Consider the following 69,469-nt stretch of genomic DNA (forward strand, 5'->3'; position numbering starts at 1 on the left):
CTCTCATATTGTGCAATGACACATTTACAAAAAAATATCTGCAAACTACAGGTAACACAGTCAAACCAACATTTTGCATGCCCACATTTACTCAAGCGCAGAGGAGAAACAAGTGCGAGAGGAAAAAATGCAAGGGGCATGCTTGTCAGCATAAACTGCAAGAGCTTGCGTGGTTAGCAGGGTAAAACAGTGCTCCACAACTCAAACAGTAAATGCACTCAAAGCTATGTAGCATCCCGATTCCCTCTGTGTTAAACTAACAAAGCAGGTCCAATTGGAAACTAGCAACAGTTTTGTCTGGCTCCGGCAACATAGAAATTAAAGGGGAGCGAAATTTGTTTGGCTAACAGAATTTAGGATATGGCTACTTGCGTTGTGTTTGAAATCATTTGAATAAATTACATTTTAGTTTTAATTTATTCGAACTTCATTTATTTGAAAATGTAGCAGCCCCGCTGGAAAGTCACTGCCAAAAGAATGCCAAAACGTATTTACAGCACGTAACTCCCAGTAAAACCACAAATGGTCAACCTTACATTTTTTTTGTGTGTGTGTGTGTGTGTGTGCAGACTAAACAAAAGATCCAACATGTTTATATTTAGAGGTGCTGGTAAGTGGATTTTTTTTACTTTGGACAGAGACAGACTACTTTTGTATCCCTTCCACCCTTGGCATGAAAGGCAAAGGCCCTATCTAGAGCCAGTGTTCATTTTGTCTGTTCTGGGCTACAGCAGAGGACCCACTCCGTATATAGATATAAACAGTTACAAGGTAACAAAAACACAGCGATTCTTATGTTCAGGTGATTACTAAAGAAAACACACTTATAAATATTATATTCCATATTTGCCAATAGATCCACCGACCTGCTACACACTGTATATTTCACTTCCTTACACTTCAAGCACTTTAGTTGTATTAAATAGAAGTAAGGTGTTTATTATTCCAAACCAACCACTACAAACCTTCTTCACTGACCGCTGGTCTGCCACTGCCTCAAATCCTCTCCTCTGTTTCCACGGCAATGGAGCAGATGTATTTGGTTTGAAGATAGCTTGTCAGATGGCACAGCTAAGAACAACAGACAGGATTATGTGTTAAAGCTGGTGATATATTTCTGCTTTGGTCAAGTGACATCTCCGGACCTTCAATGAAAATCCACATTTCTCACGTTCCAAATGTCCAGGCAGTGCTTGATATAAGCCAACACTGGCTGTGACATTTGGGTGGCTGTTGTACTGTCACAATCAATCTTTACTCTGTGTTGTCATATTCCTACAATGGTAGAATCCAACTGTCGCAGATTGGAAATTGTTGATAGGATTTTCCAGCAAATCTATGGCAATCAATGTCAATTCTCTGTACAAGGCTGCTGCTGGTCCCTTGAGAAGACACCGGGCCATCAATCAAACTGCCTCCCACATAACCTGTTCTCTCTGAAACAGTTGGACTCATCTGAAATGTAAAATAGCATGTCTATGTAAGTGAAACAGACTAATAATAGACAGAAATAATAAAAGCTCAAAATAATAATGTGGGTGTGTATTTCAGTGTACATCAACAGCGTTTATGTCTATAGACATAAACGCTGTTGAAAAAAAATGCCAAAAAAATTTAGTTCATGAACTAAATTTTAGTTTTTTGGCATTGAATTGTGACCTGAAACATCCCTGACCTGAAGCATTCAAATAGGCTACGGGTCATGTGTAGTGCGAGTGAAACGCTTGCTGTTACATTTCTTATATTGACCACTGAATTGATTGAAATTGGAGCGTATGAAAAACCCTTAGCTGCTGCTTCTGTGATCAATTGTATTAATGAGTTGTAGTGACAAACCAACATAGGATTATCTTCTGCCCCAATATCAGCTTTATTCTGGCTATTTTCCTCTCCCAGCCTGTTCATTTACCTTCACTCTCCTGTTATTTCAGACCCTCACACGCTTGCAGTAACGCTTGTTCCTGCCATTTTGCCTCACCCACCTGCTCACCTGTTCTCACACCCCTTGTTACCCCAAGGCTATTTAAGATGGTCTTGAGCTATGGGGTAAGGCACATGCGTAGTGTAACTGGAGATGCGATGTTTGAGGGGTACAGCAGACGTAAAGGGAGGTGTTGGAGTTTGATTTATCATAACAGACTAGCCTCATTGATTTTATCCAAATGTTTAAAACTCACATATATGACAGCTGCATCCTGAAAACTAGTGTGAATATAGTGTGGCATGAATGGTTTAATATATAACCTGTTTGATGTAGTAAGGATAAGAGTTTTCTTCTTTTTTTAAACACCCTCCAGTAACCCTGGAGCTACTGGAGTCACAACAGGTGTGGGGAAGGCTCCTCTGGGCCAGGGCTGGAGACGTTTTTCAACTCCCAGTAGAAAGATGTTATCTAGGAAAAAGGAATATTAGAAAGATGTATTTAGGGAAAAGGAATATTAGAAAGATGTATTTAGGGAAAAGGAATATTAGAAAGATGTTATTAAGGGAAAGGAGATATGAACAGGGAAGGTTTGGCCCGCTCTGAGAATCCAACAGAATGAGGTAAACTGGGTGTAAGTAAAACATATTGTCGTATCCAAGGAAACGGAGGAAGAGCTTAAAGACCAAAAGGCGATGTCAGCTACGCTATATAAGACTATGTAAAGAATGGAATAAATCAGTGGCTCTCCTGAGAGTGAACTCGGCTTGAACTCTTTGCTTGAAGAATAAACTCTATTGCATCGAACTCTGTCTGATTCCAATGCGTTCTTCAAACTTCATTGGAACCATTTCCACTCATTCCCTGCCAGATTGTCAACGTTGCTTTATGCCTTTGTGTTCCTGCTCTCTGTACTCTGCAACCTGTCACCTGGAATCTTAATCTGAGCCCTGCAACCTGTTCCCTGAAGCCGGTATCTGTACCTGCCTGTCTGCACCTTTTTCTTGCCCCATTCTGCTTATTACTGGTGGATTCTCAATCACTTCTGTTTGGACTTTCAGTGAGCTTAGATATCTTCACCTGGTCAATTAATCATTGAACTGCATTTGATTCCTCCTCCCTCTGCTGCCTGAATTTGTGAATCAGCAGTTTGTTTCAGCTCCTTTCTCTCTTAGAGTCTTTGGTTTTACTGTTATGGTTCAAAGTCTTTCATTATTGTGATTTTCAGCCAAAGCAGTTATCCATTTCTAGTCCAAAAAACTCAGATAAACCGACTGTCCACTACCTGCCCAGCTCCAAATGGCTGACGGACAGTTAGTTAGCTGGTGAACATAGTGAGAGGAGCATTTAGCTGCTAAAGCAGCTGATATTTTCCTCAGGAGTTGGTGAAAACTAAATATTGAATTTATATTAATCTGGTGGCCAGAAGCACAACACCAAATGTCTCTATTGCTGCTCCTGGTGAACTGGATTGGTAAATAGGTAACTGTTTGGTAAATAGGTAACTGTTTGCTGACACAGTCTCCATATCAACTTTATAAGGTGATTACGTCAGGTGTTTTTCTCATTTGTTGTATCTAAGCAGGTTGCAGCTAATCCCTACACATAACTGCTAGACTGTGTAGGAAGAGACCAGTCTGTTGATATGCCTGAATTCTTGGGCAGTCAATGTTAGTCCTACATTACTAACACTAATGTATGCGTTAAACTTAGGTAAATAACTGAAAAATTCAATTTCAGATGCGATCCAGTGACCTTTTCATTCCTGTGACAGCACATAAAAGGAATTCAGAAACACTATACAACTGTATTTAAGGTCAATGCAGATGTAGGAAATGTAACCAAACATTATACATCTTCATCTGGCTCAGAGTCCAATGCCTCAGACCTGGTTTTAACGCCGTCGATAGCTTTTTCTTTTGTTCGTTATTTGTTTGATTTGATGTTTATGAATTGGCTAACACTGAGGACACCTGTGGTTAAATGTATGAGTCGGCAGGTATAGGAGAGGCAGCATTAGGCTTCATTTAAGAAACAACAAAAAATGCTGAAAATAGTTTTTCTCTTTTCGTTGGAGGTGTGGGTGCAGGAAATGACGACAGTTGTTGTTTTTCAATTCATATTTTCAGTTCGTATTCTCAGAACAGGTTGACTTAATTCTTGCAGTCGTAAAGTAAACAAAACCAAAACAGGTCTGAAGTGGCCGTTTGTCGGAAAAACCACAGGACTACTAAATACAATCTATTTAGAATGAATGGTCTCTTACTGTAGTGATTTGACAGTTTTTCACTGTATTTTTTACAGTCCAGCTGAATGCAATATTTGTTTTGTCTTTGTTTTCCTGATTGAATGCGGATGCTTTTAGTATCTATCTTTTTTTTTTTTTCAAGAAAATATATGACAAAACATTTTCAATTATCTGTGCTGAATGTCAAGTGCCCAACAAATAATTACACTTGGCCAAAGAAAGAAGCCGAGTTGGCCTCAGTAGAACTTAATGAATATGTCAGTTCAAAATGTAATTGGAATTCATTACGAGGAAATTGTTCTCTTATAAGAACCCTGGGTTGCGCTGGAAGCTATTTATGTACTTCGTGTCAGTGCCGGTAATTGCCTCCTCGTGAGTGATCAAATCGTGATGTTTTCTGTTCTACAGGGTCTGACCTGACCTATAATACTGTAGCAGCACCAGAGGCTGAATTGATTCAATAACGCAGTGGTGTTCATACTGTATACAATCTGAATCAAAGATAAGAGACTGCAGTAAATTGTTCTTCCTCGGATTATTCTTTAGGACAAGCATTAAAAAAAACAGCCTTCTTACAATCAGAAATTAGAAATGTCTATTTCCTAATTTGTAACTTCAGAGAGGTATAGGCTACTGCCAAAGACAATTATTAATTCCACTTATAAAAGGTATCTTCTTTTAGTCTTAATAAGCTTTTCTGTCTTAATGACAGACAATGACGTCTTTGACTGACGTGACTGGATCAAGCTGTGTTCTTAGAGGAAAACTAATTAACAGGACATTTCACTGCATGAGTGGCATAAGAACAGGCAGGGTGAGGGAGATTTCTGTGAAGTCCCTTCCTTTTACATGGACTGTGTTTTGCAACGAAACAAAACCTTATAACTCAAATATTCGTCTTTTTCTGTTCACTCATAAAACTATTTCTGAATCGCCGGAGGTTTGATCACAGACGTTTCATCCATTTTTTTAATGTATTTGGGCTGAATTTGCCTGAAGACAATGTGTCTCAAATAGTGATAGACATCATCTATAAAGCTTTTATACCCAACCCTGCTAATTAAATATACATGTACCCTGCTGTGCACTGTGCTTGTTGACAGACTCTATTTACAGACAACCGTTACACTAATGGAAACTATATGGTTAGTTTAGCGTGTTTACAGTGGTGTATACTTATTGTACAGAATATCTGCGCTTACAAACAAAGTCTATGCTTTGTCTGAAAGTGCAGATATACACCTTCTTTCCTCATTTATAAACTGTCACTGTGACATGATGGGGATTGGCCATTATGAATTGTTTGACACTAATGAAGCTCCTACCACTATTCACAACGGCACCTCGGCTGTGTTTTTGCTGCCAAACCCTCTTCTTTTTTCAAAAGAGCATTGTGAAAAAAGTGTAAGGAAATTTATAGATTTACATTTCAGGGCCACTTCTCAGTCTTTGCTATGTCAGACTTTGGTCTAGGATTTATGAATTGTTAGTTTATCGACATCCACTCTAAGTTAATTTGATTAAGATAAGATCGAACTTTATTATTGTTCCAGAGCTTCAACAAGGATTACAACAGAAGAATAGCATGAAAACAACAATAGAATACAAATATAACCATATATGAACAATAGAATACCAATTATTAAGTGTTAAAGAAGCAATACAGACACCATTGCAAAATAGAATAGAAACAGCAATAAGGTAAATAAATTAAGTAAAAAATTCGGCGGCTATGACCATTCTTGTACAGAGCCTCTGTGTTTTTAGTCCAGTTCATCTTATTGTCTAGGTGGACGCCCAGGTATTTGTAAACGTCGACGATGTCCACATCTGCTCCCCTGATGTAGACTGGTTTCGTAGGGATCCTCAGTCTCCTAAAATCAACCAGAAGCTCTTTAGTCTTTTTGGTTTTGAGTTGCATATGATTCAATTCACACCACTCAACAAAGCTGTCCAGCCTACGTCTGTACTCGGCTTCCTGTTCTCTGCTGAATAGCAGAGTCATCCGAAAACGTATAGGTGCCAGGATTTTGAGCAGTAACTAAAGTCTAATTTCACAAAATGCCTTTCACAGGAAAATAAATCCTGGCTGATAACTAACTGCAGGCAGTAATTATTACAGCTGCTTTTTATTAATGCTATTATGTGTTATTTGTAAATTAACTAGTGTTCATACAGATGCCATGTATGCATCCTATCTATTTTTTCTTCCTGTGTATACAGACCTTCGACCCATTGGTTAGATTTATAAACTGAAGATCTCTTGAAATAGAGAAGTTTAAACTGTTTATGGACTGCAATGGCTCTACATGTATTGACTAATTTGGTTTAAACAAATAATGTAAATTGTGTATGTTTTGACAAGCCTTGTGGGGGAAAACGCTTTAATTATCTCCCACACCTAAATCAATAAGTCATTAAAGGTGTGCCACGAGTCATTTCTGATGTAGATTCTGTACAAATGCATTGATTTGCAAGCTCCAGTCTGGTAAAAGAATATCAAGTGGAGGAATGACCTCGATGATTTCATATTACATTTCTTTTTAAACTATGAGTTTATGAGTTATTTGCACCATAGACGAGGGTTAGTATAGGGCCCTGCTCTACCTCCCAGTCGGCTAATGGGCTGTTTTTATTACCACGGCAGTGGTCATTTGAGACCAGTCTGTATTATTTGTTTTGAAGAAATGTGTGAGATTTTCAATCGGCCTGGGAGAACTTGTTTGATAGCTCCACAGATTCCAAAAAAAAATGGATGATGGACAGTACTTTGAATGGGGAAACTAAATAGGCTGGCCCTCCCTTGAGCTACAAATCAACAGAGAAAAGAATTGCGTTATGTTATTTGTAAAAAAATCAAATTGATTATAACAAATAAATAGAAACATTTCATTTCATTGTTCATGGCATTTTCTCTTGTGTGCAGATGTTTTTAACGAAAAAATGATTGAAATTAATACTGAAGATAAAACCACACATTGCTATAGACACATGATATGCAGCATATAACCCAAATGAATCACATGTATATTGCGTATTTCGATAAACCTGAGATTAAGTAACATAAACTGTCTTGTTCCACATCAACAAGTGACCAGCTGCAGAGACTACAATGTAATTGGCACTCACTCTGTCTTTGCGTGTTATTGTCTATTGATTGAAGTGTATCCCTTGGGTGTGGAAAAAACTAGCTTCCTGTCCACTTAAGTGATGAAGAAAATGACGGTGTCCCTCTTGGCCTCATTCAAGAACAGCTGTTAGGCTGGTCAAGCACTTTTGCAATTGTTCTTACATATTTCATCATTCAACAGACCAATGCAGTCTTTCAACCAGTCCCATATTGAGTTTCTGTCTTTTGCACACATTCTTTTCAATGCACCTGTACCAATATAAAAATAAATCAAATATAGCAGAAAGCAATACTGGACTTGGCATTCAATTCAGAGCAGATGAAACTCAAAGCAAAAAACAACAGGTCGTAGTACAGCAGAGGAAAATAATTGGTATTGAGATATAAAAATAGCAGATGTTAAATCCACTAAAAGCAACAGAAATGTGAGTTAGATTTACAAATAATGTGGCTAACTTGAGTTTAGAATGTCTAGAGAAAGACAATTGAGTTTTAAGTTTATTCTTGAACGTTGAAACAGCAGTTAACAAAACAGTCTCATCTCAAGGTCCATTGAGTATAGTTCTGGAGCTTTTGATCATATCAAATGAACTTCATCATGCAGGTGGACTTTGCCCAGGTGTCATGGAAATGGTAGCTGTTCACTTCTCTACTGGGCACTTTAAGGACTTGGACATGTTGTCATGGAAGCTTCTAAGTTTCTGATCAAACTCAGCTGAGAATGACATCATGTGAAACGATTGAATTTCCCAAAGCAACTAAATGTTAAATTTCAAGCTTAAGAATGAACTTCCATGCTGAAATTTCAGACGTATATACTGGAGTTTTGTTCTTCTTCCTTTTATTGTACGGGTGTCTAACTTGGATTTAAAAAGCTGACATTCTCAAATCACAAATGAAGGATCATTTTCAGTTTACACCATGCAGCAGCCAGCTATTAACCTCAATGACAATATATTTTGTATGAACCATTAATCCTCTGCGATAATACAATTGGGCCTTTGAATAACATTGTGCAGCTCTCAAAGGTCAATTGTCAATTTCACCAAGTCTTTCCAAAGGTAGTCATTTCATTATCAAGACAGTTCACACCCACCAGAAGAAGAATCAACTCCTGCATATGATTAAAAGTTGCTGGAACAAACAGTGGCCTCTAAATACTAAATGTTCATACATTTGAAGAGGGAGCTTAAAACTCTCATACTGTGAAATAATTGTATTCTATTGCAGAAAAAAAGGCTATTTTTAACAAAACGTGCGCCTGTTTAATAAAGAAGACACTTCACTCTCTTGCGCTCAATTTCATTTTCTAGGATTACAAACTGCTGTCGTAGACACTTCCTGGTCTGGAACCAATAGCGGTACAAGCATTAAGTCACGTGTGGTGCTCCTCCTGCACGTCTTTGACTGTTCAATGTGTCGGACCTGACCTGAGCAGAGGGTGAGTTTCCGTGGGTTTTTCGTGGCATTTACTTGACTTTGCAACCTACGAATAGTAGGCTTAATGTACAAATTCCACCGCGGAGGTTGTCACAATGTGTTCAGCTACAACGTGCATTTCGTCCGTGCTGCAGTAAATACGTGTAGAGTTGTGTGGAAGTACGTTAAAATGAAACGTTTTATGCACCGATCTGAATCAAAGGAGTGAGTGCAGGCTATCGATCCAGAGTTGTACAGTAGCAGAAAAAACACTCAACTACTCTTTGGAAAAAGAATAGCTCACAGCAAGCAGCACGTGAGCAGCACTCATGTCCCAAATCAACATATCACTGCGATTAACCTTCTGAACTTCGCGGAGCTAAACATTGGAAACTGTTTTTGCGACTATATGACCTTTCTAGATCCATGAATCCATTTTCACTACTAAAGTAATCCAGTGATAGTTGTTGACTGTTACGGAAGCCCTCCACGGACATGATTCAAACATTTTAATAGACATAATTAATTATTTTTAGGGCTACATTGTGACTTTAAAATAAACCCTGCAAAATAATTACATTTTTGATAACCTTTGCTTTTGAACCACATTATGTGTTAATCCCTCCAAGTGCCAATGAGGCTATCAACTGCAATTCATATCTGCACCGGTGCAGCCTCAGTCCAGACCCAGACCGAGAGCGTGCACTTCACGAATCAATATAACGTTAATTAGTGGCGGCCCACCTCCTGTATGATATAATTTATACTATTGCATTGGCACCTGTTGCTATTTATAGCACCTGCATGTGTGACTATAACAGCTAATGCAGCCTGCAGAGCAAAATATGACAAAACAACAGAATCAGATAGATAGATATATACTTTATTTATCAACAGGGGGAAATGTATGTTACAGCAGCAAGACATACAAAGTAAGCAAAGTAACAGAGTAACTAAACATATTAATCACCTTAATAGGACAAGTATGTGTGAACACAGACTCATTTTTTTTTTTCAAACTAGTCAAGTGTTGAAGTTGTAAACAACAACAATAGTGCAAAGCATTCAATACCGAATGGACATACATGGATACACATGTTGCACCACTGTGTGTAAGATTAAACTATCTCAATGCCAGGAATACAAATTGAGAACATTTCTGAAGAAGTGGCACTGCAAAGTTTTGCTTTTTGTTTACTTGGCTTTACTTTGCACCGGTGCTGTCAGCCCACAGACGTCTGCTTGTTGAGGCAGAAAATTAAAATCAGAAGTGAAAAAACAAAACTGTGACATCAGTCTCCAGACTGAAAACACAGAAACAGGGTGAACAGCACCGCCCTCGGGTAGGAAGGTAAAACAGCAGTCATACTTCAATATACATTGTAAAACATTTGGTCATATCAAACATCTATTTTGTTGAATGTGAGGACATCAGGGAAATGTGCCCCTTTCAGCCATAAACATTTGAATGAGGGAGCACTCATATTTTGAGAGTGCCTATTTGCAATGAGTTTTGTGCTGTACTCTGTGAGGTTTATCATAGCTAACATGCAATATTTATTATAGAAGAATAAAATAATATAGTGATTACCCTGTCCGTGCAGATATGAGATACAATGCCACATTTCCTCATAAGGCCTGTTACCGTCGGCTACGTGTCTTCATATTGTAATAAAACGGATTTTTATATTTATGGCTTCGCACTTAAGAACTATTTGTTCCAGTGTACTACAGATTATTGCGGGACTGTTGCCCTGTGAATTCAGATAAATAAGATCTGATACTACACCACTTCATCACCGCTATGGGTTTTATAATGCTGAGTAATGCATAATGATCTCGATAGTTGGACATTACAACAGTGCACCAGATATTTGGATCAACAAATAGTTAGTCAACATATATCATGAGTTACTGCAAATATTTGTATTGTAAATATTTAATGAATGCTTATTAGGAGATTTTTATTATCGGAAAGACAAACTAGATCATTATCAACATGAACCTGAATGCATACCCTATTCTTTTTGTTTTGATCACAGCAGCAGTGAAAGGTGCACCATGGGCCGTCTCGACGGGAAAGTGATTGTGTTGTCAGCCGCCGCGCAGGGGATTGGACGTGCTGCAGCAATAGTAATGAGCTTTAATCAACATTTCTCACTTGACACTTTTCCTACAAAATCCCAGAGGAGAATTCTATATTGAATAGCTTGTGTGTGTCATAGCAGTGCACATTTTGACTTCATTGCCTATTTCAACCAATTTTCATCTAAATGGAGGATTTTAATCGTGACAGTCCGTCTTATCATCTGTAGCAGCCATTTAAAAGAGTACAAGTGTACAGTAACGGGGATCCAAAGCATCTTTCTTCCAAATGACTGTGCTACAGAAACACACGCTATGTGCATATATTTAGTTGCCTGCTTAAGTTCTAGTTTTACCCCGTTATTATAGCAAAACACTTGAAGTTCACTCGCACATATCCTTGTCGAGATGGGGTCATCATCACATCCATTCCCTTCAAGTGATGTCTTTAAAACCTGTGCCTTGTATTACAGGGGTTTGTGTTTTGTGGAGCATTTCAAATATAGAGAGGTCTATCTACGTCTCGGATCATTAGGTTCAAATCACATAGTTGTACATGGGGGGGGTCAATTGAGCTTTTTTCCACTCAGTGTTTAAAATGTGTGTTTTGCTGATGTGGTCTACAGTACTCTGTGGCAAATGATGCAGTCACTCCATCAGGTAGCAGCTGAGTGGAATGGATTCAAAGAGAGGGTTGAGAGATTAAGGCTAACAATTCATTTTGTATCTATAGATACGTGGTAATAAGATTGAGGTGTCTGCACTGTGTCCCGAATTATTGCCTGAAGTCAGGGGAAGTGATTATGTGCATTTAGATGGAAAGAAGTTGATCAAAGTTACCCACCTTTCACTGTTCCCAATCTTTTTTTCATAATGAATAGCTTATTTTTACAAAACGGCCATAGCCATTTTAGAATTAAAACAATTTGTTTAAATCACAGGATCATACCAAAATATTGTAACTGTTTCCACGTCTCACTACACGTTTTATAACATGTGCGGGCATTGTGTAACTGCTTCAAGTTTTTTCACCTGTGTAGGCATTTGCAAAGGAGGGAGCTCAAGTCACAGCGACAGACATCAATGGAGAGAAGCTGAAAGAGCTGGACGGCAGTCCGGGTAAGGCTCATATCTCAGGTCTGAGTCTGCCACCTGCTGGGGAACCAGTGTTAAAAGATGAATTTAAAACATCTCCAAAGTCTTGTTTTTCAATATTTTGTAGGGCTGCAACCAACGATTATTGTCATTGTCCATTAATCTGCTTATTATCTTTAGTAATTGATTAATCAGTCGTTCTGTAAAATGGTGAAAAATGAATCACAGTTTCTCGTAGCTTTCTTATGACAGCTTAACTACTGATGATATAAAATGACATGTTTTAAACGTAAGGGCTTTAATGTGTTGCTTTTGCTTACAGTTAAGTTATACTGTATGAGTCAATTACTGCCCACTGATCTCCACAATACATCGATACACTCCTAATTATCTACAATAAGTCAGTGAACAGGGGACTGATCACTGCCAAACCATGCTGTCCCCATCATATCATTACCAATACATTATATAATAATCTATCATAATGTTACAACAAACCAAAACGCTCTTTCTCAATCCGCCTACAGGGATCAAGACTAAGGTGGTGGATGTAACTAAGAAGGACCAAGTTGAAGCCCTAGCCAAGGAACATGACCATGTGGATGTGCTGTTCAATGTTGCTGGGTACGTTTTGCCTCTGTTCTGTATGAGGTGCTGAGTAGTAATACTGACGTACTCTGCTTAATGCATTAAATCAGATGATATTCTATTTTATTTTGTCAGAAAACCTCATGAATCAATGAGCGACCCTGTTGCACTGGATGACATGTTCCTTCAAATGCACATTAAAATCGGCGATGAAGTTTGTTTTGTCAATATTGGTTAGCACACCAAATAATCTATAACAAATTATTCTCTATTTGCTCCTGTTTAAGTGATATATGCTAAAAACTACAAGTGGTTTGAGACTGGATAAGGACCCAGGTGGGTTGCACAAGTTTCCTGAATGTTCGTATTTTTCTGATATTTGTAACCTACTTGAAACATTGAATCTAATATGAAAGGTTAGCGTACATTCTGTTGGTTTAACGGATCAGAGGAAATAAAGCCTGTTAACTCCGCCTAAGTGCATTTTATAAAGTATTTAACATGTGTATATGTTTTTAGTACATTTTCACAAATTTCCCCCTGGGGATGAATAAAGTATCCATCCATCCAAGTTGTGATTTATCAAACGTATTTCTCTTTTGAAAGGGCTGGTTTGCCTATTAAGAATAACATAAGGTGATGCAGAAATGGCAGAAACCTTGTGAGGAACATTCATATACGCACAAATTTTATCTTCTCACTATTTTTAGGGCCTATTGTGAATTGGGTCGTGGTGGTTTGTCATTTTTAAGAAGTGGGTTAAAAGGTTTGGAAACACCGTTTTGGATGATTACCTTTTTTTGTTTTTAAACGTGACGTTTATATTCGGCACCATTTTTTTTTTAAAGAAGGAGATGTCGGAAAGTATTGAGCGACATATTTTTGGTTTATACTTTTCATGGGATTTGTTGACGATAACATTGTTTTCTTGTTTTTCTGTCTCCACATTGAGCATATTTATCCAACCCCTGCTTAACTACATTTCCAAAATCCCTACACCTTAAGGTTTAACCTCTACTTGACCATTTGTCAATCTCCTTAACAAAGGTCTCTATAGTGACGCCTTATGAGGCTCAGTAAAATGTTGAGGGGGGTTAACGCAGCATTTGGACCAGCATTTATTTACAGTTTAATAATTATATCTCTGATATATAAGTTAGTATACAGTTTACATGTCATCTACTGTCTACAGGTTTGTGCACCACGGCTCCATCTTGGACTGTGAAGAGGCTGACTGGGACTCTACGATGAACGTGAACGTTCGGAGCATGTACCTCATGAGCAAGGCTTTCCTACCGAAGGTGACCCACTTTACCAGACGCTTAACCCTGTTCACCCTCCTGTCGAGAGAATGGAATAGGTGCTGCTGTAAATTGAGTGACATATGCTTTTAATTTGTTCTCATCCTTTTGTCTGCCGGGATTAGCTGTATTACTCTTGAGCCTGTGGCATGATGGACGGCGACTCCCCAATCACTAATCCAGCTTTAGCCGCAAACTGACAAAACTGTCTCAATGGGGAGTTTTAGCTTGAATCCTGTGGCGATTCTCAGTTATCCGTTACATAACAATGAAAACCAAAGTCTGTCGCACTATTTTTTACCAATTACATGCTGTTGATATGACACCTTCCGGATTTATTTTGTCATTCTAGATGTTGGCAAAGAAGTCAGGAAACATTATCAACATGGCATCTGTTGCATCAAGCATTAAAGGTAAATAAACTTCTGCAGATCTTTAAACTGATCAAAGGGACATTGAGTCGTTGAATTATGACCGTGTTCATTGTAATCCTCTTAGCTCAGATAATTGCTCTACGTGTGTGACTTTGTGGGAGTGACATATGTGTTTCCTCGACGCAGGTGTTGTGAACCGGTGTGTCTATAGTACCTCCAAGGCTGCTGTGATCGGGCTCACCAAATCTATAGCGGCTGATTTCATTGATCAAGGCATTCGCTGTAATTGTGTCTGTCCTGGTAAGTTTAGAGCGATCTGCAAAACAAAACCATGTGTCCTTTGATTCTTCATCAAGTCGTACTCGAGGTTGCTGGCACTTTAATAGATAACAATGTACTGCAGACATCCTTGAAAACAAATTGTCATCAAAACTGTTGTTTTTCGAAAGATCTAAGGGGACATTGTGCATTTTAAAGATATGCAAGCCTTGAGTTTGTCCCTTCAAAGCCAGTCTGAGTGCAAACTCTTCAGGCTTTTATTTGCGCAGCAGACCTGAAGTGATCCCAATCGTACCTATTTAGTTATCATAATCATCTAATAAGTCAAAAGGTATCTATATTTCTGTATTCAATAGTGTTGTATTAGTGAAGGTTTTAGAAGAAATTCAGGGTTTCTCTTCTCAGGTACTGTTGATACTCCATCATTGAGGGGTAGGATCCAGGCCCAACCTGACCCAGAACAGGTATGGAAGGCTTTTACTGTCATTTTCTCCAATCTTAATCTGACAGTAATGCCTGCATGGGTCATTTAACAGGTACATCTTATCTTGGTATCCATTGGAGATAGTAAATGCTTCAACTGTAACTCCTCTCTCTTTCTCTCTCTGTGTGTAACTCCTCAGGCTTATAAGGATTTCATGGCACGACAGAAAACTGGCAGAATGTGCACAGCCGAAGAGGTGGCGTACCTGTGCGTGTACCTGGCCTCCGATGAGGTGAGTGCTTGCAGATAATGCACCCAAGTCGTACATGTATATGTTGCACATTACATCACTAGTCAGGCAGAGCTTGCAGGGCCGTAGCTACATGGTGGTCCAGGCACTTTGTATTTATTCTAAACATTTGAAAGAAAAACGTGTTTCTCGGCTCCTTCACAGTCTGCCTATGTGACCGGGACGGAGCAAATCATAGATGGAGGATGGAGACTCTGAAGAAACTGTTTCAAGCTCAAGCTTTTCTGAAGTGCACCAAGAATGACTTGATCATGTTTTATTTTATTTAGCATATTATGTTTACTGATTCTGTAGGGGGGACCCCCCATGTTCAAATTCAAATCAATGCCAAAATCTATGCAATGCCAAAATATTAATATTATTAATATGAAATTGTAATACATTGACTTAATCACAGCTGCAGTGTACTGGTGTCATCACATTATAAATACATCCATTATTACATATTTGGTATCTGGTAATGTGATTAATAATGAAATATGTTTAAACATCTATTAAAACGTCTTCTTCACAAACACCCTTGAGTGGCTTTTCTATGTGACCCAACTTCCCCCCCAACGAGGCACTCCCTGCGCGCGGTACTTACTTAACGTTACTTGGCCATCACTAATCCGCCTCATTCCCAATTCCCAGCTGCTCTATCTGCCTCATGACTGCCAGGAACGCTGCTCACTGAAGGTTCACACGCGATGACTATGTTTACAATATGAGGTGAGCTGTTTTTTTCCCCCTTTTAATGTAGTTAACGTGATACTTGTAGGGTCTCTCTAGCTTAGCTACCGTTCGTGTGGAGGTGGTGTGACGAGTTCACTGACAGCTGGTGGTCGGAAGCCCTCAGTCAGACACTGGCGAGGAATCCAATATCGGACAAGGCTCCCCTCTCTAATATAATGAAACACGTGTCACAGCAGCAAGTCACACTGTTAGCGACACGTTGACGGTGGCAAGTTAAACTTGACGCTGAAATAGTTTAACGTTAGTGCACGTTGCGTTTTAGGGGTAAGTTAACGATAAATACCGCTACCTAAATGTTAGCTAGCTAACAGCAAAGGTGTACTACATCGTAACATTCCGACGCTATCTCTCACCTAACGTGTCTATGCCGCCAGTGAAACGACGGGGTAATATTGTTAAATGAGTTAACATGAAGGAATTGGTAGTAAGCTTTTGATTAGCTGCTGAGAAATAACGTCCGTGTCCGATAATGGGTTCCCTGTTTCAAAGCGAGGCGTTGGATTTAACGTCTCCACTAACGTCTAACTAACGAACTGTGGCTCCGTAAGTGTACGCCTCTCCAGCAGTACACTGAACCAAACGCAAGGACAAGCCAACCTTTGGTGGCTAGCTAGCATCAGATGGCTACCGGTAGCTCTGTTGTTGACATTTGCCAAGATAACCCTAACCTACATCCACGAGCTAGATGAGCCATATGGTGGAGCTGTAAGCATTGATTAGTGTGCTCTGTTCACAAGTGGATTAGCTAACGTCTGTTGGCATAAGCAACTGCACATTGTAGTAGCGTTAGTTTAATGCATATTGGTGTGTATATATATATAACCTGATCTAATATTAAGAGTTCAGTATTTGTCCATTGTAATGAGGTACAGGTTAAGTGAACACAGCACGAGGTATCCAGCATGCTGAATATCTGCCTCACAGATTATCATTTAGAAATGAATCGTATGGCTTGGAACCTTGTTAGTCGTCCCCCCCCCCTACTAACATTACACTAAATGTAACTATTTGACAAATTGACATCTTAACAGTAAAAGCCTGTATGGTTGGAATAGTATGGAACATTTTCTACACCTGTACCAACACCTTTGTTACTAATCACGTATTAAGTAAACAATCATTTGTTTTCTCTCCTGATAAAACCACATGCTATGAATAGGAGCCTGCAGTCAGAGCCAGACATACAGAAGCAGAAGTGAAAGGGACTGCCCATCAATGGCCAACTCCACCCCTCTGCTGGATGTGCTGTGAGAGAGAGAGAGAGAAGTGAGAGGACCAGAGAATCTGTTGCCAGTTTGCCATGGAGGGCACTCAGCCCAAACCTGCTACCCCGGAGCCCATCCTTGTGCCCAATCCGGCACCTAGTCCAGCACCCAGTCCGGCACCCAGTCCAGTACCCAGCCCACTGCTGGAAATAATCACTGTGCCTGCAGCAAACAATGTGGAGGTATAGTATTTTTTTTAACTGTTCTCTGGTGTAACCTTCTTATATTGTAACAAAACTGATAATGTGTTTATAAGCCTAATATGTATTGTTTGTTGATGGGAAAACGACATAGCTGTGTGTTTTTTTTAATATTCACTAAATTAGATATTTTAGGCAACATATAAATGATGTGGCTCTGCTTCTGTAGTCCGCTGTTTTGATTTACTTCTTCTATGTTTTAATATTCTGCTATATAACCGTGTAATTAGTTGTTCGCCTGAGATCATTTGTTCATCATTTATTGCTGTAATTCTAAAAGTCAGAACTATGAGTTAATGTACCATGACAGTATGACAATGAGGGTGTTCTGGGAGTCGCATTTATCAGCAAGTTCATATCTTCGCCGTATTATTTGCCAAGAAGCAGCCTGTAATCTGCTGGTATGATACAGATAGGGCACGATACTAAATAAGGGTTCACCTATTAACGGCTCCAGGGACGTCTACCATTTTCTAATCTTTCCTTAAGAAATGCACTCATATTTGTGTCAATGTGACACCTTTTAATCTGGTGCTTTGCTTAAAATGTCCCGTTAATGTTTACTGCTCACCTACTTGTGTAACGCCTGGATATTGATAGAAATGTACTGCATTTAATATTGCTGTCAATAGGCATTTTTAAGGCATTTGTTTACACTGAACTAAAGTCATGAGTTTAGTTGTGGTTATAAAAGCAAGATGTTACAACATATTGAAAAAAATCCAATTAGAATTGAGGTTCTGTGTTGCGTCTCCAGATGTGGTGTTAACAAAACATTATGTCCACCGGGCAATCATTACCTGTCCTTGTGCGTGTTCTGATCCTCCTCCTGCAGCACCTGAATGTGAACCAGATCCAGGTGGTGGTACGGCGCTGCTCCAGTCCAAATGTCACAGAGGAGACCACCTATTTTATTCCCCGGAACCCGGTGGTGGATGCTGGCACTAACACAGACCCGCCGGTGGTCTGCTGCCCCTTCCTCCACAGATTTTGCCCATGTCCACCAAGAGGCCTGCTGGCCTCTCTTATTACCAAAGGTAAAGCAAGTGGAGTCTCACGTTGGCTCAGTGAGTTCCTGCCCAGGACATTTACTGCAGGCCAATCCCTTCTTTCACACAAGACTGTAAAAACTGCAGATATGAGTAGCTTGTATACTTTGAACTACTAAAATTGAGGAATGTTGTCGATAAATAAATACATATACTATTTTATTTTATGTTCACATTACAAAACGCAGTCACAGAGAAAGGCAGTCAATCATCAACAAACTCTTAGTATTTATTAAATGACTTACCTTTGAAGAAGTTTTAGAGGGTAATAACAATGCCTATAGTGACTTCTGACATGACACAATAGTCTAATGTCAGTCCCCTGTGTCCTCTCCAGTCTTTCTGGCAGCTGTGCTCTTTGGCGTGGTGTGGTCCATCACCGAGGACGAGTGTCTTCCAGGGGGAAACCTGTTCGGCATCACAATCCTCTTCATCTGTGCAATCATCGGTGGCAAAGTGGTGGCTCTCATCCGTTTGCCCAAACTTCCACCGTTCCCACCTCTCCTCGGTAAGGCTGATGTGCAGGTGTGTTTATACAAGCCTTTCTTTTATTTTAGTTACACAGACAATACGTCCATCTTTCAGGGTCGGTGTTAAAACTGCTTAATGCCCGTCGTATATTTGTTCAGAACAATTAGCTAGATTACACAAAGGCTCACCCGTGGAATCATTATTCAACGCTATAGTTCTACCGTTGGAGCAGATTGATCAGTACACAGAGTATTCCAAATGCACCGTACAGAAAATTGTATAAATACTAGTATTAGAGCTATAGTTGGTTTTAACATCTACTTTTCAAATGAGACTCAAATCTGAGTTTTATGAATCACAGTTGAAGCACTTAAATAATCTAAACCTAATTTAAAATGTCTTTGAAAAGCATTTGATTTACATGCAAATATTACTGTTGGAGCATAAATGCTGCAAGATATTCTCCATTTATGAATTAACTACAGGTGTATTGCACTTTGGCAGCCACGGACGTATTCATTTGGTGACTTGTAACAAAGTAATCTACAGACGGAGTTATTTCACCTTTGTCATTGATTAACAAAGGGAACATGAGGTCGAATCAGAGTTCTTGATTAACTGAACAACCATGTTACACTTGTTCCGTCCTTGGTTAGATGCACATTAGCGGCTGTTGGTTTGAATTCTGTTGGTCACTTTTAGTACTTCACTGGTATTTTGTTATCGTATAGCCCACACGATAATGGTCCTGTTAGCTTAAAATAAGACAAATGTTGTCACTAATTATGAAATAACAGACGTGTGAGTCTTGGTCAGGTTCTGGTTCTGAGGTGATCTAATGTAATCTAATTTCTTATTTTACATCATTAATGCTCTCTTTGGAAGAAATCCCCACATTGATCAGAGGATAGTTTGAATGAATTATAATATGAATTCCTGGTATTATGACTTTGGAAGTTGAAATCATAATCCATCAGCTGCACCCCTAACAAGATAAAAACCAAGGAAACTGGAGCCACTCCTTATTCGCAAAGAACATCAAACGGTCGATTGAAGTACTGCGTGGATAGAAGAGTATTCTTGTCGACCGGTTCAGTGTCGGTTTCTGATAACAATAGTAAAAGGTTGTGGTGAGTCCGAAGTCTTCTCTCCCCACTCATGAACAGTGTTAAATATGTTCTTTATGTATTATTTCCCTGTTGCAGTTCATCATTGTTCTTTGATTGAAAACTCCTTTGAGAACCCATTTATTTATTTATCATAAAGATCTTAAACTCAGCACAATTTTCACTATTCTCAATAATGTTTTGTAACTTGGCAGTTGACTTCTTAGAGAAGGTTTGGATATTGTTGAAACTCAAGTTATTCGTGTTATAAAACAATCACAGTCCTACAGTGGGTCTCAGTGTCTCAGGTGTCCAACGTGAGCAGTGTAAACAGCAAAAGGTGGTCTTGATTGTTGCTCTGTATGTGTGTGAGAGACGGTCCTAAAGGATCATCTGTCCCTCTCCCGCTCCCTCTGCTGTGTTGCAGGTATGCTCCTGATGGGATTCATGCTGAGAAACATCCCAGTCATAACAGAGGCGGTGTACATTGACTTCAGATGGTCTGCGTCACTGAGGAACATCGCTCTGGCTGTCATTCTGGCCAGAGCTGGTCTGGGGTTGGATCCCACGGTGCGCTACGTACTCCACTAACGCATCTCAGGAATGTTAGCAATCAAAAGTACTGAATTTCCAGTGATATATGAGGGAAAAACAAGCACATCTGAGCCTTGTAGAAGATGTTACTAGGTTATGCAGCAGTGTTATCAAGTAAATGTCCAGATGTTCCAACCAAGTAATGACTACACGAAAAATCCTCCCGCTGTATAAAAGTGAGTTGATGACTGTGACTCTGTGTGTCTGTGTCGTCAGGCTCTGAGGAAACTGAAATCCGTGTGTGTACGGGTGGCTGCTGGGCCCTGCATTATAGAGGCTTGCACCACAGCCCTGATCTCTCACTTCCTCATGGACTTGCCCTGGGTGTGGGGCTTCATACTTGGGTAAATACAACACTACTTACTCTCCCACTCCATCTCCACTCTTCCTTTTCTACTTAATAACAAGCTCGGTTAGGCACAGTTCCTTTTAAAGAATATATTTCCTTTTTTTCATGAACCAGTAAGAAATATATTCATTATATACATTTCAACATTATTGTTTTAAGCATTTTCTTCTTTTATAGATACGACATGTAGGGAGAAAGAAAGGAGACTGATTTTGACTTGACTAAGTCTCGTTTCTGTGTAAAATGTCTTATATTTTCCAAACGGAAATACAATCAATCATTTTTAATTGTCCACGTCCTCCATTTATTCGCTGTATGAGCAGACGTCTCAGCTCTCAGAGCTCCAGAAGCAGTTTATTACATTCAGTTACTGAATGGAGACGACATGAATAAGTTAGACTTAAGCCAGGTTCACAGTGGGGGCGAAACACTGCGACCACCAGGGTTTTCTATAAAGCGCTGACCGCCTGCTTTTGGCGCCCATGTAAACCAATCGGGTTGCTCTCACAGAATGCTCCGTGTCCAACTCCTGATCTTCAGTGATAGATTCTGCATCTCGCGTTAGCAACTCTGGCAAGAAAACACACTGATAAGCTTCCATAAACAATATATAGGATGTATTTGTAAAATTGTATATAAATGCTATAAAAGCATCCTGTGCTTTTGACTTTCCTCCCCTCTCTTCCAAACAACATACTGTATGAACAAGAAACATGTTCCCACGAAGCAGACAATAGAAAACTGCTCTCCAACAGATCATAGTACAACCTCTTATCCTCTCGATCACTTGTTGTCTTAACAGGATTGGGAGATGTGACAAATATATTGGCTTTTGACAACAAAATGATTGTAATGATTTAGATTTTTTTTGCTCATTTAACACGCCACAATAAGTGGCGTCATATTTGTGCCTTGTCAGCATTGGTGTGACGTCGGTAGGTGGAATGGAAAGTGCAACATCAGGTTTTTGAAACAGATGTTATCAGTGGATGGGGGCTGATACAAATATGTTTGTACTTTTAAGAGGGCTGACATTTTCTGTTCATTCTTTGTGTAAAGATTGTTAGCAACATTTTAATTGTGATGATTGGAAATTTCTGAATTCTAAAATTCCGTCCGTGTTTCAAGCCCGGACAAATGGTGATCATGAGAGAATACAATTTGAGACTGGTACCACATCTCATCTACAGTGCAAACCACACGTCATGCTGCAGGAATTACTCCCTTTTGCAAATCTCCAAGCATATTTAAAGGCTGATGCTTTCCTCACTTTATCAAAGGCAATTCTCGTATCTGTTTTCATCTCCTCCAAATTGCAGCTTTGTGTTGGGTGCTGTGTCCCCAGCAGTGGTGGTGCCCTCCATGCTGCTGCTGCAGAAGGACGGCTACGGCGTGGAGCAGGGCATCCCCACCCTGCTGATGGCTGCGGGCAGCTTTGACGACGTTCTTGCCATCACAGGGTTCACCACATGCTTGGGCATGGCCTTCGCCACAGGTAACCAGTGGCTGCGTGTGTTTTACAAGTGAAAGGGAAGAAGTTATGACTTGAAAACACCACCTTTACCTCCAGGGGAGTGGCAGCAAGTTCAGTGCAGGTCAGCACGGAAAAGTATAGGAAATAAGTAACTTCTATCTGTAGTTTGTCAGGAGCTCAGCAGAGGGTGTGAGTGGGCCGCTTACTCTCATTCAAATGTTTTTTTGTGCCGAGTCACAGTGCATTTTGTGTGCCATTACTCCAGTTTAGCACAGTGTAGAGCCTCTATGGGGCTATACTAAACAACACAAAATAACACCATCAATGATTACCCTGCTACTGTCATGAATGGTAATTTTAGGACTATTAGTTCAGTTTATTCTATTGTGTATTTTTTTCTGCTGATCCTTTTAGGCTCCACTTGGTTCAACCTCCTGAGAGGTGTACTGGAGGTGGGTGGCGGGACTGTTGTTGGGATTCTTCTTGGCTTCCTCGTCCAGTACTTTCCTAGTGTTGACCAGGTAGGCATGCTCTTGCAGCATTACTATATTAGCTAGTCATCCTTACACCACTTGACACCACATTCTGTGTGCGAAACATCTTGGGAAGAGCCAACAACGGCTGGTTAGAAAAATCAGTGAAGTGTCAATTAAATGATTGACTCTTTTTCACTTAGAAACACTTGGTCATAAAGCGATCCTTCTTGGTGCTGGGTCTGTCCGTCTTTGGCGTGTTCGGCAGCAGTGTGGCCGGCTTCCCCGGCTCCGGAGGCCTCTGCACCCTGGTGTTGGCCTTCCTGGCTGGCCTCGGCTGGGGGTCAGAAAAGGTAACAGCGTATGCATGCCATACATGTAGTACATAGATAATATTTGTCAGCTCTCTACAAGTAAGTATATAACCCTAGCCCTAACTATTGCATTTGTCAAGCATACTTTTGAACAACCTACTGGGTTGTACAGTAAGTCCTTCATTGTCTACACTGCTGCATGTCAAAGATATAACCTTCCTAAAACGTGTCTGTGTTCTGTCTGTCTAAAGGCCCGTGTGGAGGAAGTGGTGGAGTGGGCGTGGGACGTGTTTCAGCCGCTACTCTTCGGACTTATAGGAGCAGAAATTCGAGTCTCTGAGTTGGAGGGACTCACAGTTGGTAAGACGACCACACACACACACACACACACACACACACAAAATAACAAATTCAGGTGACTGCTTTTACTGTGAGAGATTCAAATGTGGTGGTATCGATGTAAATAGAGTATATTTCCATAGGCAAAAAGAGGCTCCAGGAGATTTAAGCTCTGTCCGTGTCCAGTAAATACAAAAACCTGATTCTGCATTTGCACTCATGTACTCTACTTCCATAGACATTCCCATATGAGAGTTATCTGGGAAATTTCTCCCCCAAAAAATCAATCTTATTCAAGCAAGTATTCAAGTATATCAAATATAATATTTTGATGTTCTGCAAGTAGCAGCTGACCACAACACTGACTCAACAAAATTGCTGTACTGTCCAATTTATGACAATGAAACTCTTACTGTTTTGACAATATTATAAATGTAATATAATATCTTGAACAAGTTTAACAGTGTTTATTTATTGTTACTGTACTATCAACAGGTACCATTGTTGTGCTTCAAAATGATGGCCAACTACTTTTACTATTTGTTTTTTGTTATTTTACAAACAAAGGCCACACTCCACACTCTTGGTTTTATTTCCTTGTATTTTATACGATAAAATGAGTCTGCAGTGTAAGAGGACATGCGGTAGCTGTATGAGTACATGCCCCTGCTTGCCCACAGCAGTTAAGGGGAAGTGCTGGTGATGTAGTAATTGTTGTTTTTTGTATCCAATATCGTGTAACACCTCTGTATGTGTGTTTTAGGTCTGGGTATAGCCACGCTGCTCATCGGCCTGCTGGTTCGATTACTGTTCACCTTTGTGTGTGTGTTGTGTGCGGGCTTTAACATGCGGGAGAAAGTGTTCATAGCCCTAGCGTGGATGCCCAAAGCCACAGTGCAGGTATGTCAGCGGTACACTCGTGTTCCTGAGAAATAGACGCTCTGCTCAGTTTAGGATTTTTACAGTAAATCATTTTTGTTGTACATAAAAATACGCACACTCAAATGTTTTTTCTTACTATCCTATCATTGCGAGCGAGTAAAGAATAAACCCTCGTGTCCTTTTCCTCATCAGGCAGCGATAGGCTCCACAGCTTTAGACATGGCCAGGGCGAAGGGGGACAAGCAGCTGCAGAAGTACAGCATGGATGTGCTGACTGTGGCTGTGCTGGCCATCCTCCTCACAGCGCCTGTAGGAGCTCTCATCATCGGGCTCGCTGGACCTCGCCTCTTACAGAAACCAAGGAACTCTGCCTGTGGTGAGCCAGTCAAACAAAATGTATCAGCTGTTTTCTTAGGTAGGTAAAGTCCTACATTCAACATTTCAACTCGGCTCAACACCCCCCCCGTCGCTGTGTTTAAATAGTGAATATGCTTTTCCCTTCCTCACCTTTTGTGATAGATGCATCCACTCAGAAAAGGATTTGCATAGTTATAGGTTGCTTCTGTTCACCCCGTCAGTCATGCACTCAAGTCTTTTACATTCACACAACACCGGCATTGTTTCCGTTGTAGTTTAGTACACGGTGCAAAAGTGCAACTCAAGGTTGCACACCGTTGTTTGTTTACTGCTGAATCTGACTAGCATGTCATCGGGCCTTAACCGAAGCGTTTCTCCTCCCTCTGTCTCCTCGCCATCTTTCCTAGGTACTCCAGCAGGAGACGACGAGGACAATGAAACTCCCGTCACCTACGAGAGCACACTCTGACGTCACCCGTCTTCGTCTAGTAAGCAAGGACATTCAAAGAGACTTCCGAGGTGCTTACACACTTGGGATATCTGAGCTTTCCTTCAGCCACCGAGTGGCCCCTGCAGTTTCTCTGTCTGCCGGTCAGCTCCTGATGTTTGCCGCGCTGCGGGAACACATGAATCACTCTGTATTTATAGCCTCCGGTGCTTTCCAGGCCTCAGGCTCCAAACAAATGACCCACACGGTCACGCTGTATGACAGTATGCAAGAGGTGCTTTTGGTCCCAAATTAACTTTGAATGAGCTATATTAGTGTGAGGTATGATTATGGTTTACATTTTTTATAAAGGTGGATATTTTCTCCTGCCCGTTATATTCAATGAATCCACCTTTTTGCCCATTTTTATGACAACGTCTCTGTTAACTATTTACTGTATTTGGACTCGGAACAGGTGGTAATTATGTTTTTGTATTAGACGCTGTTTCCTTTGAAAGGCTGCATCATTGAATGCACTGACTGTAGCAATATTTTATTGTTTTAAATTAGACCACAGTTGACAAGTCTTTAGGTGTTCAGCACTCGGTACGATGTTTGTACAGATGTTTGTGTATTTATGTTTTAATTAAATGTGTATTAGCTGCGTCTTGGTGATGAGAAGGGTTTATGTAGTGAACAAATACTCAGGAGAAAAATAATTCACACAACTTTCCTTTGGTTTACACACAGTGCTGCTAAAACTACCGAAATCTGCTACAATCACTATGTCGACATTGATCATATTCAAAACAATCATGTAAACACAACCGTTGATTGTAAGGGAAAGTTGATTTTTCACATTTGCTACATTTGAGTTTTTTTTATTACAGAAGTATGCAGTGTAATTTTGATGTTTGATTTGAATTTATTTACATTGCCTCATTGTGTATTAGTATCGACTATTTATGATAAAGCAACAGAATTGAGCATTAGTTTTTTACCAAATATTCTTTAAACAATAAATGATGAAATTTACCAAGAACTCTTCTCTTGCATTTTGAATATAATTTAAGTTTTGTGTAGTGACAGGATAATAGCTTAAATTCTTACTATGCAAAATATTTGTACAGTTCGACTTAATGTGTGCTTTATTATGTCCTTAATTCAAGTCACTGTCCCTTAAGTTTGGGCTTCCAATCTGTTTGCTTTCTACCTGCGCTAGTAGCCTGAGACTAAGGATGGCTCATTTGGTCCAGACTGAAATATCTAAATCTCTGTGGATTGGATTGTCATGAAATGTAGCACAGATATCCACGCTGTCCAGAGGAACAATCCCACTGACTTAGGTCGTCTTCTGACTTTTCCTCTATCACCACCAGGAACTTCACGTGTGTGGCAACGATTGACACCCCTAAACATCTAATGCACTCCTGCAGAAATATGGCCCTGAATGCAAGTTGTACTTGAACAAATGAGTAGACGATTAGCTCGTGATTAGTACTCTTGTTACCTCGTCACTCATTTCAGCTCAAGGTGTCATAAAGTGTTACCCAGTCGTAATATTGAAAGAAGAGAATCCAGCTACAGTTCTGTTTGCCAAAAACTGTTTGAGTTTAACATCCCGACTATTGCTTTTTACAAATTAAACAAAAGTAGTCGATGCAAGCCATCAACTTACAAAAGTTCACAGACAGACATTCAAAGGCATGATTGTGGAAGAACAGATCTGACGATACAAGCTGCCATGGATAAAATAATGCTGATGAATCGAGGAGGAACATTCCAGCAGGTCGTCAAAGATCCACAGCCATTGTGACGATACAGAAGCAAGAAGAGAAGAAACGGCACAGAGCTAAAGTCTAATGCTGCAGAAGTTACTTTGTGAAACCTCAACACCGTACTGAGGTTCAAACTGTACGACTGGATATTACGCAACGGTGTAGTGGTTTGAAATGTTTGTAGGCAACAGAGTTGAAAACAAAATTTAAAACTCAAATGTTTAAAGGCTATGAACAAAGAAATATTTGACCATTTCCCATAAACACAATAACTTAGAAGAGAATAAATCACATCCTGAAAGAGTGAACAGCATGTTGATTTTTGGCACACAGACTAAATCAAACCTAAGAATCGTCCAAAATGAAGACATACAGTACAAAATGTTGGTTACGGGTTGGACTTCTGTCAAGTATTTCATTTCAAACAACCCAAAAAAACACACTTACTCTGATGGGTTCAGAATATTGAAAGTCATAAGATCATTGCATTTATGTTTCAAGCTTTCCTCTCAAAGTGGTCCCGAGGATTTGTAATCGATTCCAAAAAGAGTGAGACATGACTACAGTTTAACTTACAGTCCTATAAAAAGGCTGCCCTGTTAAAGTAAACTATGAACAAAGGCCCCCAAAAGAAAAAGAAAAAAAAGCTTCCTTGCTGCTTGATATCATTACGGACCCTAGAATGCCGTTTTCACACACTAAAACTGGAATTTTATATTTGTAGGTGTTTTAGGACCACTTCAAATAAAGACTCTGGTCGTCCGCATTTCTGAGCAACTTAAACACAACACCAAGGCAAGACCAAGACTTTTGTTAAAAAAACAACAAAAGACAGAAAACTAGCTGTTAACTATGAAAACCAAAGACTGGGGAGGTGAGAGGAAAACGCCCATCAGCGGCCAATTATAGTATCTTCTTCTTGAGTATGAGCGGTCCCACGTTGTCTCCAGTTAGCTCGTTGTGCTTTAAGTGTGACCGGTCACAAACAGGAAACTAGAACAGGGAACAACCTAAAGTTAGCTGATAGGCACGATTCAGACACATCAAACTCATTTTAATCCTGACTTTAAAAAGAAATGCCTACATTAATAAATGACTGGGTTCAGTAATAAAAGTACAACTTATTGATCAGATGTGTAGCGAATGAAAAATGACTGCCAGAGCACCGTTACTATGAACGGTGATATCTCCATGCATAGAGAAGAGGTACAACCTACCGTTTTGGAGCGCCAACAGCGACAGTAACACACACTTGCGCTCTTCAGGTCCTCGATGTCTATCTCGTTGACCACTTTTGGGTTCTCTTTCTGGATCTTCAGGTTGATCAGACTGTCTTTCTGCTTCTTCTTCTTCGGCATGAACGGGCGAATGGTCAGATAGCCCAGCAGAGCCAGGATACCCAGGAGAGGCAGCAACCGGAGCCACTCGGACACTACAGACACATCACACACATCTGAGCAAAACAAGAACTACAGCGTGGACACTGGTGCACCTTGTGGGACGACAATACAAACTGAAACCAGCGTTTGCTTCAGGTTGAAATGCTGTTGAGGGGACAGAAGCTCTCAATACCTGACGCCTCAATTCAGGGCAGAAACCATAGTTCGTTAATCAACTTGTCAACTGACAGATCATTTAATCACCAACTATTTTGTTGTGCATTTGTGAAAACCCTTTGTACAGTCCACATGGAGAGGGCGGACCAGTGAAGTGAGGATTAAGCACAGTTATGTCATTTATTAGCGATGAGTTACACCCCAACCTCCTGGAACTTTTCATAATACTCTTATGGCAATTAAAATACTTTACGTAAAAGGATTTGATGCCTAATGGGACGTCGCTAATCCTTAATCTCTTTAAGGAATTATATATCACATGTCGGAGCGCTTGATGAGTCGCCCATCTTCTAATCTGCACTGACTGACTAAATTGCTCATTTGTGACACAAAACACAACTTCAGAGACACGTTTTAACATCTGGCAACATCTTAAATTAAAGCGGACATATCCGGCTCATTTTCAGGTTCATACTTGTATTTTTGGTGAAACATGATTTCAAGATTAATGACTCACTAACTGCGTTCCAAATCACCGCGTACTTTTTCTTTTTACTTTTAGTACAGCGGCTGCTCTTACAAAAGCACTTACTGGTGCATGCTGGCTTGCATACTGCAACGTGCGACCAATGTAGTAGAACATCCTGGTATTTGTTGGCATACTGCATTTGACACATAAATGCATTGGGAAATACGAAATCTTTTTTTATGGCATATTTAGTATGGATTATTATATTTATAGTGTGGGTTATTATATTTAGTATGGTGGTATGGGTTATTATATTTAGTATGGGTTATTATATTTAGTATGGTGGTATGGGTTATTATATTTAGTATGGGTTATTATATTTAGTATGGGTTATTATATTTAGTATGGGTTATTATATTTAGTATGGTGGTATGGATTATTATATTTAGTATGGTGGTATGGGTTATTATATTTAGTATGGGTTATTATATTTAGTATGGTGGTATGGATTATTATATTTAGTATGGTGGTATGGGTTATTATATTTAGTATGGGTTATTATATTTAGTATGGTGGTATGGACCCTGACGTCTCGATTTAAAGGCACAGTGTCTGAATAAGAGCTGTGTGCATATCTCTGTGGATTGAGCATTTTGATATGTTCACAGTATTTATACAGCACCTAGACCTGCTTTATATTACATTTAATAAAAGACATGGAAATCTCACTTTCTACAACATGTGACTTGTATAACACCTTCACAAGCCTAATCAATTAGTACTAATTAACTCAATCACTGAAATCTTCCATCTGTTGCGTTTCATCTGTGTTTTTGCCCCTCAAATAGTTGTAGCTTGTCATTTGTCACATGGAGCATTTCAGCAACGCCGGGCTAGCTCAGCTTTTCTATACATTTTGGGTCTATTTTTAGGCTAAATGTGATACTTTGCACAAAGCTGTGTTGGCTGTAAGGTCAAGTTGAAGTGGAAAATCTGCTTCAAGATGGACTTTCACTTCTTCTTTGCCTTCATTTAAACTGGACACTTGTGCTTAACTAGAAGCGGTGAATATTTGTTCTTCGGAGTATTATTCAGTCTCATTGTTAAAGAGATGCAGATAACCAATAGCTCAAGATGTTGTCCAGTAGAGGCTTTCTGAGAACACAGTTTCAAAAGAATATCAAAGTTTGCTGTGCTGCAGTTTAGAAGAGCAACTAATGAATATTCTCTTCATATATTTGATAAATCATTTCATCCGTAAAAACATCAGAAAACAGTCCACGTCCAAAGTGACATGCCAGGTTAGTAAATCTACTATAATGTGAGATAAGAATAAAGCTTCTCACATTTGAGAGGCTGGAACCATTAAAGGTTAAATCATAAGTAGATGAATAGGCTAAGAGCTGTAACTCTGCTTTAACTAATATGATTACATGAGCATTTCCTCATCTGCAGGGACCATGAGGATGGGCTCACAGACCTGGAGAAGTTGTCAAACAATGAACTTGAAGTAGTCTGTTCCCTTCTAGTCTAGGACTGCCTGTGCATCCTTTGATGGTATGAACTGGTTACATATTGTGGTAAACAGCAGAGGACAGGTTGCAGCTTGTAAGATGCTACACTAAAGTGTATCAACATTCAAACAAAATCAAACTTCATTGTGGCGAGTATTTGCGTTACAACTCAAAAGGTCATTACTGAGTTTACGTGGTTCCAAAAAACAGAACAAACTAAACGACGATAAAGAGTTTTATTGGAGCCAAAGCAGCCCTCGATGACGTGTTGAAGGACAGTCCCAATTACAGCGCAGGCTAGCGTTAGCAAAAGAAAGTTTGCACTGTGCCTGGAAAAGTGAGGTGAGAAGTCATCTTCACTTGACAGTCAGAAGTTGACACACACACAGCTGCAGTTAATTTACCTGTCAACCTCGCAAATCCGCCGATCGTCTCCGGAAGCGGAAGCTTCTTGAGGTAGGCTGGGAGCTGGACTTTTATTATCCTTGACACAGATTCTAAAACCATCTTGAAAAGCTCAATGTTGCAGGTTTTGTGTTTGACTTGAGTAGTTCCTGGGGCTCGTTTGTGTCACTGCGTTCATTTCTGAGCGCAGCTTGTCACCGGTACGTAAAACTCACACCGTGACACCGTTTGAAACACGGAAACGTCCGTTGAAGACGTGCGTCGAAGTGTTCGTGAATACACGTAACGACGACCCGTGACGCTGGAGTGTGTGACTAATCAGCGTTGGAGGAGTTGGTGTCTCATGATTGGACAACTTGATTTCCGCTTGAACAAGGTGGTGTCAGTCTACTTCAAGTGCTCCTCGTGAAGTTCGTTTTTATACACACGTAGATAATTTTTAATAAATAAAGCACCCATTGAAAAAATCAGTTGGTAACATCAGATGATAATATAATTCTACATATATCTCTCTCTATATATAATGTTTAAACAAATGTCTAAACTTCCCTGACTACAAATTGTCTGACAACAACATCTTGGTGTCTGTGATGAAGTAATCTTGTACTTCATAATCTGTGATCTTGGTCATTTTATAACAGAACACATGACCGATGATGATGACATTTCTAGGTAATGTGGTAGGATGCACAAGCAAAACACTCTCTCACGCAAGGGTGTACAGATGGAGTGAAGATGTCTCTGTTGTACATATTGGTACAATTGCACCTTGCAGCATTTATGGTTTTAGATTCAAAATTCCTGTTTTTTAAATAGCATTTGAAAGATGCCTCATGGGACAACCAATTATACTGTAATCAATGTTATGGTGTTGTGAGTAAGTCTGCAACACAACAATTGTAGATTTGCTTTTGATAAAACTAAATATCCAATGAAAAGAAAAAAGAAAAACTCAGTATATTCCTGCTGTCCCACCTCCAGGAACAAGGAGATGACAAACCAGTCACGCTAAGATTAAGAAACAGGACCTGGGACGCCATGAATTTCTGGAATAAATTGATAAATACATAAATTGTACCATTTGACAATATGAGCAAGCTTCTCATATTTTCCCAAATTTGCAATACCCTAATAGAAAAATGCTTTCATAACAAGTAAAGGTCAGGTCATATCCTCACAGTCAATTCATTAAATAAATATTTACAAACAAATTGTAGCTCTGTGCATTTAGAAGTAGTTATTGTAAATCACTCAAGTTATAATCGCTCAATATATGTTGTAGGTATAGCAATGCATTGTATTCTAGAAGTATTGGTAAAAGTTGAGTTACCATTGAATACATTTAGTGAAGTAAAAACTTCAAAATTCTCCTGTGATGGAGGAATACAATCTCACAAAATTAAAATACATCAAAATAAAAGTGTAATTACAGTAAATACAGTATCAAACACTGACTCAATAATTGTAAATATAGCTTATGTGGCCAAATAATTTCCTGAAAAACAGAGAACGCTCTTCTCTTGTAAAACTCTTGAATATTACATGTAATAATAATTTAATTACAAGAGGAGGTAACATACACAGTGACAGTTACTCTTCAATTAATCTGTCATATAGGCTCAGTTAATGTATCCAAATTAACGTGATGTGTTTCATTATATATCTACGGTAAAACTGCATATTTCATTTTTGATATGAAGATAGTTGAAAAGGACATGACGAGTATTATTTTAATTAAACAAGACAAAGTTTAATTTATAACAACTATGGTCGAGTGTGTGAATCATTTTTTTAACCCATCACAGGCTGCCTGGTGTAAGTACTCCTACAACATATCTACAAAAAAAGGAATATCTTAAAATTAATGTTAATGGACCATTGACTAAATATATTTCATTAAAATGTACAACAGGCTGTTGAAAAAAAGTAAGTGGTCTTTGCAGTTTTCTAATGACTTACAAGTTGTTGTCACTACCAAGAATAAACTTTCAACTCAATTTTAATGTTATGCTTATGGCAATCGAGGTGACATTTAACCTTCTAAAATGATCCATGTGATTGAAGCGACCTCTAGTGCTAGCAGGTTTCACGTACCCCGTTAAGAACTATATTACCCAGAATGCATTGTGAATGGAAGCAGCCTACTAATTTGCCTGGAAAGAAATACGATTCATGTGTCTGTTTTATACCCAATATTAAAAACTCAGATAAATCCAGCAGCAAGCAGTTACCAATGAACATGGAAAGCTTGGACTTTATTATCAAACAAGCAGATGTTTTCAAGCTGATTCAATAATCAGATGGGGATATTTATAGTCAGCTAAAATCCGTAGGTCGGGTCCTCAGCCTCTGGTGTCATTGGTGAATGACCGAAGATGTCTCACAGCAGGTTGTTTGCCAGGCTGCTTTGTAAGTATTTCACTAAATTCTAGTTTGAATCACTTGGAACGTTTGACAGTTTAGTTTCTGTAACACAAGTATACTCGTTGGTTATGTGCTGCATAAGAAGAGCTTTGCAGGCTTGCTTAATCTTTCACTGGCTAGCAAAGCCTCCCTTGGTTTGCTGTCAGTGAGCTTCCAGGCTAGTTAGCCACGTTAGCCTACCAACCGTCTAATGTTGTAGTAGCTCACTGACTGTTAGTTAGCCAGCCAGCTAACTAGCTTCAACTGAAATGTAACTTTACCCACAGCTGCCTGCGCCCAGGCCAGAGCAAGTATCGATCTATGACCTTCCATGTCCTCTCGACTAAACGTAGCTCGTCCATGTACTCTGCTCAAGTTGTTTTTGTTAGAGTAACTTAACGTTAGCTCATGTTATTTGTCAATGATTTGAGGCAGCTACATTAGCTGTTCAATCAGTCTGTCTGCAGAATACGTGGTTAACGTTACAGCTCTGAGCATTTTTGTATACATCTGACACCTAAGTTGGCTGTATACGATGCATTAGCGAGCTACAGTTCTAGATTATTATGATATAGCCGTGATTTAGTAGCTGTGACATTGTTGGGACATTGAGCTAAAGTGGCTAACTGAACTTTGTAGCGTTACAGTGCAGCTGTCTCTGGACAGAAGACCAAAGTTCATTGTCAGTGAGCCCAGTTAGAAGCTTGTTTTATATGTAGGGACTACTTTTCAACTGAGAAAATAAGTTTTAAAATCTCTTTTGAGGGATACAAGCTTCTGTTTTGATTGCCCATATTTAATGTGTTAAGGTTACTTTGTTGATCTTTGAATAAAGTCTAGTGACAAGTTTCAAGACCCCAAAGAGAGTCACTGGTAGTCATCAGTTATTTCTATCTTCTTAGGCCTTATTTTTACCTTTTTGTTTATTACTAGCAGGCTTCTCTTGTTTGAAGCCTTTTTCTTACAGAGTTGTACCCACTCACATGTGATAGGTCAAATGTATTAGCTTTAGGTTTCAGAACATCTGTGTGTTAGACTGAAGAGAGGCAATCGGATGTAGTGTAGCGTTCATTTAGGTCATAGTGTCATCATCTGTTCAAGGAGTGAAACCTGAATGCAGTTAACATGTTGTTTTTCAATTACTTGTTGATGAAGTGGTTTACAAACTCTCAGAAAGTACTGTAAAATAAAGGCCACTGCAAGTTCCCAGCACCCTGAATGACATTTGAGAAGCTGTGTTAAAAGATTTGGCCTTTTGCGTACAATAATACGTAAAGTTAAAATCCTGGTCTGTACCATTGTCTTTGGTGCCACCTTAGGCGGTGAGCAGTATTTGCAGGCATGTTATTGGATCTTACTTTCAAGACTTCATCACAATGTTGCCACAGACACCCAGTTGGTAATACTGCAAATGTAAGCGTTTTCCTCAGTGGGCCATAGGCTCAATCACCATCGTGCTGCCTCATTCGGTGATAGATAGTGAATTAAAGTGTAACTTCAGTATCTTTCAACCTGGACCCTATTTACCCATGTTTTTGTGTCTAAGTGACTAATTTGGGGTTATTTGTTTTAAAATTGGATCAGTTTTGAGGGAGAACGTGAGAGTTATGGAAAGGACCCTACAAAGAAATACGTTTATCTTACCTACACTTTGTTTGTTTTTGTGTCACGTGACTTGTTGTCGGATGACAATGTAAGGAGTTGGAGCGAGCAGATTTTACTCGCTTGGAGTTGGTAAAAAATGTGAATGACAGTTATTTAAATTAAGAACTTCGGGATTATTACTTTAAACCATTAATGTTTCATTATACGTTTTTTCGATTCATTTTCTTATGTTTAATTATTGGAAATTTATCAACTAACTAATATTTTCAGCGCTAAAGGAGTCATTATTTAGTGTGCATATATTTATATACTGTGTATTTTATTTATTTTCAACCCATTAATATGGTGATTGCAGCTTTATTTACAATGAAGCTTTATTTTGAATCAATTTTGAACTCTATGCTTACAGTTGGTAAACAAAAACGTCCATTGTTATGACAATACTGTGGTACAACAGTAAAACATACATGCGAATAAAAGCAATTTTGAGAGAATCTTTTGCTGTGATTTAATACCTATGAAATATCCAACCAGTCACTCTGTGACAAGTATTCATAATGAGGTTGTGTAACATGTCGCTAGTGTTTCCTGTAGGGTAAGGTTGTTCATAACACCTGTGCTCTTTACATATATATATATATATATATATATATATAAATAAATAAATTAAAAAAAACTGTCGGCAGCTGCTTAAAACAGAGTTGATAGGAGCTGTGGGACTGAACCGTACAGTAAACGCATCAATCTCCAGAGTTTAATAATCTAAAAATTGCAGAGCTGGATAATTCTTTGTTTGTCCCAATGACTACATGTGGTCTTTTAATTCAATGTCAGTTGTATTAGATGTAGTGAAGCACCATTATTCCACTTTCAAAATATACATTTAAACACAAGTAGTTACCCTGCAACTTTAGCTGACGGTACACAAAATGTGCCGATAACAGCCTTGAAATCGATGGCATTACTATACATTTCCTTCAGTAGTTGACAGCATTGCATTACAGCACAAGCATAAATAACAAATATTAATAGAACATCTTGGAAAACTATGGGGCGGCGGTGGCTCAGGAGCAAGTCGTCCTTTATTCCCAAGGTTGGCGGTGTGAGCCCCTTGTCCTTGAGCGGGACACTGGAAGAAAAATGCCCCCATTGTGCAGGCCAGCACCTCGCTCCGCCACCATCGCTGTGTGAATGTGTGTGTGAAGAGGTGAATGAGAAGAAAGATTGTAAAGTGCTTTGTCCGTTAAGGTAGAAAGGTGCCGTATAAACGCAGTCCATTTACCATACATTGTAAGTCAACAACAATAAACGATGATTGCAGAAGCAAAGACATTATTCTAAAGTCTTGGAGGAAAAGTGAACGGACAACTTTTATTTTAACCTTTTTTTTTTCCCTTTGTTCAGTTTTTTGACCTTCAAACCATTATTAAATGAGCGCTTCTCTTTATGCATTTGCACACGCATACCAGTACAGTTGTAGATCTCTGCAGGGATGGTGTGTTGTTGTTGGCCAACCCGGACATCTCTATTGTGCTGGTTCACTAGACATCAAGCCATCACCAAGCTAAAGTTTGTGTTTGTGTTTGCCATGATGAGGTTTCGTTGTCTCATTTAGCGTCTTATTAGCAATTGCTTTTTTAAAAACATGCAAAAGCTTCAAAATTCACCAGTGGGATAGTTACTGACGTATTTCATACAGCAGAACAAAACCTTCAAATCTTTCAATTTGTGTTAACCACAGACCCTTTTTAAATGATGAGCCAAAAACTCATTCACAAAACTAAATACTCCTTTTCAGTGAACACATGGATAGGAATTTATCATTTTGTAAGATTTTGATGATTTCTATTTACATGTGTTTATACGTATTTATGTATATTTGTTTATTTATGTTTTTTTAAATTTCTTCATTTTTGACCCCTTTCCTCTTTCTCCATCCAGTGCAGCAGAGCGGAGTCAGGCACTGCTATACTGCATCCAGACAGAACCTCTACATCACCAAGAACACAAAGGTCATCTGCCAAGGTTTCACCGGGAAGCAGGTTTGTACGGCAACTTGTTAAATCACCTTACTACGTACACAAACACACACTCTGTCTCATTCTTAGGTGATCTCTGGAGGTCAAGCTAAAAGGCTTTGATACACAGAGAGGAGAGTTTATAAAAGTTTATTTCCATCACTTGTTAATATGTTTACAGTTGAGGTCCACCTTGATAAACATGTGGAGTCAACTAAATGATATACATTTTGTCAATTCAAGTCAAGTTTATTTAATCTATATCGGCCGACAGCACAAGTTTGTCTCAGAGTCTTTTTAAATTGACTCCAGCGTCGATCCTCAGACCCTCAGGGAAGAGCAGCACAATACCCGAATACCTCCGTCAAGACTCCTTCATAGCTGAAACGTGTGGCTGAGGGACGTCTCTCAGGGCAGACAAACGTCTATACAGAGTAGGCAGAAGTGGCATTAGTAGAACTATAATGGAGAAAAAAGAAACTGAATTACAGAACAAGGTCCATTTAAGTGAAATATTTCAATTGTAAAGAAATTAATAAAATGACTTCAGTACCCTGAGTTTCAGGCAGTAAAAAGAGGAAAGCCAAGGCTGGATCTGAGCACAGAATTGTTATTTATTTTATTTGCAGTATTATTCATGATAATATATCAAACGGTTGTTTTTATTTCTGCTAGTTTTGGAGAAATTGATTTTTACTTTGACTTCAGTTTTGTTTTACCCTTGTGACTTTCCTCAGTCACTGTTTTTTAGTCCATGATAATACCTTCCAGTTATTTTTCAGCAGCGTGAAAATTCTCATGTGGTTCACTTTGAACTGTGTTCAGTCGAGGAGAATGAAAATCTTGGCAAGTGTGCTCAACACGCCAGAAATGTGGACTTTATAAATTTATAATCCCCCTCTGTCCTCATGCACATTCCATTTTTCATCTTCCATTTTCTCTTCAACATAATCAAAGGTTGTTAAATATAGTTCCAGTGAACACTCCGGGTAATTAGAAAGCGATGAGAAATGAAGCACGTGCTATTGAGTGCACACTGTTGAGTCTTTCTGGCTTGATAGGCAAGCAATGTTGCAATTTTAGTGTCTCAACATTAGCGATAATAATGACCGGCAAAAACTGCAAAGTTAGCAGAAGGTGAACGAGTACATTATAATTTGGAGGAAAAGAAAAGATTCAATAACTTCTAATTCCTCTTAATAGGCTAGTAATACTTTCTACATGAGGATCATTTATTTACGCGTGTGGTTATGTCCTGTGGCGACTTTCTCTCAGTAACATTTCACCGACTACAGACGCATATGAGAACATGAATTAACACGGCCTTCATCAACTAATTTTCTGGAGAATTACAACTCGGATTTTACCTCCTAAAATACAACGTACTCCCTTTGGTTTTCATTGGTGCTTTATCTTGTTTATTCTCATTTCAATCCGTGCCGGATGGTGATATTTGTACCAGACACACCAGCATCAGTGTCCCTCTCTTTATCTACAGTCCATATATTAACCTCTTTACATCCAGCTTCCACATGTTCCTCTTATTAATTCTGTATCAGCTTGTCATTGTAGCTTCATGATGTTTACAAAGAGGGACATATTCAAACCCTGAACTGCATTTTGAAGCTAAAAGCTGAGATGCCCTAAATGCTGCACACTCTTCCTTTTTTTTTTTAAAGCTAATCTGTTTGGAATAAATTTAAATGTCACTGCATCTGTCCTGCACCTTTTTATAGGCATGGTCACATTCATAATGTCTATGTGGTTGATTACTTCCATTGGTGCTTACAGTGTTACGGTCTTTACCTCCAAACCGCCACCAGATGTAAGTTAGAATTTGTCTTAATAATGACACTTAAATTCAAATTTTCTTTGAGGATCATCTGAGGTTAAGACAAATCAGAAAAAACTTCTAAATGTGTTTGTTTGGTTTGAAGCTAATGCATCAATTTCATGAATGTCGCCAATAAAATATTTCAACAATGACGGGTACCCAATAGCCCACATGGAAATGACAGTATGTCAAATAGTCTGTGATGATATGTCAAGGTTGGCGCTCCAGAAAGCGGCTTGCACCCCACTTCATTACACACTCATAACTCCTCCTCTTTCCTCGCAGGGAACGTTTCACAGTCAGCAGTCTCTTGACTATGGCTCCCGGTTAGTTGGAGGTGTTTCCCCCGGCAAGGGTGGTAAGACACATCTCGGCCTGCCAGTCTTCAACTCTGTCAAGGAGGTACGTATGACTCCTTATCAGCCTGTTGTCCTCTTCCAACATCTGTCGTAAACATATTGAAGCTGAAATATGTGATATGGATCTGACAGATTTCCTGTAATATCCTGCAAGGGACTGTGTGAAGCTTTTGCAGATGCATTTAAAGAAACATTAGGTGGCACTATTTCATAGCTTTAGAATTTCCATTTTGAATGCACCACCGATACCTTTTTTTTATTTCCTCGCCTCAGGCAAAGGAGGGCACAGGAGCAGATGCCACTGTGATTTATGTACCGCCTCCGTTCGCGGCAGCGGCCATCATGGAGGCCATCGATGCCGAGATCCCATTGGTGGTGTGCATCACTGAGGGCATCCCCCAGCAGGACATGGTCAGAGTCAAACATAAGCTGCTGCGCCAGGGCGCCACCCGCCTCATAGGCCCCAACTGCCCAGGAGTCATCAACGTAAGCGCTCACACACACACACGCACACAATATCACACATGCATATAATAATGCATGTGCTTTTTCTTGTGCCGGTAATAGCCACTGTAGGAGGCATTATGTCTGCGGATTGTCTGTCCATCCGCCCCTCTCTCGTTACTGCAGTATCTCCGTAATGCATGGAGGGAATTTCATTACATTTGCCACAAACATCCACTTGAACTCGAGGATGAACTGATTAGAATTTGGTGGTCAAAAGTCACTGTGACCTAGAACCTATTTAAAGGAGCACAGTTTATTAATACTGCTGGGTTTTTTCTTTCTGTGTTTTTGGTAATAAACAATGTTAGTTATTTGGGTTAAATAGCCCAGCTTTTCCTGATTTAGAAAACTAGAAGTTAAGTAGTTATCATCACTTATGAGAATCTTCTCAGTGAATATCCGCTGACTTTGTTCTGGTTTATTTAAAGTGAGTTTATGGCGTATGGAAAAAAAGCTTAATAATAGATGACTGTGTTCCACAGAGAAAAGCTTTTCTACAGGAGAGACATGTTTGGGGAGCTGATAATACAACATTACCAGTGATGCAGTATTTATTAGTGGTTGTTAAAAACAGTCATATATGTGTGTACCAAAGTAAATTAGAAATTAAAAATGTAACTTTTCTGCAGCCTGGAGAATGCAAGATTGGGATCATGCCGGGTCACATTCACAAGAAGGGAAGAATTGGTGAGATATCTTAATTTTTTAGTTTGAAATTCATGACATCAAACACTTTAAGTTCTTTGTTTAGATCTTGAATCATTTAAATTACACATTGAAATACAAGTTACTTCTGAAAAGCTTAGTTATTTCATTAAATAATAGTTCTCCAACTGCACTCTCTAAATGACTGAAGTGTGATGGAAGAGAACTTTAATACCGTACCTTCCAAATGAAACGCTGTACTTGAATTGTAGATTGAGCTTCTGCTGTTGACAGCTTGATAAACAGTGTGTGCTGCTGTTAACCAGTGAACCTTCACAGGAAGAAGTCTGTTTTTATAGTAAATCACCCATCATCATTCCCAAAGCACAGACGGAACAGCTGTTACAGAGCTGACATCTCTTTTGTTTTTGCTGTCATGATGAAACAATTCAGTCAGAGTTGGACAGAATATTACAACTTCATTATATTTCATTTTATTACACTTGATTGGAGCAGTTTTTGAGTTGGTAATTCAAAATGACTAAATAAAAAAATAACAAAGTTAATATTTCTTTCAGGCATTGTGTCAAGATCGGGCACCCTGACGTACGAAGCTGTGCATCAAACTACACAAGTCGGCCTGGGCCAGTCACTCTGCATTGGTAGGTACCACTGACCTGTGGCATGTACAACGTATATTTAGCACACTGTAACACAGCTCCTAGTTTTATATCCGGACGATATTACAACAGGCAGTTAACTGGGACTGGAAGATCAAACAGTGTATTGCTTTATGGGTTGTTGGAAGAGAACACTGAGGAAATTGAACAGAGAATAACGGCGGAGATTTTACTAGTGTGTAGACGGGATGGTCACTTCATACCAGGCACTCATCATATGCCTTCATTTACTTTGAGCCTCTGTTTTAAGACATAATAAGGCGGCTGTTGGGATGTTTCTATACTTTTGTCTTAAATATTTTTGCTACAGGAGATGAAAATAATATTTTATTGGACTTCTTAGAAATAGGATGGTGCATCTACTAAATTCACATTGAACTTCTGATTAATTCCAGTGAATAGCAACGCTTTGTGTTGAAAAAGCATTTACCAACTTCCTGATCATTGGTTAAAATATTCCTGTGAGATCTGAACATCACAGTTGCTGCCATCTTTTAAAGGGCACTATTGAGAATGAACAGAACGCTCGGTGGCCTCAGAGGCATGTGGAAACTGTCACATTTCTTTGTTCTTAAAATCTTGGAGACGATGCGTTTCATCTCCCGTGGTTCTCTGTCACATTATCACATGATACGAAGAGGTTCAGAACGGAAAGATCTTGAGATAAAGTAAACCATGAATATCCTTAAAAAGCGGAGCCATTCAGAGAGCGTGGATTTCCTAAATGTCTCCTGTCTTTTAAATCTTGATCCTTTTTTGACGAATCTTTTTACCTGAACCTAAATACATACTAGGTCCTGTGTGACTTGCAGGTAATACAGTCATTACTGCAATATCGGAGTACAGATGTGGAACTTTCCATCGCCTACTCATCGTGCTATTACCTCACTTTTCTTCCCGACAATTGTTTCTGTAATTTACTGACTTCTACTGGGGTTCAGCGACACATTCAGTTTTAGAGCGCAAGCTGAAGCTGAAGCTGGGACATTATATAGAACAATGTTTGTTACAGAGAATTATCTCTCAAATTAAATGTATTCACTGATCAATCTTTACTGTCATTCTCAGTGAAATGATCGGTTGAGGCCCCCCCGTCTGTTGTTGATGCATCTCTGCGTACTGGAACTGTCAGCCAATCTGTTTTAATTCCATCAGACCCTCTAGACTTACTGTAATAACACCATTATACCGAGCACGTGTACTTCTTGGCAACACAGCGTGAATAAAGATTAACTGTTTTACAAAGACAAATTCCTTTGGCAAATGTCGTGCCCACAGGAAAATCCATATTAGAGGGCTTGCTGGATGCCGAAATTAACTGAAAAACAACTTGGCTTCATTATTATTTAGACATTTTAATTACGGAGCGTCGTCTAGCCAGGCTTCATAAAAACCATATTAAATATTGTAGAGTTCATTAAGGAGGTTTATTGGTGGTTCTGTTTGTTTTTCTCAGATTTCTTAAATCTGAGCATGACCTTGGGACTACAGCAAATTCCATTTAATACAATATTTAATATCAATGTCATCTTTGTTGCAGGTAATGTGCTTCTCTTTGATTATTATACATGTACTTTTTTTTCTTTGTGTTGCCAGGTTTCTTCATGGTAAGAATATCAAGGAGATTTATTTAAGATTTATCTCAGAAGGTTTGCCCAGGCTTTTACGGATGCTGGTGTAATTATTATTGAAAATGATTATTGGACCATTGTGATTTGGAAAAGCGTCGCTCGTCATGATTCTTGGAACAGAAATGTGTCGTCAAACTCCCGCGCAGAGATGCATCGGGATCGTTATAAGATGAAACAAATATTTAGTGACTTTGACGTGAGATTGAAACATTCTGCTCCTTTTGACCTCTGTCCGGTTTTCCATTATTTCGGAAGAAAGTGTTGCCTATCTACACTTTCTATAATATGTTGTTGTGTTAGAGACTCAATGTATCACAGCTATATTCAATCTTTTTATACAAACAAAGGGGTCGCTCGAAGTGGCAAACCTACAGAGAATTCAGCAAAAATGCTGACTTATTTAGGGCATTTAGGACTCATTCGTGCAGCACTCTATTTAGAAGGTAAAAAAAGTTGTTATTATACATTATTAAAGTGGAACAATTCAGGCGTTGCCAAATAGATTGGGCAACCCCAGTGAAGAACTGTGAATAATTACAATTCTGATTATCAGCGCATATTAACAGAAAGCTACGTTCCATCTGCTTCTTATTCCACGCTCTGAAAAGGCAAATGTGATCCTTTTAAATATTCACAGGAATTATCCTTACAGGTTCTTGATTAAACAGCAAGTGTTTGCTTTGTCTCCTGCAAGGTATTGGCGGGGATCCATTCAATGGTACGAACTTCATAGATTGTCTGGAGGTGTTCCTGCAGGACCCCAAGACGGAGGGCATCATCCTGATTGGAGAAATTGGAGGCAATGCGGAGGAGAATGCAGCGGAGTACCTCAAACAGCACAACTCTGTGAGGACATAACACACTGGACACGTATTATTTTACCTCACTCGCCTTGCAATACAGTCTGCTACAAACAGCGCTTCACCTCTGCAGATGCATCTGTTCCCACGTAACATGTTCTGAATTGTCTCTTAGTTGTGCCTTTTCAAATCTCTCAGCTGTAGTGAACACTGGGAACCATCATATGTCTAGATCAAAGTGTCCTTGTGTGTGTGTGTGAGACACAGATGGGATGTAGGTATGATGTTCTAGAAACCCGCTTTGTTAAAGAGCAGTGAACCTTTTCTGATAAACGGCAGCAGGGTGATAATTAGCTTATGTGGCTAAGTGGTTGCAAACTCGGAATTGACATTTTCAGCTTCACCACGCTTGTACGTCGCGTTTTGCGCCCCGCAGATGATAATCTGTTAACTTTGTCAGTGTATTTGTTTGTTTCCGTGCATGTGCGCGCTCTACGGCACTCTTGAGCTGAGAAATGGATTGGATTTGCCCTCGGCCGCTCTAATGCATGCAAATCCCCCCGCTGGCGTCTCAGGAGCATAACTTCTCGCACTCAACAAATAAAGCACAAGTGGCGACAGCAAGGGACAGTTCAAATGAAACATGTGCATGAAAAAGGCCAGCAGAGCGTGGGATTAAGCTGCAGATTTTGCCTTCAAGGTTAGCTGTTAAGAACATCGTACGTATAAAAATGTGCTTAGTAGTAGAGAAGAGCAGAAGGTAGAAGGCGACGTTCTGACATTGAAATTGGCATCACCAATACAGTAACCTAGGGCTGCCCTCATATGATGTTTAAAATTATTATTATTATTAATGTGAAGCACAGTATGGCTGGAAAGAAGCAGCAGGTGAGCTCATTGAAAATATTAACTACTGCAAAATAGTGAAGACATAAATTGATGATGCTCTCTGATAATCAAGAAGATTTCGACGATTCAGAAGCATCTTTAGGGGATCAGGTACATACAATAGATCTTTGTTGATCTGTTTTATATTTTTTATATTTATAACCTAAAATAAATCAGGCAACATGTTGCATACTTGTACATAGTCAACACTTAACTCTGCTTTTGGAGGGCAAATGTAGAAAGAATTTGGTCAATATTATCAAAATTGATAACTAGACTGTTGAAGAACTATGTCATTCCAGCCCCTGGACACTTTGAATCTTAAATGTTTCTCTCTAACTGATTAAACATTCTTCTTAGCTATTATTTATTAGAGTTCAACCTTCAAAAAGTCAGATCATCTGCTTCATCAGCAGCAAAGCCTCCAGACTTCTAAAAAGCAATTACAAATAGGGCTGGCTGAAGGCTATTTCCACTATTCGGGTGAACAATGAACCAATCACAGCTTTGTGGGCGGGATAATAAATTGTGAAGTAATTTTCCTTCAAAGCTAAATGGCCACTTGGCTACATCCATAAAGAATAGATAAAAATGCAGGCGTTAGAGCTGCAGCTGTACAAACTAATGATTATTAGAAATAACTCGACTCAGCAGAATATTTGACCTTAATTAAAAAAAAGCAAAAATAAACGTTAACTGAAAATGAAATCGATGGGATGGATACATCATTCGCTGCTGATTGGTTAGGACAAATCAAAATACACAAGAAATGAGCTAATGTGAACACACTGAGTGAATGAAGACAAACACATTGTTACTTCAGTCTGATTATCAGGCCACATCTTTAGATTTTAGTTTAGATATTGCTAAATCCTGATTGGTCCTCGGGAGTACACGACATGACCCGGGGAGCTCGGCCACTGCAGCAAAGACGGAAACTCCTCGTGTGAAATACACTCAACTTTGACAGAAAACCGTGTTCATGTCCTGTAGGACGCCATTAATCATAGAACGAAGCTAACGGAGAAAACGAGACGCTGCTTTTCATATCAACCTGACAAATTCTGCCACATTAAGTTCAGACTGCTCAGAAAATTAAGGCCCAGCGTCGTGATGGATTTGTGTCATGCAACATTAAATATATTGAGCTCCTGTTTGAGAAAGACGCATTATACCAGAAAGGTGAAGGAAGTATCGATTTCCTTGCTCCGTCAGTGTTCCAGTTAAGTTACTGCAGACTGTTTATCTACCGACGACTTAATTCTGTAAAGATTCAAGTAAACAAGTTTATATTTCCCAGAAGGCTCTGCTGTCAGATTTTATGATGCAGGGCATATTTCAAGGTTCAGTCTTAATCAATGTCTGCGACGCTTGCCAACATAATATGGTCTTAAAAGTCACCTGAATCAAAGGTCTGCCTATCATTGCCAGAACTTCACAGGCTTTCTCAAGTCAGAAATAGGTTTTACACAGAATATCCGTATTGCAATTTGCTTCATGCATATCAAGTAGTTCTTGAGTATTTGGCACCTTAGCTAGAGGTTTACTGAATTTCTTTTCGATTTCAACCTATTTTTTTTTTTCCAGCCCATCCTGTCTCCACTGAGCTCCGTTAAAGCCCTTGTAACTCTGTGGAATAAACACTGAGAAGTGTCTCCTGTAGTCTGGAGGAAGGCTGTTGGAAGGAAAGTGTCGATGAGCTCCATGTGTGCGTGCACATGCCACTTTTATTCATGCCTACCTGTCATGTTTATAGGGCCGGATAATTGTCTCCGTCTGGCTTTTTTAAAGCTCGAGTACGATTCCTCACCTTGGTGCAGTGCTGTTTTGTGTTTATAGAACAGAGATGGGTGAACTACCCTGTTGGTCTCATAATTAAGGTAATCTATCTGAACGGCTAACAGTGGAAGACAAAGGACGGGTAAAGTGAATGATAGTGTAACTCACCTCCCTGTATGCATTGCTGGTACTTCAAAGGAGGCAGGGATTAATAGAGTAATTAAACCTCTTTCGTTTGAGGTAGATTCAAGACTCGATTCACACGAGGGTGGTTTGTTTATTCACAACGTGATTTGACTTTTGAATACCGAGTGGGGGTTTCAGTGCTACTTTGTTTTGTGCTTACATTTTTTTTCAACACACAGAACAGATGCTTGAAACACATTTGGAGCGCTTTAAAGTGTTATTCCCCTCTCTTCATTTCTATATTAGATGTGCAAGTGTTAATGACTCATTAGCAGCGCGTTTCTATCCAAGGCCCTCAACATTTCCCTGGCTGATAAATGTCCCGCTCGTATTAATTATTAAAAGTCATCTCCAGTGTATATTAGCCAGACTAGCCATCTTGTTCCTGCCAGTGTCTGTTCTGAATTTTGAGCAGAAATTGCAGAAGAAGTGGGCATCTTTGAAGGAACTTGCTGCATTGCTTTGGCTGCTGAACATGCCACATTCATTCTGTGAAAGCAGTCTGCAAAGCTGTGCGTGCACGTGCACGTGCATGTGTGCTGCGAGAAAGCCGTCCCTTACAATTATGTTGTTATTCCTAAATATGAAATATTAGCTGCTGTACGCACACACACACTCACTTCGTCCCTCTTGCGTATGATGTTATTGCTGAAGATGAAATATTGTCTCTCTTCACCTTGGAAGTGATCTTAACTGTTGAACGTAACATCGATCAATGAGCAAGCAGCATAGACAGGCGCTGAGCTAATCAGTGCCTTCATGACTAATTACCATCTCAGAAATGAGATGATATGAAACGGCAGGAGCCGGAGCCCCTCTCTGGTCATACACCAACCCATGCAATTAAATGGCTTGATTGACCCTTTGTTTTAATAATGCAGGCTGAAACAGAGACGGCTGGTTAGACGAGCCTGTTATTATCTGTAATGGGAGGACACGGGGTGTTTAATTTCTAATGAATGAATAAAATGCAGGTGCAGTAAGCTAATTCCCTCTATTTTTACACAACCCTCTACCCCCGTTTTGCTTCTTTCCTTCCTCCTAATCCACTTTGTTGCTCTGCTAACTGCACTCACATCCTCACACCTTCCCTTGAGCTTATTTTTGGTCCATTTTAACCTGATTTTATGCTTCCTTTTCTCTCTCTTCCACCCCCATCTTCTATGTTCAGGGTGCTAATTCAAAGCCCGTGGTGTCCTTCATCGCGGGGCTAACTGCTCCTCCCGGCCGTAGGATGGGCCACGCTGGCGCCATCATTGCTGGCGGAAAGGGCGGAGCCAAAGAGAAGATCGCAGCCCTCCAGTCAGCTGGAGTTGTTGTCAGCATGTCCCCTGCCCAGCTGGGCAGCACTATTTTCAAGGTGAGTCCGTTGTTCCAGCAGGAATGTAGTGTTTACAGAGGCTTGAGGAACAGTGATCATGAACAGCTATGGTTGAATTTAATGTAATAGTACATTTACTTAGATACTGTACATGATCTTTACTTAAGTATTTTCATTGTATGCTACTTTGTGCTTCCACTACATTTTCGGGGGAACCCCACTACAGCTGTACTGGCATTACTTGTTACTTTGCAGATTAAGATTTGACAGAAATGTATGATCAGTATATAAATAATACATCTTTGCCAAAAGTGTTGCGTAAAAAAAAAAGCTCTGCCTCAACCCCCTTTAGTGTTAACATTGTGCTTACATGATAGTAGTAATAACTCAATGATATAAATTACATAATACAATTCGATAGGGGCAATTTTGCTTGATTGCATTTATTTTAGTTACTTAAGTATGTTTGGACTATTTTTCTGTTGTGGTATTACTCTTACTCAAGTTAAAGTTGTGAGTACTTCTTCCACTACGGATGCTGATAATGTGATAGTTTTACTGTTTCATTGGACAGGACAGCATACGTTTAAAGTACTTTCAAAGCTTTACCAAGAAATGTATTAACATTAATAGTAAAAAAACAAGTAACATTTCTATAATTACTATCTTCAACCTCTATTGGTCCTGTTTTTACATGAATACAACTCTATTTATACTTTATTCACTAAAACCTACAGTATTTAAATGTCACATGTTTTTTTTTTTTTTTGCATTCTCATTATCACACACTTTGAAAATGTTAAATTTGTCTAAGTCAATCATCTCTTTTGGATTTCTCTCGCTCCTCTTTTCTTGACCCCGGCTTCAGTCTTCCTCTTCCAGTTCTGTCTGTAGTGTTGCTGTCCAATTCATTCATGGCAGATTTAAAGAATTGAAAACATACAGGAAAAATGTTTTAGAGCTTGATAACAAATACACAAAATCATATACAAACAAACTAAATACTCACGGTCACGTGTTCCAAGCAAGCTAATTACAGTTCCCATTATTTAATGATATTGTAACAGCTGTAGTGCTACTCGTGATTCTGGTCACTCGTAGCGCCGTCTTTCAACGCTGAGCGGATACAAATGTGAGAAGGTTTACTGTGAACAAGAATTTAATTTTACTTCTTCTGGGAGTAGCAAGGTTAGAGATTGAACTTTTAATATACCGTAAAGAGAGGCAGAAATTAATAAACGCATGTTGACAGTGGCTGATTTGGCCCCACTGCCTCTTTATTTCAATTTATCTCTAGGGAAGCACTGTTAACAAGATGTATAAAAAGTGAAAGCATGTATTGCACCCATTCATCATCTTATACTTTCATTACCACTGCTGGCACTACTGCACGCAGATATAGATTTACACACGTTTTTTCCCCTCAAAGTCTAATTCATAATCATTGCGTGTAATGATGAAAAACGCGCGACGTGGTTGCTCATTTTGCTGCACGTTGTGTTCATACATCTCTGTTAATCTCATTGACCGCCGTAATCGAAGCAATAGGAGCGAGTCAGCATCCTTTTTTCGGATGTGGGCTGAAACGATGACGACCCCCCCTGTTCTCAGGTGCTCGGCGTGGTCGAGATAATTCACTCACCTGCTCGGGTGACGAACACATGAATCAGAGGTTTATCAATCATACATACAGCTGCAGTGGATGGCTTTTAATAATACACATAGTAAGCGGAACAAAGGGACCTCCTTGTCTAGACCGTAGATTCATTCGATCGTTTGTCAAGTGGCTGTACGACGTGCTCATCCTTATTAATAACTGCAATACAGCACGCTCATGCATCATCGAATGTGTTTTTTGAGTAATTTCCAATAAACTGAGACCAGCCAGTAATGGGGCTCTTACTTCCGAGTGGTATGTCATCAAATTGAACAAACTGCAGAAGATGCTTTTGTCCTCAAAGTTGCATAAGCACATTCCCGCACACTATTCATCATAATAATAATAATAATAATAATTAAAGATGCACATTGCCAACTCTCTGTTAGTGTAAGCAGGATGCAGCAAGCTCGTACTCCTCTGTTGAAGCTGTAAGATTTTCCCTTCTAGCCTTTTGACAAAATAATACTTTAGCCTCAGATCTTGTTGTGTTGCTTTGTGTTTAATTCACACCTGGTAGACGGGTACATAGGGAACATAGGAAACCTTCAAAAAGACATTTTGAATTTGCCCTGTCAGAAACGCAACATATCCGGCCTGGACATCGAGCTAACCGAAATGCAAAATATGTGATTTTTAACAACAAGAAAAGTACCACGATAAAAAATGAAGGGTGAAAAGATCAGTCAGCAGACCAGTTAATCTCTCACATCTAAACCAGAAATATCTGAGCTCAGAGCCGACATTGTGCGGAATTTTACTACTTCTTTTGCACATTTTCTCTTTGTCTAGCTTTCATGTTTCAATTTTAGCGTCATTGATGTTTTCCTACGAAGCCCTGCCTCAATACAGTGAGAAAGGCAAGGACAAAAACACAAATCTATCAGGTGGAATAAACAAAGTCTATAAACATCCTATTTTATCCAGGCAGACAATATGATTTCAAATAGTATAACAACATGTATACATGCAGTGCTAGGAGTGATACCTAAAGGAATCTTTAGTGCAACTGGTGCATGGACAAGATATCAAACATCTTTTATTTAATTCATATGCACGGTAGAATAATTCTTACCTTTTTACTCCTTTACATAATATCTGGAACTCCTAATTGCAGCAGCAGATAGTATTATCGTATCCTGCTCAATATGCAAAGAGCAAATCGTGCATGCTCATGTGTTCAGATGTGAGCAAACAAACGGAAGCAGAACACATTTAATCTCGAGGTCTTGTTTGTGTAATAAATTCAAAAGTGGAAGGCAGCTCACGCAGACTGTATTTACGACGCCCGGGCCCCTCGTACATCTGGCTCTAGGTGTGTTAAAGCTGCCGTCACCGCTAGCTTGTAAATGTCTGGCTTTTTTTTCACGTAATGTTTTTCTCCGCTCTCAGTATTTATTCAGATGTTTTCATCCGTCCCTTTTGAGTGGCAACCTCCACTTTCCTCATTTTACCCCCCCCCCCTCTTCCTCCTGACTTGACTTGTCAGGTGTCTGAGTGCGTCTCGCACAAACAGTCTGTTGTTGTTTTTCCTCTCTGTCACAAACAACTCTGCTTTTACTTGGTGCTATGATTCTTGTCTTGTACCCTTGAGTTACTGCCTGCTACCTTGGACCAGCAAAGCATCCGTCTGCTTATGTCACCAATACCTTCCTCCTCCTTCTGTCTTGTCACTCTTTCCATCACATTACTCCTTTTCGTTTTGTCCTCTTATTTCCTCTACAGATTTGTCCCTAATACTAATTTAACCCTGTGCCGCTCCCTCTTTTACCCCACATCATCTGTAAAGCAAGAGTCTCCCCTCCACAATGTCTCGTCATTTATTTCCCCCTGACTAAAAAGTCGAGATTAGAGAGGCCAAGGTTGCCTTCTCAGAGATGTGAAAATCTTTCCTCCTGAAGGTGGCAGTAGACCTTCATGTATCCAGAAGCCTCAGAGGAATGGGCCAACATGTGCAGGAGTGCTTGTGTGTTCTGCAGACCTGATAAATGGCATTTGAATTAAGTTACTTTCCCCTTGTGGAATGGAAAAATTCTTGGGGAACGACATATTCTATCATCCTACGGTTTGTATGATATTCCCCAAATTGAATATGTAAATAGCTACATCCTTCTTAATGGCTAAGATAATGCTTTCTCATTTGTCGTCGCATGGTTGGACTGTGCTGATGAACGTGGCAATTGTAACCTCGCATAACTCAGATTTTTGCAGATGTGTAGCCTCCATCAATAAAAAGGAAGTGAGCTGTTATTAGTGTTGACAACTGGAACTTACTGACACGTACGACGCTACACGATATGCTCTCTCCAGGAAAAGAAAAGAAAAAGAAACAACGGGCTCTCCAGAGCTCCAACCGCCTCGGTTTCTCCACCTCAACAGCAGATCTGATGCATCAGATCAAAACAGAGGCTGTGTGAATTTTGCATGAATAAATCATTCACTTCTGTCCCACTTCATCTCACTTGACGTCTCCTCCTTTCTATCTTTCTCTTGTCCATCTCCTGTAGGAGTTTGAGAAGAGGAAGATGTTGTAAATCGTGCGGGGAAGGCAACCAACCTTTTTACCCCCCTGCCCTGAAATTGAGATGGAACAGCCCGATTCTGGTGGTGGATATGCCCGACAGCATCTGTGAACCCTGATTATCTCAAGTACAATGCCCCACATGCAGTGTTTATATTGTAATTTCTGCCATGAACTTGTACCTTGCACATAACAAAAGAATAAAACATAGTGTTCTAATGGTAACCTAAAGAACTCATTGTATACACTGTCGAAGCTTTCTAGATGTTTTTCCTCCTCCACACTGTAGACAGCCAAAGGAGGGTAACCTTGGCGATTTGTTTTGTTCCGTTATACGCTTGCTTGTAAGAACGTCACTCATTTGACCGGCTGTCCACCTGAATAAGAAATATTTCTCATATCATTTCACTGCTGTGTCGTTTCTATCCTTTTTCATATGGCTCATTTGTGAAACATGTGGTCTTGATTACTGAATGAGCTCGTCTGCTTCCAGTTTTTCTAACTGTTTTGAAGTAACTTGACGTATGTGAGGGAACACAAGGGGATACAACAGGTGGCTCTTCAGTTATGTAAAGAGTCAGTTACTATGTGAGGAGGTGAGATGAAGCCGCTGTAGATCTTATTTTCAAGATCGAAAAGAGTCACTTGTAAAGTCCTTGCATTTATATGCCTATATGCTGTAACAAGAATACACTATTAATGAAGAGCAGAAACGAGATTCTATTGAACTTTTATGACCTTGTGTCACTCGAATTCATGCTGTTGACTTGTTGGCAAGCCGTCTTGTCAGTGCTGATCTACGAGGGCTGCAGAGTCCAAAATGGAAGCTGTTGTGCCTTATTAGCTGTGATGCACCGTTCGTTTTACTTTACCGCCTCTAAAGATTTAACTGCGCCACAAAAGAGGAAGGGTTTCCAGTTATGAGACAGGAGTTGATGTAAACCTATGGTCCCTTTTAGCTGACTATCTCTTTAAGCAACAATTGTGTTCCCTTTAATCCCGATAACTCTTCATTGAATCAAATGATGCTCAATCCTGAGAACAAAATGCCAGGGAGGAGTTAACATAATCAATAGTTGCAGTGCTACTGTTGTTGGTTGCATAATTCAACTATATGGTATTATTTTTCCTTTATTAATTTAGCTTCACAGCTATAACACCTTTCAAGTAAAGTATACAGTAGATATTGTTCTGAACACTCTTGTTTTATTCACATGTAGAGAAAAAGAAACCGGGGAAACTAAAGGGTGAAATGACCACTTACATCTCGGGTTGTGAACATGCAGCCTGTGTGAATATTCAGAGCAATATTTCAGATTGGCCTCTAATTAAGACAAATCATCCTAGTTCCACGAACAATCCATAGGTTAGATTAACACCTCATTACTGTACATGAGGTGAAACAGGACTGAGTGGAGGGAAAGATAAGGTTACAGTCGGTTCTGCTTCTACTGAATCTTTTTAAATTAACACTCTGGAAAGAAAGAGTGTAATGAAGCATATAATAACCTACAGTGGACATCTCTACAGCCTATTCTTATCTGTTCCACTGCAGTCAGCCAAGGCAGATTATTCTGTTTGTACACATTGTTAACAATTACTTCTTAATCTGCATTAGCGAATTAACATAATGACTGACAGTGGAACAGAAAGCTTATTTGTTTAGAGGCTCAGAAGTTGCCAAGCTGTACTCTGCTTTACTTCGACTCATAAGATGTAAAGCAGGCCAAAGTTTGCCTTCTGGTGGTGTTTAGCTGCTGTTTTCTGACTAACTTTAGTGCAACTAATTGCAGGTTCATAATGAAACTTTTAACTGTGTTGACAAACTTTGTCCTGGAAATGAAAAGTGTTTTCATTGGTTGTGATGGTACAGGGTGGGAAAAAAATAAGAAAGTTGGTTTGAAGTAGCGTCACGTGAAGCCAGACACATAAGTGATTATTTCCGTAATTTCATCCAACCACGAGCCACACAAATCAAGACATTTTAAGATTAATTTTTGAGCTGAAGATTACACATTAACTGTGTAATTGTCTCGTTGTTGTTAATCACGTCACAAAAATATTCCTGCGTGCCACGCTAGGTGATACTTCACCCAGTTAAATTAAATTATCACAAAACTACAGATGGGGGTTATTAGCCAAAATATTGTTAAAATGTAGCACTTGATGTATTAAAGTTTGGAAATAGCATACAGTATATGATGAATCGACAGTGCTACAAATGTGCTGTCCCTATTCAATGCTTAATGATGGCATTGGTGACAAAGTGACACAATTAAGTATTCTCAAAAAAGTCAGCATGTCTGCACTGAGGGACACGGTTTTCCCACAATGCATGTGAAAAATCCTGAGGAACACCTGGAAACAAAAATCAAAGGTGTTAACTGACAGTGGCAAAAACATTAAACTATGGAAATCAATGGATATCAAATAGTGAGTAGAACTACAAATATTAATTATCATAAAATACTATGACATGCTGCCATTAAACTCAAGACAGTTGTGTGATTAGTTGGTCTTATGAGGGTTACAATATTCTATTGTATCTACTAAATATGAGCATAATATAACTTATAATAAATTGACTTTTGCTGAAATTAAGTATCCTTTATTTTCTTTGCCTTGAAAGGCAGTTTTTTATTATCAACCACCAAGTTAGATAAATAACTAAAATGACGAAAACGCTGTTTTCAATTTATGACATGAACGTGGCAACAAGGTTGATTGAGATTAAATTATTTAAAAACTAGAATTATGAAGACAAAGCGTGTCAAAACCTATTCTTCAGCATATTGCACAAAGTGCAAGAGGAATTTTTCTACCGCATGGGCAGACCAATAGAAAATGTGAGATCACTGCTTTAAAAGGTTTTGTGTCACGAACTTACCACCAGATTTGTAGTATCTGATACTAGTGTCCACGTTCTAAAGAATACAGTTTGTCATGTGATAGACCTTTCAAGGTTTGTAATTCAATCGTTAATATACAGGATTCAAAGATGGCAGCAAACTATTTGTAAAGATATTGCGTAGTAATTTCTTTTAATAATTTAAATTAGCCATGTTTCCATTCTATACGCATTTTAAAGCATTGCATTAGAAAAGCTGGTTGTAAACGGCAAAAGTCGACAAAACTTCTTCGATAGAGAAAAAAGCTTTTTCATACTCGCTTGGGGTGGTTATCGCCTTTGTTGAAAAAACCATTGATGCGCTAAATCGATTATGGAAACACCTTTGCTGAATAAATTCTGACATAGTGAACATTTAACCCACATGGCTCTTTCTGCTCTGGTCTTCCTGGATATTCCCATGACGTGAAAATGCTTGTCTTCGTCTCTGGACAGCGTGAAACATGGCCGATAGTATCTGACACGAAAGAACAATTAAAACTTGCCCTATTGAATTGGTGAAGACCTCTCCATTTTTCTCCCTCGCAGATGGCTGGATGTCAAAGTCGACTTGTTTTGTTTCCAATTTGCAACATTTCATGGTTTGCATCGCTACTAACTGATTCCCAGCGTCCCTGTGCGAGTCTCTGTTATGCTCCACCGGTTAGCTCAGGGCCGTCGCTCTGCACTGCTTTCATTCAGCGGTTACTGCTGATGAAGCCGTCCCGGCCCTCGGCGTCGTCGTGGAAAGTTAGCGCCTGCCACCCACCCTCCGGTTCCCCCTCCGGTAAACACTGCTAGCTGTGTCAGCACTGTTAACCTCCAGCCGCCGGCTCAGCCATCGCCATGTTGAGAGCCGTGTGGAGGCAACAGATATGCTCTGAATCTCGTAGAGAACCTTGAAGTGTGCTCAGCTTTAAGAAATGTTTGTTCACATTAAGTTCATTCATTCAAACCTTTATTTAAGCCCCAACAAGTTTAGCTGAGTTATCAACTTAAAAAAACCCAACTGTATTACCTTCATCATATAACAGATACATACATGAATTTTGACCTCTGCATTTAAATTGAGCCTTTAGGAGCAGTGGGCTGCTGTTAAGCAGTCGGGGAGCAACCTGGGTTCAGTGTGTTGCACAAGGACACTTGACACATGGTCAGTAGGAGTCGGTTGGTGAATCGCCAACCTTGCGGTTAAAGGACAACCTGCTCTACGCACTGAGCCAAAGCCAGACATTATTACATCAGTCTACAGATACACATGACATTTGACCTTTGCATTTAATCTATTTTAGCATCATAGGCGCAGTAGGGTGCTGTGAAGCGCCCCGGGGAGCAACTTGGTGTCACAGAGTCTCGCTTGAATGCAAACAGCATGAGCCCGGGATCGAACCGCCAACCTTGTGATTAAAAGACGACCCGATACTATTTGCAAAAAAAATTCTGAATTCCATTTTCAACCTTGGACTCCTACAACAAAGCAGCAGTGATGACAGCTGTATTCAGTTTTGATGCCACTCCTTTGGACAAAAGAACTGAAGACCTTGGGCTGGCAATTTATTCTCTCAGACCAAAGAGCGAACTTTATTCATGAACCCATGAATGGCCGATTGAGATCCACCCACAAACCAACAGCAAAGGCCTCATTACTAAAAGAGCGCAGACTTGAGCCAAGACAGTCGTCTGAGATGAAGAAACAGGAATATTCCACATAGCAGACGAGAGTCCTAATGAACTCAGCAGGGTACTCTGCAAGTGCCCCTGCACACACCGCAACACCTTATGACTAATGTATGTGAGGAGAAGTTGAACAGTGCTGAAGTGCCCAGCATGTAAATCAGTCATTTAATTAAACGGTTGCTAATGAAACAGACAAGATAAATCTTATGTTAAGAGGCAAGAGCTTTTTTTAATTTTATTATTTCCACAGTGTTCAGGGAAGAGTAGGGGCTAACATACTGTGTATGGCAAGTCATTAACATTGCCACTGAAACGTAACAATAGCACAGGCTGCCACCTGCCAATTAGGTTAATTATGTTGCTGTACCAAGAAAATGTGCGATCTAGAAGCTGTACAGCTGCCAGGTTAGATTTGTCGCCCCTGTTTCTGATTATCTGGTTTGTTGGCAGCAGCGCTCAATGAAGTGCGCATCCATTCGATGTCACATGTTGCACTTTTTAGCCTGAAAGTGGCTGTGATCATTGTCAGATTGTCCTATTGATACCATTGATCCTATTTGATGCTGCGCAGTCGGGTTGGCGCAATCCCCATTAAAGCATTGGAGAGCAGCAGTGAGAACAAGAAATAAAACCAGGGGGCTTGACAGTAGCAATTTGCATGAGGCAGTATTGTTTTAATAGAACCACTGACTTGAGATTGCTTTGGGAATTGAGGGCAAGAATGAGGATAGAGGAGCGGATGTATAGGGATGTTGGAGCGGAGCCCCATTCTTCTTTCAAGTTTTCAAGTCAGCTGTGGATTGGTTTCTTCTTCAGATAGGAAAGGTTTTATATGTCTGTCTTATGATGATAGAAAGACACGAGACAATGCCTCACACAGAAAATGAGCTGCTCCTTTTACAAAATTGACATTTTGGCAAATGAGTGAATGTTATTTGCATCAGTTCAATGACAAAAGCAAATAGACCAACCGTGTGTGAAGTTTTTTTTTTTGGTACCACTTTCTAACAAGGCACCCTTGGGTTTCCATTTACAAACAATGTTTTATAAATGGTAAATAAATCCATGGCTAATGCTTTATAAATCCGGTATAAGCCATCAACAATACTTAAATCTTAGCTTAGCACAAAGACTGGAAATGGGGGGAAACTATTGTCAGGTTAGAAAAAAAAATCCACCATCAACTTTAATTTGGATTTCATTTTCATGTCTTCTTAGCATTGATTATAATTATACACACAAAAGCTTTTAAGATCTTAGAATGCTGCAACATTACTAAAAGTAGGCACAAAATAAAAGCAAGAAAGACAACAGCTTTACGTACTTATCAAGAGTTTAACACTCAAAACAATGCTGACTGTAACCAAACAACCCTCCAACAAATTCTAGTGTTGTAAAATCCCCATTGGTACACACAACTATATGACATTACATGTTCTAATCCTTTTAGCTCAGAGAGAAAATAAATACAGACAGAAAAATATGTGTGCATGTAGGACCCCACTGGAGCTGATGAAGATATGCTTTAAGAACCTTTAACGTCTGTAAAAAGGCCGCCGAGCATCCAGACCAAAATCCATTTATTACCATCTTATTAACATTTGCAACCGCAGACTTGATTGATTTCCCTTTAACTGCAATGAATGACATCAGCATTTATAACTGCACATAACCTGCTGATGGCTCATCGAACATGTGATAACTGTACCCTTTATTGATTAGAAAGTGGGAAAACTGGTGAGGAAAGCCATTTTTTTACAACCTGTATCTTATTGACTGCGTTTCTTTTATATCTCATCTAAATGCCTTTTTATGTGTACTTCGATTTGTCTTGTTGTTAAAAAACGCTATGCAAATAAAGTGGCTAATGGCTTCTTAATGGCTAATAACTCATCTATAAAGCTTTAGTAAATAATTCAAAGGCATTAGGTACAATTTATAAACCCTTTGTAAAAACTCTTTGCCGTGTGTTTTTACCACGTTGTGCAGGAGGAATGAGTTCACATGCTTCTCTGTTGGTGGCCATATCATGACTGTAATGGTGTGATCACATGCTGGGTTATCATGTCCGACCAGTCGATGGTCTCGCTGGGACTGACAGCAGTGTGGATTAATCCCGAGGAGAGATGGGTTCTGATGTGCTGGTGTATATGTTGTGATATGAACACAGGTGGCCTTTAGTTTGCTTGTCAGCCACAAATGGTGTTTGCAAAAATAGGAACAAGACCGATAAGAATGTGGAATCTAAAAAGCAGAACTAGGCCTTGACAGGACCATCACAATTCCATACAATGTTGGCATTGATGTCATTCCATGAGCAATCTGCCCATCATCTTTATTCATGCCAACAACATTCATTCATTTTTTCCTCCGATGTGCAAAATACTCAAAAGCACGAGCCTGGTTACACAGGACTAGTCATGCTCTTCATGTTGTACATATATTCTGCAGAAGATTACATGCATTAAGTTGAAGTGACAGAGGGATGTTTGATGAATATAAGTTCTTAAGTTCTGATCCTGTAATGTTTATTTAAATTTCAGGTTACGCGCTGGTTTGTTTGTCTGCAGCCGAAGGACAGATTTATCTCTTTACTTGTCATGATTAGCAGCTCTGGGCGATGCCTCAAGACTGTGACTACTCAAGACTACTGTGGAACATGATGCACATTTTAAAGTGCATTCATTTTTCAACATTACGGATGTAAACAAAATGGCCCATCCCTCGAAAGGAACCATTGAACTTCTGTAAAAACCCTTTTTTAACTGTGTCTCGATTTTATTGATTCTCTTGTTGCCGTTCTGTCGACATTAATAGCCGAACTCTGACCTTCCACCTGCTTTCCTGTTCAGGTCCTGTCTGGGCCTTCATAGACACTCATGATAGAGATACTGTTACGTCTATTTCACCAAAAAAAACAAAAGAGACGAAGTGATGGAGCTGCCTCAAGCCGTGAATGTCTCTTGATTGATGTATTGATCACGGCCATGAGTTCCTCGCAGCAGAGCAGTGAGTTTATTTTTGCTTTTCATAAGAGTTGAAGATTGAAGAACATTGCATTTCGCCGCATAATGGATTCCTAACAGCCCGGAGTCTCATCAAAAAGGCAGTGATCTCCTCCTTCAGTACACTCAGTCCCTTATTGCAGAGCGCTTTGGAGTACCTCCTCACTGCTGCCTATCCATCATACCCAGAGTGAACACAACAGATCCAGTAATGTTAGACTTAACACAATTTAAGCTTTTCTATGTTGTGCCTTTATTAAATATAGTGCCAGTGTCGGTATGTTAGGGAGTCTCTATGGGCAGGTTGATAGGAAGACAAAAATCCAAGGAAGAAACAGCTCCTAACAACACTTTGCAAAAAAGGCTGAGAGAGAATCTCCTGTGATTTAATGGTTGCAGGTTTGATGCCAACTAAAGGAAGAAAATGTGAGCGTTTTCATTGGCTTTAAACCCCACAGGGAGTCTTATAACACCAGAGCTTCTTGGTGAAATATACTAGAGCAATAACTGACACAGCAGTCTGGACTCTGGAATGTACTGAATGTGGCAGTTTGTTGCTCCAAAAACTCAAATAATGAAATAAAGCAGAGTTTTTCCCCACATTCTAGTCTTTCACTGTACTTTTTCATTCCATTTTGCTATAACCAAAGCTGACCAGAGACCCCCAGTGGCCCTCAATACACTCAGATTCACTGTGTGGCAATTGGTTTGTGGTAATTTAATATATTGTAAGAATGGGAATATTCTACTTTAACAGAATAACAGCTGCCTCAAGGACTGTCCTGCTTTTCTTTTTTTTTTACCTGGTTTTGAAGCTATGTCAAAATCTAGTTTTGAAGGTATAGTTTACAATATTCTCATTTACTTTCTTGCAAAGAGTTAAATGAGAAGATTTGATACAACTCTGACGTCTAAAAGTGGTATACATTTTTTCATTTAATTCACACAAAGAAACCAAATTAGAATGTGTACCGTTGCAAAGCACATTGCGATTGTCGGTGAGTGACAACTTTGTTCGCTAAAGCATACAGCTGGCTAGTTAGCTAACCAGCTACCATGCTTTAATGCAACACTGGTTACAACAAATGAGCAGAACAGTGGGCTGGTGGCCAGCGGCAGCTTTGGGTCTTACAGTTCCTCCGCCTCACTCCCCGTCTCTCCGGAGAAGGACAAGCTACCCTGCTAACTAGCCAGCCTTCCTTCTCTGGCGCTGTGCTCACTCCGCTCCCGGCGAGCTGCAACAACATGTTACGGCCCCACTGACCTGTGTTGGCACCGTATTAACAAAGAATTGCCATTGTCTTAGTAGAAAACAGTTCAATGGCTCTTCTTTTCCTGTTCTAGTTCTATGGCAGTCATGGCTATAACACAACTGTTACTGTGACATCTTGTTCTTGTTGTATGAAACTACTGGCTGCTGCCGCGTAAGGAAATGCAGCATCTAAACCTCCTCCTCCAGAGCCACACACGGCTTTATATTGTGAGGTCATTGTCCAATCCTCAACACTGGAATCAAACAGCAGAAGATTGCTTTTTATTTGCAAAATTCTGATTTCGCCGGGCTTTAGCCTTTTGACTTCTTTTTGGTTTTTATCTCGAGTATGACAGCTTTTTCTCTGTATTTGCACAGGTTTTGTAAGCCCTAACCTTGCTGAAAAATGACATATCTTTAAACTACTGCAGCTTTTGATTTTTTTTTTCTCTTTTTCCTTTTTTGTATCTTGGGGAAAGTCAGCTGAGCATGCTTGCTCCTTTCCAGCTATGCCCTGCTTAACATTCATGGTACAGTTGCACACATTCACGCCTGGGAGCAGCTCAGTACAGCCACAGTCTTCAACTGTTGACCACTGAGCGGCTCCACTGGAGCAACTGAGTTAAGTGTCTTACTCAAGGGCACACGGACGAAAGTGGTGACAAGCCCTCGAAGGCCCGACATGACCCTGGTGTGTGCTTTTATTTGATGTAGCTTCTTGTAAAATATATATACATAAATACTTGAGGGAAGGAAAGTGAACATTCCCCATCCCAAAAATAAAAAGCAAAATTAATATTAATATAATTTAAAATTCTTGTAGAGAGTAGACTGGCTGTTCTTGATGTTCTCAACCCTAGAAAACCTCAACATGCTCTCTCTCTCTCTCTCTCAAGCAATGTCTGTTTATTTATCTTTTTTTCCCTTTGCTCTCTATATCTGCCTTGCTGGTACTGTCCCTGAGGTTTTGAGCCAATTTTTTCACAACAGCAACAGCAATAATCATCTCTATGGTATCTCATTGAAAATGCTTGCTGCATTCGAAGCGGAGAGGACAACAAGCGGGAGGGAGCAGAGCGAGACAGACTGCTTTTCTTTTCATTTTTAGCTGTTTTCCAGCCATCAGTTATTCATCCATGTTTTAAGTCACTCACACTCACTTAAGAATCCCCAGATCGCATAAAAAATGGGTGAATGCTATTTTCCCTGCCAATCTTGCTCTATAAATAAAAAAAATAAAAAAGTTGTGCTGTCAAAAATAACTTATTCCAATGGCATGTCTGTGCAGTGCTGTCCATGTTTATCAATAGCAGTTAAAGGGAAAATACATGTTCTGGTTTGAAGTAGATATGCCGTCATCTTTTAGGACAGTGCATTTGCCTCATAAATATCTCACCCTCAACATCAATCAGCGAGCAAGTTGAAGTCAGTTTTCCATTCTGGTCTGTTAGAAATAGGGCTGTAAGTTGTTGTGCTGGAGTCACAGATGAATAATCTATGTGTCCACTAAATTCTGCTCTCATCCAGCTGGGAAATGAATACCAAACCAGCAGTGCTCAGCGAGGTGTGGGACTCAAATCCCCGGCTCTTTACTTTTATCTTTTGGTGCAAATATTTGTCTCATGAATTTCTCTTCCAACTGTTCCCAGAGATATTATATCCCCAAGATAGAGCACAGGTTCTCCCCAACATTTATTTAAATCTTTATTATCAGTTCAACCTCTGCTTAAAGCTCTTAACTCAGGGAGTATTGCATTTATACGTCTGCTGGTGGAATTTGTACATATAGGGTTTCAGTGCTTTCTCCTGGTGTGAAATGTATTCGTTTGAGAGGAGGGCTGTTTGCTTTAGGCGTTGCTTTAACCTCTGAATGTATCACTCTGCTCAGATTAATTAGAGCTGCAGGTCTGATTTAAAGGTCGCAGCCTGGGGATCAATAGGGACAGAGCAGCTTTTGGACATCTCTGGACAAATTAAATGAACATGTAAGGGTAGAGCAGAGTACTGAGAAGCATCCAGGTGCTAGCAGTGTTTCTGTGTGTGTGTGGGCTTGTTTTACCCATGTTGTGGGGACATAACTCTGTTTACACAGTCAGATTGTGGGGACTTGCGTTCTTTTTGGGGACAAAATGGGGACAAAATGATGGGGACAAATGGCACGTCCCTATTACATAAAGTATTATATTTTAAAGTGAAAACTTGGTTTAAGGTTAGGGTAGGGGTTAGGATTAGGCTAGCAGCTGTTACACTCAGCATGTTTATCTGCTCGAAAGTAAGCTCCAAACAGTAGGGTGTCCGGCTAACTATCTTACTACCTACAGTAGTTACTAGGGATGGGTATCGTTAGGATTTTATCAATACACTCTTATCTATACTGCTTATCGGTTCGGTTCCTTGTTGATACTCTGATCGGTTGTTTTTGATTATTTTGTGAGAAAGAAAATATACTTAATTAGAAAAGAATCAACATTGCTTTATTTTTTGTATGTAAACAAACAGTGTGTCTTGAGCAGCAACAGCAGCAATTTTTAAATAAGTCACTATTGTAGACTATGCTGTTTCGCCAACAAATATAAATAAATCAATAAATATGTCAAATTAAACATATTCTTAAGCAAGGGGCTAAATGAAGTTCAACCACACAGCTGCTCTCCTTATTATTGACTATGTATTAAACAACTCGATATACACTGACAGACTTATTAGTTGTCACCTAAATCCCTTTGACTCCACTGTTGAGAAGGGATGCAGGCCTTTAACAATAACTGGGTAACAGCTCTATGACACTCGTCCACCCTCTCCTGTGTCGTCTTCTCTGTAGCTGCTGGCATGAAGGGACTTGAGCTGGGACTGCTGCTGGTAGAGGGAGGGGGGGATGGGCTAGGTCATGGCTGCAGCCTCAGCCAGAGAATCTACAAAAAGTTCCCAAATCCTTAAAATACAGTCGCAGCTGCGCAATTATCTGAGCGGTTAGCTTTCATTGATTAGCCTGTTCTTATCAAACTCCGTTACATGCAGTAAACGAGGATGGGCGGCTGCTTGACGAAAAGTCAAAACTTTTTGCACATTTATGTTTTGCGTGTTCGCCAAATGTTGTGATAAACTGCTGGTGTTACCTGTCTTACTTGTGGGGGTTTTATTGCATCTGAGACAACGAGAGTTCTACTGGAGTAAAATGTAGCCACACTTTGGATTTTTTTGTTCTCTCTGCCATGATATGTGTCTCACACTGTACTGAGCCGGAGTCGGGGTGTGTGTGTCAGAGTAAAGCACGACTCCGCCCCTCATGCAAGGTTTGCAACACTGCTTTTTTCCGCGGAGATCTCGCTCCGTAACTTCTAAAGTACCGATACCGTTAATTCCGGACCTTAACGATACTCCGGGTTTTTATACTGTATAATCGGTTCCTGATTAGAACCGAGTTTCAGGGTGCATCCTTTGTACTTACGCTAACATAGTATATTATTTGGGGATTTTTCCTTACTATAATATACTATAATATACTAGGACTAGCTCGACCCTGCAATACAAGAACAAAGCGGCTACTTTATTTTCTCCTCTTTTACATGGATCATCACCTGGTGAGGAGTCTGATGTTTTGCCCAGGGCATGCAGCTTCAGCATCAGTCTTTTACAAGGTTAGCCAGTCAAACGTTAATTAGCAAAACTGACCAACTAGAAATGATGAATGAATCAACGACCAATAGTTTTAAAAAGTCTGAATTTCATCTGCTACGGTTGTCACTGTAAACTGCCAACACATTCTCATACCACAGCGTCAAATCATGAAGTTGGTCAGTCGCGGTAAGCTTCACACTATGACGCTCTTTGTAGCCCTCTAGGGTTAGTCTTACACGTCTCAGTGATGGCGTGACAATATACACGTGTTACATGCATAGCTTCTTTTCAAAATAAACTTTGTCTCCCGTCCTCATATGAAGTTAAGTTTAATTAATCAACAAAGGTTGGGTTAGGAAAACGTAACTTCACTCCGTATGTGAACCCCGCACATGAGTGAAGTGTACTATGTACTTATGACACTATGACTCACAGAACCAACGACTCACGTGACAACATGTCAACGTTTACTTTTAGCCTTGCAAGGGAAACGAACTGTGGTCTCCTGGACGCAAGTCCTGTATTGTTTGAGTCATCCGCTTCCCCTCCCACCCACCTTCTGTGGACTATTTCACTCTTTAAACTACGTCAGTTACTCTTCTCAAAATGCCGCAGGTGGGTGCGTCGCATGGACACGCTGAATGTGCCTTGCCAGGCGCAGAGGAGGACTGACCGAGCTGGGTTATTTGACGCCTTGGGAGTGAGAACGAGTTGAAACGGCATTTGTGCTTTTCATGATTTAGTTTGGCAGGAATGGGCTCCTCTACGTGTCAATTTGTATTCTCTGTGAAATACATCATTATTGTCTTTTCTGTATACTGTTGCAAAAGCAGGAACCTATTTTTCAGATTCTGCTCTGCCCATCACCTGGCATTTATCATAATGATGTCTGAGAAAATGTTTAGCTGCTCCCAAGTCCCAAAAAGGATTATTATCTCTGCACCTCTTAACACTAACATCAAAAGACGACTCCTATTCCCAGAGGTACATCTCTTGGTCTCCGAGCCTTCTTTTCTGTGTTTTCCCATCATTTCCTGAGAGACAACAAACTTCTCTCCCGTGTAACAACAGTGTTGACCCAGCGTAACTCGCCAGGTGTTGGATTTTTCTGCAACCCCCCCTTTCCTGAAATGTCGCATTTACACCACAAAGGGAAAATGCGAGCATCATTTCCATGAATGTTTAACAAAAATGGGATAATTAGGATGGCTGGCTACCGCGCAGGCTGCGTTTTAATTTGCTTCTCACAGTGTGGAGGTTCTGTTGCACTTTACAGTTTGTTGCCTGCCAATGTGTGGGAACAGACTAAAATCCTGACATCGGATAGGGACATTAATAAGGATATCACTTCTGCTGCCCTGGACGCCCACATTGAAATAACGGCATTCAAATTGTACATACTGTGTTCTGTGCAACACTCTGCTGGATACTAAAGCAATTTGAAGGCAATCAGAAAGTGACTAGAGAGCAGTACTCTGATTAGATAACTACCATTATACAAGATTGGCTGAGCAACAGTGGACTATTAGGGTTTGCTAGCATTTGTTCCATGCACCCTCCTATAATATGTATTAGAACTGCTAGCAGCATGCTTGCTTGTTCTTCTTCTCACAGTGGAGACGATAACAAGACAAGAAGAAGAATGTTGCAAAGAGCACAAATTGTTTTCTGCTTACTAAAGGACAGCCTGCCCTGAAAGTGACATGCAGCTCCTCACAGACCAGGAGGCATAAACCATTAGCTGAGTGTGAAATGGAATGATGAAGACATATATTGTGTTGTGGGACTCAAAATTTCAGTTTGGGGGAGTAGGGGACAAAAACAGTGAGGTAGTGTGGACATTTTGCTGCGTGGGTGTACGAGCATGAGCATAAATTGTGAATGAGCAAGTGTCTTGGCTAAAGAGAGAAATCCGGCTCGCTGCAACTGAAAAGGATGCACTTGGTTTTTTGAAGACATCTTGTCGTCTTGTTCACATTAAAGGATGCAAATTTCTCTGCATGATTACAGTTTGCACATTAAGGTTATTCAATCATGAATTATTGAATGTTGTTATGAGTACATCCTCTAAAGATACTGGAGCATTTGAAATCTCTGATATATATTTATATTATTTTTTAGGTTTACAGGTCTTTATGAGGCTAATTATAATTTAGCAGATTACCTGTTCTCAGCTGCAGCCTGGGGAAATGAGAACTGGTGCAAGAAAACTGCTGAGTGAAGTGCTGAAGTGTCACTTCATACATCTTATCACCTTATCATTCTGCTAATTAACCATTAAAAGGGAAAAATTGTTGATGTTTCCATTACTGTGCACCGTTATATTTTGTTTGTAAAAGAAACGTGAAGAAGGGAAGAAGACAGAAATGTAATCCAAACACTTGATTCTCAATTCTGGAACTATACAAAAAAACTATAACTGCAGTAATTGTGTCATCATGAAGTCATGTTAGGAAAATGAACAATACATTGGCTCGTCGGAAGAGTAGTACATGTATGTCTCTGCAAGCTGCTGTCAGTGTATATTCAAAAACAACTGGAACTGATGACTTCTTGTTGCTTGGTAAACAAGATGAAATACAGCAGGAGATTCTGACTGCATGGATGAAATTAGTAACGCATTTGAGCTTTTCCAGTGCTAATAAAACAAACCAGTGTTCTCAAAATGCTGTGGTGCCTTTAATTTGGTCTTGTCTGACATCCACAACATTTTAGCTCTAGGGGGATGTATGGGAAAGAGTTAGTGCTTCATTTTGATTCATGGTACCTTGACCTCAAAGGAAATGTTAAACATTTTCGGAAGTTGTTTTGATGAACGACTTGTGATTTAGTAATGCAATTAAGTAAAGTTGGGGAACTCATGAGAGACATATTTTATGAATGATTAATCAAAATCAAAGCAGCAGGAATGGAGATATCCTAACTTTTGGTCTCATGGGTAAAGCTCCAAAAAATGCTGAATCATATACTTTCCATAAAATAACTTGACCCTCCCTGCCGGAAAAATGTCCACATCTTTCAAGTCTCCAACAGCTTTCTGTTATGAATTTGTATTCTCCATGCCCAAGACAACCCTGAAATATATCAGACTTTAGAAAGCTTCCCAAGAGCCACAGAAGATATTATACTTTTTTAAAGTCAGAGTAAACTGAATCTCATGTGTAAAATCTGTCGAGTGAATGATTAGTTGATCTTTCGCTAAGTCCCACCACTGAAACACAGGTTAGCCAATCATAGCGTAGCATCGGCCAGGTTCGATGACTATCCAGCTCTGCCCTATTGAATCTTGTGCAATCATTCCAGATGTTCTGTATTATCATGCTGGTTTTGTGGATTTGGAGCTAGTCACTCGTTACCCGGAGCTAACATTAGCAGGGTATGTGTCACGGGGTGTGGAGGTGGACCCAAACGCAGGCACAGACCAGGGAGTATGTGTGTAGAGGTTTATTAACCAGGAAATCAAAGGGGGTGAAAACAACCAGGGCGCAGCAGGTAAATCCAGGGAGGGCGAGGGTGGAATCCAAGCAGGAGGAGGTAGGGCAGGGCAGGCAGACTGGGGAACCAGGAGGATGAACAAAACTGCTGGAACAGGAAGACAGGGTCAATGTCAAGATATACACTTGGGGAAAAAACTCTGAATTACTCTCAAAATAGAGCGGCCAAGAGCGACTATAGCTACCACGTGAGTTGCAACAACGATCTGGTGACGAGTGGATGAAGAACCAGGGTAGATAAACTGTTGAGTGATGAGTTGCAGCTGGTTTGACTGGGCAGGTGAAGTGAATTGTGATCAGGAAGCTCGGAGGAGACCAGGTAGGAGCCCTGCCCATACCACACACACACACACTCACACACACACGACAATCAGGCCTGGCCGTGACAGTATGTTAGCACATCATTGACTAGTGTTAGCACTTCTATGCTAAACAAGCTGCTGAATGCACGCACATGCTTTTTAGTGATTGTTACAGTGAAAATAGACCTACCTGGCCTTACGGGAACAATGTTCCTTAATTTCGTTGTCTTCTGTCTCGATCGCCAGGTGATGTGGTGGTTCAATTTTACATTGTGATCGGTAGACTTAAGCTACTATCTTATCGCCGCCAGCAGAATTATGCGATCGTTCGTGCGTGCGCCTACGTCAATGAGTGAATCTATGTCTGTCCACGACTAATCTTTCATTCTGCTGCAGCAAATTGCATCATATTTTGGTTGCCCATTCATGGCTGCATGCTCAAGGACTTGTTGTGGTTGCGGTGAGTCAGACTTTCTTGAATCACCTTTTATTGCCTGTTTGATACTGCCGTTTACTACCTGCTGACTTGTCACTCACAATTCTTAACCGTCCCCAGCTGATAGGTGCCACTAGTGATAACACAGCTGGGTGCATTGCTGAACCCCAGCCACTTGAGTTAAAGCCTAAATTAACACTTTAAGTTGCAGTTACGCCCTTGAGACAGAGCTGAGACACACACCTGCACAGAGCCAGTGCAGACATCTGCATGGATTAAAATGAGAGAGCATCTGTTGTGTGAGACGTGCGAGTGAAAAACATGTCAGATACACTTGCGGTTTAGACGGGAGGTTAGCCAATTGTCAGTTGTGTTCATTCAATTAAACAATACAGCAGCGGTTGCTGCAGACGCAGCTGGTAGAGATCTGCACTCTACTGAGTCCACCTTTCTAGTTTTAACCTTTTTTCGCTTCTGAATCACTTTGACATCTGTCTGTATTTTTCTGAAATTCCTTTTTTTTTCAAAAGTTAGATAATATTTATGCAGGGAGAGCGGTTAGTGACAGTGTGAGCTCCATGGTAGCTCTGGCAGCTTAACGGAGTAGCAGTAAGGGGCGAGGTTTAGTTAAGGGTCAATTCAGAGTCAAAGCAAATAAATAAACCTGCATATCTATAAATACCTCACTGTCATGTAATTACTGCTGTTATTTTCACCTTAGTCTTGCTACGTGGTTGTTTATGTTGAGGTGGGTTTTGCATCATCAGTTGTGACAGAAAAGTGTTTTTTGATGCCAGTTCTTATTCAAAATGAACTGTGAGGTATCGACTGTGGGGGGCAGCAATACTCCTCACTGCAACACAGCCTTTCAGTTACACTACAGAACCATGCAGAAGACCAGATGATCATGCCGAATGTTTAATTTTGAAAATAATCAAGATAGATAATCAAATAGAAGATTAAAAAAAACAGAGTGGTTAGTGTTTTGGTTTGAAAGTAATCAACAATCAATGTATTAGTATAGGTAAAGCAA

General features: G+C 39.8%; 4 protein-coding genes across 5 annotated transcripts; 3 read left to right on the forward strand and 1 right to left on the reverse strand.

Moving 5' to 3' along the window:
* Positions 1-8,691: 8,691 nt before the first annotated feature.
* bdh2 (3-hydroxybutyrate dehydrogenase, type 2) lies at positions 8,692-15,691 on the forward strand. 2 transcript variants are annotated; one of them, XM_079159311.1, is made up of 10 exons: positions 8,692-8,740; positions 10,764-10,851; positions 11,844-11,922; positions 12,426-12,522; positions 13,679-13,787; positions 14,140-14,200; positions 14,348-14,461; positions 14,846-14,904; positions 15,064-15,156; positions 15,319-15,691. In XM_079159311.1, the coding sequence occupies exons 2-10, from the start codon at positions 10,780-10,782 to the stop codon at positions 15,370-15,372; spliced, it is 738 nt and encodes a 245-aa protein (XP_079015437.1). In that variant the 5' UTR covers positions 8,692-8,740; positions 10,764-10,779; the 3' UTR covers positions 15,373-15,691. The 2 variants fall into 2 exon arrangements, with proteins under 2 accessions (XP_079015437.1, XP_079015436.1); XM_079159310.1 differs by having other exon boundaries at positions 8,698-8,740; positions 10,761-10,851.
* Positions 15,692-15,793: 102 nt separating this feature from the next.
* LOC306695875 (sodium/hydrogen exchanger 9B2) lies at positions 15,794-25,466 on the forward strand. The gene is made up of 13 exons (XM_079159301.1): positions 15,794-15,885; positions 17,069-17,356; positions 18,210-18,411; positions 18,761-18,931; positions 20,428-20,570; positions 20,811-20,938; positions 22,263-22,438; positions 22,832-22,938; positions 23,094-23,243; positions 23,456-23,564; positions 24,307-24,443; positions 24,618-24,801; positions 25,190-25,466. The coding sequence occupies exons 2-13, from the start codon at positions 17,210-17,212 to the stop codon at positions 25,249-25,251; spliced, it is 1,716 nt and encodes a 571-aa protein (XP_079015427.1). The 5' UTR covers positions 15,794-15,885; positions 17,069-17,209; the 3' UTR covers positions 25,252-25,466.
* Positions 25,467-26,446: 980 nt separating this feature from the next.
* cisd2 (CDGSH iron sulfur domain 2) lies at positions 26,447-31,113 on the reverse strand. The gene is made up of 3 exons (XM_079159318.1): positions 30,931-31,113; positions 28,205-28,419; positions 26,447-27,980 (listed from the first exon to the last, which is right to left on the reverse strand). The coding sequence occupies exons 1-3, from the start codon at positions 31,031-31,033 to the stop codon at positions 27,891-27,893; spliced, it is 408 nt and encodes a 135-aa protein (XP_079015444.1). The 5' UTR covers positions 31,034-31,113; the 3' UTR covers positions 26,447-27,890.
* A 2,151-nt stretch (positions 31,114-33,264) lies between these two features.
* Positions 33,265-52,168, forward strand: suclg1 (succinate-CoA ligase GDP/ADP-forming subunit alph). Its single transcript, XM_079159270.1, has 9 exons — positions 33,265-33,340; positions 36,881-36,981; positions 39,077-39,193; positions 39,424-39,636; positions 40,287-40,344; positions 40,881-40,964; positions 43,308-43,459; positions 47,438-47,626; positions 51,752-52,168. The coding sequence occupies exons 1-9, from the start codon at positions 33,307-33,309 to the stop codon at positions 51,776-51,778; spliced, it is 975 nt and encodes a 324-aa protein (XP_079015396.1). The 5' UTR covers positions 33,265-33,306; the 3' UTR covers positions 51,779-52,168.
* Positions 52,169-69,469: the final 17,301 nt, after the last annotated feature.

The sequence above is a fragment of the Pholis gunnellus genome, assembly GCF_910591455.1.
Source record: "Pholis gunnellus genome assembly, chromosome: 5".
NCBI lineage: Eukaryota > Metazoa > Chordata > Actinopteri > Perciformes > Pholidae > Pholis > Pholis gunnellus.

What these genes read in the sequence shown, in the direction of transcription:
- cisd2 (XM_079159318.1), bottom strand. Translation starts at nt 31,033, where the DNA reads ATGGTTTTAGAATCTGTGTCAAGGATAATAAAAGTCCAGCTCCCAGCC. An exon ending in CGGATTTGCGAGGTTGACAG is followed by an intron (nt 28,420 to 30,930) that starts GTAAATTAACTG and finishes ATGTGTCTGTAG; the next exon opens with TGTCCGAGTGGCTCCGGTTG. An exon ending in GCTGTTGGCGCTCCAAAACG is followed by an intron (nt 27,981 to 28,204) that starts GTAGGTTGTACC and finishes TCCCTGTTCTAG; the next exon opens with TTTCCTGTTTGTGACCGGTC.
- LOC306695875 (XM_079159301.1), top strand. Translation starts at nt 17,210, where the DNA reads ATGGAGGGCACTCAGCCCAAACCTGCTACCCCGGAGCCCATCCTTGTG. An exon ending in GTGTGGGGCTTCATACTTGG is followed by an intron (nt 20,939 to 22,262) that starts GTAAATACAACA and finishes TCCAAATTGCAG; the next exon opens with CTTTGTGTTGGGTGCTGTGT. An exon ending in ACCAAGGAACTCTGCCTGTG is followed by an intron (nt 24,802 to 25,189) that starts GTGAGCCAGTCA and finishes CATCTTTCCTAG; the next exon opens with GTACTCCAGCAGGAGACGAC.
- bdh2 (XM_079159311.1), top strand. Translation starts at nt 10,780, where the DNA reads ATGGGCCGTCTCGACGGGAAAGTGATTGTGTTGTCAGCCGCCGCGCAG. An exon ending in TGTTGCATCAAGCATTAAAG is followed by an intron (nt 14,201 to 14,347) that starts GTAAATAAACTT and finishes TCCTCGACGCAG; the next exon opens with GTGTTGTGAACCGGTGTGTC. An exon ending in TGTACCTGGCCTCCGATGAG is followed by an intron (nt 15,157 to 15,318) that starts GTGAGTGCTTGC and finishes GCTCCTTCACAG; the next exon opens with TCTGCCTATGTGACCGGGAC.
- suclg1 (XM_079159270.1), top strand. Translation starts at nt 33,307, where the DNA reads ATGTCTCACAGCAGGTTGTTTGCCAGGCTGCTTT. An exon ending in GTTGTTTGCCAGGCTGCTTT is followed by an intron (nt 33,341 to 36,880) that starts GTAAGTATTTCA and finishes TTCTCCATCCAG; the next exon opens with TGCAGCAGAGCGGAGTCAGG. An exon ending in ACTGCCCAGGAGTCATCAAC is followed by an intron (nt 39,637 to 40,286) that starts GTAAGCGCTCAC and finishes ACTTTTCTGCAG; the next exon opens with CCTGGAGAATGCAAGATTGG.